Here is a 62094-nt window from a genome sequence, read left to right as displayed (position 1 = left end):
AGAACCTCAAGGTTATTGGTATTTGACCAACAAACCTAGAAGTTATTGATGTTGAAATGTTTTTCTGAATAATGAGGAAAGCTAAAAGAGAAACTGCAAAAGATATTTTGGCAAAAGAAAAGAAAAGACTAAGAAAGTCTAGCTCAGGTGTATATAAATGATATACATGTTATGGTTGTATTCCTAGTTAAGTCACACAATGAAATTCTTGGGTATTATTACCATATTGGTTGGTATGAAGTGTCATACAAAACAACGCAATACAAGAATACAATGGCCTAAGTGACTGACAAGGAATATGATAGGCATTCTATCTAGCCCTTAGAATTTATAATAAAGAACTTAATAATTGTTATTTTGCTCGGTCAAATGAAAACAATGAGTTGTTCAAATTATGACATTACTCCATGTACGATGGATAAGTTATTATAAATCTTAATGGTGAAACACACATACATAACACTGACGCTAAAAATGCCATAAGGCAAATGATTTGAATTCCACTTATTTGTGGAACCGCAATTTAGGTCATGTTAGAAAGGATCGCATGAAGGAACTCCATGTAAATGGATTTTTGGAGTCATTCGATTTGTTGAATCGTTTGACACTTGCAAAATCTTTTCTAAAAAGTAATGACTGAAATACCGTTCATAGGCCAAAGAGTTGAACGGGCAACTAACTTAGTGAAAACATACATAATGATATATGTGGTTCACTGGGCAAAGTTGTGTGCGGAAGATTCTTCTACTTCATGAAAACTTTCAAACAATGAATTGAGTATATGTGAGGATATATTCAATAAGGAAAAGTTTGAAACATTTGAATAGGATTCAAATAAATTTCAGCATGAAGTGGAAATCATCGTAATAGAAAAATCAAATATCTATGATTGGATCATGGTGGAAATATTTGAATTACGAGTTTTAGCGAACATCTAAGAGAGTTATAAAATTGTTCTACAACTCACATTTCTTGGAGTATCATAATGATGATATAGTATCCGAGATATGTATCCAAACCTTGTTGGATTAATGATGAGATAAAATATTATGACGCCATTATATTTTTGTGGATTATGCTTTAGTGACTACCTCTTTTACACTAAATAGAGCATCATCATGATCCGTTGAAATGACACCATACAAGTTATGGTATGGGTATAAACCCTAATAGTCTTTTCTTTAAATTTTGGTCTAAGAGTTTACAACCAAAATCGGATGAATGTCTTTGTTGGTTATCCCAGAGATTTAATTGGGAATTCTTCCCACGAGACAAAGACAAAAGTGTTTGTCAATGTTTCTTATTTCCGAGAAATTGTTTCGAGTGAAGTATTTAAGTGGGAGGACAATATAATTTGATAAGGTTTATGAACCTGAGCATAATGATCAGAGTAGCGCAGCATCGGAATTGGTTTCTGAAGCGGCCACGACGATCATGGCTCTCATGACTACAAAGTGTTTTTAGCCATGGAGATCGAAGTACATATTGAACCTTGTAGGTATGGTTTACTTTGTGATAAAATAAATGATTTGTGGACAAAGGATTGATTTTGAACAATGATAAACCAACTACAAACAAAGAAGTTATGATGGGCCCTGACTCCGTTAAAATGGCTATACGCCATGAAATCCAAGATAGATGAATACTTTTTGAAAGTAAATGGATCTATAAAATTGATGGACTTGGATAAAATATCCTTGAAGAAGCTCGACTTGTCGAAAAGTTGTTTACGACAGAGTTCAAAGAGTTGACTACGATAAGATTAGATCTTCCGTAGCAATGCTTATAGTCTATATGGATTATTCTAGTAATCGCTACATATTTCTTTTATGAGATATGCTAGTAGGATGGCAAAATACATTACTTAACAGAAGTGTATATTAAAGGTGTATACAAGATACAACCAAGAGTTTTGCTAGTTCGTGGAATACTAGATAGGTATACGAACTTCAATTGGATGAAGTGAGTATTGCGGAGTTGGAATCTTCACCGGATGAAATAGTCAAAAAGTTTTTGATTTCATCAGAAACGATGAAGAGGCTTGCATTTGCAAGAAATTAAGTGGGAGCGCTAAGACACATTTATAATACTTTATGTAGGTGACATATAGTTGGTTATAAATGATGTAATTATATACTTGATTAAAAAGGTTTCATTGAGAATTAACTTCAATGAAAGGATATGGACCGAAACAAATTTAGTGTCAAGATCTATGAAGATAGATTGAAACACATAAATAAGTTTAAATCAAAGTACATATGATGGATATTGAAGTAGTTCAATATAGAAATATTAAGAAAATGTTCTTGTCATGTGAAGGTTTAACAAGACTTGAGTGTATCTGACACTCAATGAGTAAAAACACATGAGTGATTATAGATCACGAATAATATGTACACAATCAGATATCATGTGCTATAAAGTGTTATGAGCATATACCAGAATGATTCATATGATGATCATTAGACGACAGTAAGAATATCCTTGAGTACTTTAGAAGAACTAAGGATATATATATATTTTTTTTTGTATGAAGAAATGACAAACAAATCGCTGTAAGATGTTACACCGATATTGGTTTTGTCACATATAAAATATAATTTCAATCTCAAATTAGACTAAGTGTTGTTTAAAAGGTAGCACAATGAGCTAGAAGTTGTCTATGCTAGATTTAGAAGAGTTCTAAATATTATGACGGATTCTACAAAAGAAGGCGAGTATGTCATTATTTTGACAATGACAAAGGATGTTAAGTCAAGAGGTTCTTTGAGAACTTGGTGTAGTTCCGACAGAGTCGAACTTTGAAGCTATATTGTGTGTGACAATATTAGTGACATATTTCAGACAAATGGAATTAAGGTTCCACCGTAAGATCAAACATATTTAATGCCAACTCTTTTGGAAATGAGTGATGCGTTGAGACGCAAATGAATTACAAAATACATACGTTTCGAGCGTGTCGATCCGATGACTAAAAACCTCTCCCGTGAGCAATACATGATAAAGCACCAGAAGGCCAAGGTGTTATATCTTTACAAATGTAAACTAGATTATTGACTCTAGTGCAAGTGGGAGACTGAAGGAGATATGCCCTAGAGGCAATAATAAAAGTAGTTATTATTTATATCTCTATGTTTATGATAAATGTTTATATATCATGCTAGAATTGTATTAACCGAAACATTAGTACATGTGTGATATGTAGACAAACAAGAAGTCCCTAGTATGCCTCTTAAACTAGCTTGTTGATTAATGGATGATTAGTTTCATAATCATGAACATTGGATGTTATTAATAACAAGGTTATATCATTGTATGAATGATGTAATGGACACACCCAATTAAGCGTAGCATAAGATCTCGTCATTTAGTTATTTGCTATAAGCTTTCGATACATAGTTACCTAGTCCTTATGACCATGAGATCATATAAATCACTTATACCGGAAAGGTACTTTGATTACACCAAACACCACCGCGTAAATGGGTGGCTATAAAGGTGGGATTAAGTATCCGGAAAGTATGAGTTGAGGCATATGGATCAACAAGTGGGATTTGTCCATCCCGATGACGGATAGATATACTCGGGCCCTCTCGGTGGAATGTCGTCTAATGTCTTGCAAGCATATGAATAAGTTCATAAGAGACCACATACCACGGTACGTAGTAAAGAGTACTTGTCGGAGACGAGGTTGAACAAGGTATAGAGTGATACCGAAGATCAAACCTCGGACAAGTAAAATATCGCGAGACAAAGGGAATTGGTAATGTATGTGAATGGTTCATTCGATCACTAAAGTCATCGTTGAATATGTGGGAGCCATTATGGATCTCCGGATCCCGCTATTGGTTATTGGTCGGAGTGAGTACTCAACCATGTCCGCATAGTTCTCGAACCGTAGGGTGACACACTTAAAGTTGGATGTTGAAATGGTAGTACTTGAATTATGGAATGGAGTTCGAATATTTGTTCGGAGTCCCGGATGAGATCCCGGACATCACGAGGAGTTCCGGAATGGTCCGGAGAATAAGATTCATATATAGGATGTCATTTTATGTGAAATAAAATGTCGCGGAAGGTTCTATGGAAGGTTCTAGAAGGTTCTAGAAAAGTCCGGAAGAAACCACCAAGGAAGGTGGAGTCCACAAGGGACTCCACCTCCATGGCCGGCCAGCCCTAGATGGGGTGGAGTCCCAAGTGGACTCCACCATAGGGGGCCGGCCACCCCCACATGGGAGGTGGGAATCCCACCTTTGGGTGGGAGTCCTAGTTGGGCTAGGATTGCCCCCTCCTATGGAAGGATTTGGTTTCGGGTCTTATTCGAAGACTTGGACACCAACACTTGGGTTCCACCTATATAATGAGGGGCATAGGGGAGGGGGCCGGCCACACCACAAGCCCATAGCTTGGCCGCACCCCTAGGTGGCCGGCCACCCCCTCTCCCAAACCCTAGCCGCCCCCTCTCTCCTCCTCTTCTCCCGCACGCTTAGCGAAGCTCCGCCGGAGATCTCCACCGCCACCACCACCACGCCGTCGTGCTGCCGGATTCAAGGAGGAGCTACTACTTCCGCTGCCCGCTGGAACGGGGAGAAGGACGTTGTCTTCATCAACAACCGAACGTGTGACCGAGTACGGAGGTGCTGCCCGTTCGTGGCGCCGGAACCGATCGTGATCAAGATCTTCTACGCGCTTTGCAAGCGGCAAGTGAACGTCTACCGCAGCAACAAGAGCCTCATCTTGTAGGCTTTGGAATCTCTTCAAGGGTGAGACTCGATACCCCCTCGTTGCTACCGTCTTCTAGATTGCATCTTGGCTTGGATTGCGTGTTCGCGGTAGGAAATTTTTTGTTTTCTATGCAACGTTATCCTACACTTATTTACTACATTAGTAGTCATTCTTATTTGTTTTGATAATTTATTAACCAATCGTCATAGCTCAAGGCTTAACCATCAACTTATCTCTTGGCACAATCTTCTTTCTACTCCACCAGCGAGAACGGTGGCATGGCTACCGTCGGTGCGGTGGACATGGTGGTCTTTCCACGAGCCGTCGTGGTAGACTGGCTTCGTGAACGGCTGTGTGGTGTTGGTTGTGGTAGTGAGAGGTAATATCACCATGTGGAAAAAAGGTGAGCTTATAGTTAATCTCATGTGCAACCAAGCCAAAGGCGGAGTTTCGTAGGTGGATGTATCGAACTGAAATAAGTCAATTTACCAAGTTGAGGCATTTCGATTTGGATTTCACATCAAGATAAAAAAGACTCATGCGCCCTTGAGAGCATTCTCTTCACTTGCAACGAAAAACCATTCCAAGCGAGAAAATGGCTTGCGCGCTAACGCCTTTTGAGTAATCCAATAACTTAAGAATTGAGAGTAACAAAGGCCAGATGCAACAAATATGAAAATTCGCCATGAAAATGACTCTTTTTCTAAGTTATACCAGTGGCGTTCCTGGTGTAGCATCTAGGGCACGTTCATGTGTTTAGTCTTAACCCTTGAGATTCAGATTTCAATAGAGATTGGATTCGTCGCATCTAGAGGAAGAGGCCTAACTAGCGAGTGATCCCAGTCCACGGCAGAGAACAAGACAACACGAGAACGTGCATTTGTTCGCTTCTTTTCCACCAAATGGGAAAATCAAATTCAATAAGGATTGGTTCACCCCACTAGAATCCTGAGGATCTTCTATATTATTATATAGAATCAATTTATCACTCATTGAGTGAGTGAACCTGACTTGTCTTTTATGTGAAAAGATCCCGCTAACCTCAGCCACAATACAACAATTCTCGCAATCCTCAATGTAAAAATACAGTGCAGCGTGCAAGAAATGATGGATTTCTTTCACCAACAAGAGCATTGTGATAATTGGAAGGATTCATCATCTCAAACTGATAGGAAAGGAAAGTATCAAGGTGGTTTGGATGAAGTATGACGATGTTATATAGACATGCTTGTAACTATTAAGAGTCATGATATTCTATATAATGTAAATATTCCCTCAAAAAGAGCTTGATTCTCGTGCAAAATGATCAATATGTAAAATCTAAACAAGTAATTGCGGAGATTCGTGCCGAAACCCCCATTTTACATTTTAAAGAAAGGGCGGCTTATCCGAGTGAGTTTTATGGACCCACCGGGCCAGAAGCTTCTCAAGCTCAGGTATTTACTTTTCTAGTTAGAAATCAACGTCTTGGAACTAATGTGGGATCTGTCTCAAGGGCCCACAAGTTTAGGTAAATATCTAATGTGTTTCCCAATTGGGAGGTTATCTTTGGAGGGAAAACTATGCGTTTTCGGGACCTTCACGCTCCATGGTTAGAACCTGTAAGGGGCCCCAATGGTTTGGACTTGAATAGGTTGAAAAACGACATACAACCTTGGCAAGAACAACGTGTTCAGCAAAATATATGGCCCACATCCATTTAGGATCTTTAAAATCTATGGATGGCGTAGCTACCGAGATCAATGCAGTTAATTATGTCTCTCCTAGAAGTTGGTTATCAACTTCTTATTTTGTTCTAGGGTTCTTCTTTATTGTAGGCCATTTTATGGAATGTAGGAAGAGCCAAGCTGATGCAGCAAGTTTGGAAAAGGGAATCGATCGTGATTTGGAACATGTTCTTTACATGAGTCCTCTTAACAAAGTTTTACTTATTTATACCTTTTCTAATGTTTTTTTTTGTTCTAGCTCGGTTGTTCCATCTAGCCAAGCCACCTTGTTGAATCGAAATAAAGAATACCAATATTTGATGATTTTGTCGGCATCCAACTATTCTCAAATTGGCTTATTGAAGAACCCAAAACATCCCAATACGATAAAAGAATTTAATTGTAGAATTCCTATATATTTGAGATTTTTTTGGGTTAGTGATTTCTTGCTTGCATTGGGCATTTAATATTCATGTGTAGTGATCGGGGCTTCCATAGCCGCCATATACCTCCTGCATGCCCTTCTGGGTTGAAGATTCCTACTCCTTACTGTGTGAGCAGTGGATGGCACAACTTTTTCTAGAGGACAACATTGACTGTCTTGCCTTATGGATTGTACTTCCTATTAGTTCATGGGAGATAAAACCTATATGAATTTTAGAATATCTAAAAAAGTACGGCCTTAGTCGCGCATTGGTGTGAGCGAGGGGGAGATTCAGAACCTGCCGCTATGGCATATTGCCAGCCGATACAATTGGAAAGCGAGACCAAACACTCTAGACTCTTACTGTAAAGTGGAACAAATCTTTGAAGCGCGTTCAATTGATTCATTATCCCTGAATCTCGAAAGGAGAATTGAGGATTGGAATAAATGTATACCAAGAAATCTTGGGATCCCATGGGGATTCTTGATTGGAGCTAAGCTAACCATAGCTCAAAGTTGTATTTCTCGACCAAATGACATGCGATAGTCTACCTTAAGTAGGACCATAGAGATCTTATGTTTGTGGCGAAAAATAAGCGGTTCTATCACAACCAAGGAAGTTTCTATGAGTGACCGACCCTTGGTAAACGCCGATTGATACATATCAATGTTAATAGGTGGATGAGTGTTATTAAAGACAATGTTTGTTCCTCTTCTTGAAATAATTTTCATGACTATCCAGATGCTACTGATTGGCCTGAAACAAACAAAGTAACACATAGGTATTGGTGATGCAACCCAACCTATCAAACAAACGAGAAAAAAAATGGCTCAAGTCGTTTTTGAGATGGAGCATGCTCCACAGACCATGTCCTTAGTTACTTTGCTCTGTACGCTGATCTCACGAGAAAAGCGTGCAAGAGAAGGAAAGACTAGCACAAATGTCGGTATGCCCCCGAGTGAACCAGTGGCCTCTACTCTACTGATCCAGTGCTCCATATTTCCAAGCTCGGTGGTCGGTCGGTCCTCTATTCCTTGTCCGTTTCCGCTTCGTCTTCCACCTTGCCTAATCCGGCTCCCGCTCCCCACCCTCGTGCTCCTACTCGCTCCCCCCCTCCAATCGCCTCCGCGCCGCCTATATAACCCCCGCCCCACCCACGCAGCCGCCTCCCCTCCCCAATCCGACACCGCCGAGGTAGCTAGGTCACGAGGATCCCCATTCCGGACCGCCGCTAGGCTGGCTGTCTTTCTTGCCGCCGCCGCCAGCCTTGGCTAACCGCCGTCCGGCCTGGTAGGCGGCGCCCATCCTCCCAGCCATGGGGGGTCGCAACCGGCGATGGCACGCGAAGCGCCACCACGGCGGCTCTCCGAACCCTCGTCCCTCGGTCCCGTCGTATCCTGGACTTCCTGGTACGGTTCGTCGGTTCGCAACCTCCCCCTCCCTCTCTCTCTATATATCTCTGCGATACGATTGGGATTCAATGGTAAATCTCCTACGGTCTAAGGGCATCTACAATGGAGGTCGCTATCTGTTATTTTGTGATCCAAATTCATATACTAAAGGGAGGCTAACTTCTGACGAGCGGAGCGAGGCCCGTCGCCGGAGGCTTGGGCCAAAGCGTAGCGTAGTCAGAAGTTAGCCCATATGTCGTGCCCTACAGGGACGCCTGCGGGGGTGCGGGGGCGGCAGCCCCGCTGCACTGGATCGTTGCCACCGCCTATTTATATTCCCCGTAAGCCGCCGTTAGGGTTATCATCGCATCATTGTACACCCACGGCGTTTGTAAACACCACCGAAATAGTGAAGTTTTGTTGGCCGGCGCCCGTGGTTTTTCCCTTGTGTGTTGCAAGGGTTTTCCACGTTAAAATCTCGTGTCCCCTGCAGTGTTTTATTTTTCGTTCTTCGTTTATTGTGCATCTCAATTATAACAAGTGGTATCAGAGCCCGTGTTCTTTGGATCTAGGGTTTACGAGATGTCGTCACTGAAGTTCGATCTACCGCAGCTGGACTACACCACGAGATTTGCTTTGTGGCAAGTGAAGATGAGGGCAATTCTCGCCCAATCTTCAGATCCGGATGAAGCGATCGATGCTTTCGGCGAGAAGCGAAGGATACCTGGACCGATGCGGAGAAGCGGAAAGACCGTAAGGCTTTATCGTTGATTCAACTCCATCTCGTCCAATAATATTCTGCAGGAAGTGCTGCAGGAGAAAACCACCGCCGAGTTATGGGTCAAACTAGAGGAGATCTGTTTGTCCAAGGATCTCACGGGCAGATTGCACGTGAAGATGAAGTCTGTTCTCGCATAAGTTGCAAGAGGGAGGTTCGGTAATGAATCACCTATCTTCCCGGAAAGAGATTGTTTCGATTTGCGGTCTATAGAAGTTAAGTATGAGGATGAGGATTTAGGTCTTCTTCTTTTATGCTCGCTGCCTAATTCTTTCAGTAATTTTCGTGACACCATATTATTGAGCCGCGACAAACTAACTCTCGCGGAAGTTTATGATGCTCTCCAACAAAAGGAGAAAATGAAATCTATGGTGCAGGCTGAAAGTTCGTCCTCCAAGGCGGAGGCGTTAGAGGTCCGTGGCGGGACTGAGCAGCGAGATAACTACTACCACAACAACGAGAGATAAGAGCAAGGGCGATAGAGGTCGCTCAAAGTCCAAAGGACGTGACAAGTTCTGCAGGTATTGTAAGAAATCTAGCCACAATATTGATGATTGTTGGAAGCTGCAGAACAAGGAGAAAAGGAACGGAACTTATCAACCGAAAAATAATGATGGTAATGGTAAGGCTGCCGTTGTCACCGGTAAGGGTGAGGCTGTCGTTGTTGCTGGTAGTGATTGTTCGATGGAGATTGCTTAGCTGTTTTGGCCGCATGTGTTTCACGTGATGATGAATGGATTCTTGATACCGCATGTTCGTTTCATATTTGCTGTAACAAAGATTGGTTCGAGTTCTTATGAGTCCGTGCGAGTGGAGATTTTGTGCGTGTGGGGAATGACAACCAAGTGCAGCATTGTTGGCATTGGTTCCGTTCGAATCAAGACCCATGATGGGATGACACGCACGTTGACAGGAGTGAAACACATACCCTCCATGGCGAGGAATTTGATCTCTTTGAGTACCCTTGATTGTGACGGGTACAAGTACAAAGGTGGGAACAAACTTTTGAAGGTATCATCAGGTTCTCTCATTATTATGATTGGTGATATGAATTCTGCGAAATTATATGTCCTTAGAGGTAGCACTTTGCCCGGTATTGCTGCTGCTGTTAGTTCCGATGAAACTAGTAAGACTAACCTTTGGCACAAGCGTCTTGGACATATGAGTGAGCTTGGCATGGCAGAATTGGCAAAGAGAGAGCTAATTGATGGCTGCGATTTAGGTAATCTTGAGTTCACGTGAGCACCGCATCTTTGGTAAGCATAAAAGAGTAAAATTTAATGCTTCCGTTCATACCACCAAAGGCATTTTAGATTATGTACACGCTGATGTTTGGGGTCCGTCCCGTAGAACTTCTAATGGTGGTGCTAATTACATGCTTACAATTATTGATGATTACTCAAGAAAAGTGTGGCCATATTTCCTGAAACATAAATCTGATGTTTTTAATGCTTTTAAGAAGTGGAAAGTTATGGTAGAAACCCAAACTGAAAAGAAGGTTAAGATACTCCGTACTGACAATGGTATGGAATTTTGTTCAAATGAATTTGATGAGTTTTGCAACAATGATGGGATGGTAAGACATCATACCATTCCGTACACCCCTCAACAGAATGGCGTGGCTGAACGCATGAACAGGACCATTATTTCGAGGGCTCGCTGCATGTTGTCTAATGCAAAGATGCATAGAGGTTTTTGGGCTGAAGCAGCCTCCACCGCATGTTATCTCATCAACAGGTCACCTTCTGTTCCACTTGATAAGAAAACTCCAATTGAGGTATGGTGCTGGTTCGCTCGCTGATTATTCAGATTTGAGAGTTTTCGGTTGACCTGCTTACGCTCATGTTGATAATGGAAAGTTGGAGCCAAGGGCTCGTTAAGTGCATCTTCCTTGGTTATGGTTCGGGAGTTAAGGCATATAGATTATGGAATCCCGAAACTAAGAAAATTGTGTTGAGCAGGAATGTCGTTTTTAATGAGGCGGTTATGTTTAATGATAGTCCGTCTATCGATATTTCGATGCTATTGATTCTCCCGATGTTTCGATGATGAGCAACACTAGAATTGGCGTGCAGGTGGAGCACGCAAAGGAGAATGAAAATGTGTTTCCTGAAACCAACAATGATGATAATGATGTTCCACCTTCACCACCTTTTGTTCAGCGACAAGGACGGTCTATTGTCGCTGACCGCCCTAAGAGAAATATTACACCTCCTACCCGATTAATTCAAGAATGTGATATTGTTGTTTATGCTTTGAGTTGTGCTGAACAGGTGGAGCATGATATTGAACCAGCTACATATACTGAAGCCATTGCTTCGGTTGATAAAGAAAAGTGGGTAGGTGCGATGCAAGAAGAGATGCAATCGCTTGAAAAGAATGGCACATGGGATGTTGTGCACTTACCTAAACAAAAGAAGGCTGTCCGCTGCAAGTGGATATTCAAAAGAAAGGAAGGTTTGTCTCCTAATGAGCCTCCACGGTTTAAGGCAAGGTTAGTAGCAAAAGGTTTCGACTCAAATTCCAGGTGTTGATTATAATGATGTATTCTCCCCGGTTGTGAAGCATAGTTCTATTCGTGCTTTCTTTGGTATTGTTGCTATGCATGATCTTGAGCTTGAGCAGCTAGATGTAAAGACTGCACTTCTGCATGGTGAGTTGGAGGAGGATATATATATGGACCAACCTGAAGGTTATGTTGTGCCTGGTAAGGAGGATCTTGTTTGCAAATTAAAGAGGTCCCTTTATGGTCCGAAACAGTCGCCACGACAGAGTGGTATAAAAGGTTTGATTCATTTATGCTTACACATGGTTTTGAGAGATCTCAGTATGATAGTTGTGTGTATATCAAGTTTGTTAATGGATCACCTATTTATTTGCTGCTATATGTTGATGATATGTTGATTGCTGCCAAGAGCATGAAAGAGATCACTACTTTAAAGAATCAATTAAGTAGTGAGTTTGAGATGAAGGATCTTGGTCCTGCTAAGAAAATACTAGGCATGGAAATCAAAAGGGACGAAAGTCTAGTTTGTTGTTTCTTAGTCGGGAAAAGTACATTGAGAAAGTTCTTCATCGTTTTAATATGCATGATGCAAAGTCAGTTACTACTCCTATTGCTTCTCATTTCAAGTTGTCAGCTTTGCAATGTCCTAGCTCTAAAGATGATATTGAGTACATGTCTCGAGTTCCCTATTCTAGTGCTGTTGGTTCCTTGATGTATGCCATGGTTTGTTCACGTCCTGATCTATCATATGCTATGAGTTTGGTCAGTCGATACATGGCTAATCCTGGTAAAGAACATTGGAAAGCTGTTCGGTGGATTTTCAGGTACCTTCGCGGCACATCAAAAGCTTGCTTGAGGTTTGGCAGGATTGGTGAGGGGCTCGCCGGATATGTGGATTCAGATTATGCTCGGCGATTTGGATCGGAGAAGGTCCCTCACAGGTTATGTGTTTACTCGTTGGTGGATGTGTCTGTTAGGCTGGAAGGCTACTTTGCGGGATGCTCGTTGCACAATCTACTACCGAGGCTGAGTACATGGCTATTGCCGAGGCAGGTAAAGAGGTCTGTTTGGCTGAAAGGGTTATATGCTGAGCTTTGTGGAGATAATTCTTGCATTAAGTTGTTCAGTGACAGTCAAAGTGCTATTTATCTTACTAAAGATCAGATGTTCCATGATAGGACAAAGCACATTGATATTAAGTACCACGCAATCGGAGATGTGGTTGCAAAAGGTAAAGTGAAGGTATGCAAGATTAGTACTCATGATAATCCTGCTGATATGATGACTAAGCCTGTCCCTCGTGTCCAAGTTTGAGCTTTGCTCAAGCTTGGTTGGTATAACTGTTTAGCCCAAGTGGCTATTGGCGCCAGCAAGTGTTTTCTTTGTTGATTCAGGTGATTGTTGAAGTTCATGCTACAAGGAATTTGTCTCAAGGTGGAGTTTGTTATTTTGTGATCCAAATTCATATACTAAAGGGAGGCTAACTTCTGACGAGCGGAGCGAGGCCCGTCGCCGGAGGCTTGGGCCAAAGCGTAGCGTAGTCGAAGTTAGCCCATATGTCGTGCCCTACAGGGACGCCTGCGGGGGGCGGCAGCCCCCCGCGGTACGGATCGTTGCCACCGCCTATTTATATTCCCTGTAAGCCGCCGTTAGGGTTATCATCGCATCATTGTACACCCACGGCGTTTGTAAACACCACCGAAATAGTGAAGTTTTGCTGGCTGGCGCCCGTGGTTTTTCCCTTGTGTGTTGCAAGGGTTTTCCACGTTAAAATCTCGTGTCCCCTGCAGTGTTTTATTTTTCGTTCTTCGTTTATTGTGCATCTCAATTATAACACTATCTACGGACGCCAGGATCAATATCCCGATAGATCGGCAGTTCAGGTTTTGGTTCCTGGCGTCTCTTCGGTATAGACGCGGCATAGACGCAAGAACTGGCGTCGACCGCTTAGCCATTTTCTTGCCTTTACTGAGTGTAGCCTGTAGAGGAATGAGGGAAGCGGCCGGGCAGTTAGGCATCCATGATTAGCGTCTACCGCTGGGAGATAGGACGCTTAGAATATTATCAGATTTCTTTAATTACTTTTTTAAGGCTAAGCGTCCATATTAGCGTCTTCCATTGTACTTGCCCTAAGGGCATGTACAATGGGGGGCGCTAGGATCTATTTCCCCTCCAATGAGCAGTTAAGTTTTAAAATCCTGGCGCCTGTGTGCAATAGACGCAAGAGAAGGAGTCGACGCTTGGTCTGCTTTTTCCATATACCAGCATGACGCAAGAAGGACATGAGGCATGCAGTTGGTCAGTTAAGCATCTGCTATTAGCGTCTACCACTGGGAAGACGAGCGCTTGGATGTTATATAATTCAATAGTATTTAAATTTTCCTCTGTAAGCGTCTGAATAAGCGTCCTCCATTGGACATGCCCTAATCAGGCCAGAACCTCGCCGATCTAGACATCTGTTTTTTGATTCTCGCTATGTCTTGATTTTCATTTCTGTCTAACGTGCTGGGGGAAACGGACCTGTCTACCGATTCAGTTCGCACCATCCTGGGAATGACGCACAGCTAATGTAGATTGGTATCTGGTCCAGCCGATTCAGGCTTAGAACCAGAGTTGAGTTACTGGTGCCTTCCAGGCTTTTACGTTTGTTGAAACTGTTCTTACCATCGGAAAATCTTGGGCCGCAAGGCCAGAAAATTGCTAGCTTTGTTTGACTAACCTTACCTGCCTATTGGAGATAGCCATTCCTAGTTTCAGTAGGGTGGGTGCTGCAGTTGCAAGGTGCATATCATGTATGTATCTACAACAGTACAAGTGGGTAAAAAAAATTAGCTGCAGTCTGCTACAATGTATCACTCACCTGCTCTGCCAAGATTTGAATCTGAGTCTTAACCAGGCAATATCAATTTGACGTAATGGCATCTTTCAGGGAGACCGGCATGGTAGTGATAAGAAAATTCAAGTTCTGCTGTTTTAGGATGCACCGTATTTTGTAAAGCATAGAAAAATCATAGCCCTGCCTTCCCCTGATCCATGAGAAGACAACTATGGCTGGAGAAGCAAAATTTAGTACCGCCTGATCCACGAGAAGACAATACTTGATAAAAGATACTCCATGGTAATGGTGGAGTATTTTTATCTGGTCATAGTTGCATGGTTGTTCTGAGTAACCTGAACCCAGACATAGCATGGCTTGGATATAGAGGGAAAGAACTAAGATATAATGTTCATACATACTAATTTTCTAAAACTGGATTAGTTTTAAGACTCAAAAGTGTTCTAAAAAGTACTACGTGGATTTAACTCATCTAATAGAAGCCGATTTTCTGTACAACCAATTTCTCTATCTTGAGGGAGAGGCAAATTAAAGTGAGATAAAGAATATCCAGCATCTCGTAGCAATTTGTCCAATTCAATCAAGAGATATGTAGATGGATTGTTTATGTGAGTAGCGCCATCATAATTTATGTGTCTAATATCTTCACTCATGTGTGATGCGTGATCATCATACAGTTTGGTAGGATTTGTAACCTCACAAAATAGCAATAAAGTGACGAAAAGTTGCCGTAGCTGGTAAGGTAATGCCCACTGGGCTGCATCATTTAGAGCATTAGACCACTCCTGGTCATCACCAAGGAGACCTAAGGCTTCACACGCAGCTCGAAAGGATATATACTCATGGCCTGCTATAGTATGGATTTCAGAGAATGACTTAGGGCCTTTAACAATATGCAGCAGCATTCGTAGATAATAGAGTTCTCCTTGGGCAGGGTTGACATGGGCTACACGACTGATTCTTCTATAGTACCCTTGACAGCTACTCCAAGATTTGTCATTTGCATGCCATGTAAAAAATTGTGGGAATTCAATGTAGGTATATTGTCTAGCATGCGGCATTTGTGCATTTGCCATTAACCATGCAGTTAGCTTAGTTTTGGCACTGTTTGGGTTTTCAATAACTTCTTCTAAGTCGTCATCCTCTGTGTAAACAACATTATTTTCAAATGGTAGATGGACAGGGAGCCTTTCGACTGACGGGTCTGTATGATGGATGTCATACTGAAGTGAACGCCATGCAGCTTCATGTGGAGTTATACATCAACACTCTAGAAAATTGTTTATTTCATTGATAACTTGATTTGAATAATCTGTTGCGGAATATTTTGAATGTAACCCAATGTTAGCACAATCAAATCCTTTTGTTACATATTTGAATAGATATTTATGCAGCCCATCATGATTTACCTTCTCAACATTAATGTGAGCCTGATACTTAACAACCAAGTCTACATTGTGAGGGACAACAAATGTATTATCAATGTCTACATGATTCTTTGGAACGGTTATCCCATTATTCGGACGGGCATATTTGGTAAATCCATTCTCCATTATAGTGGTATGTTCACAGAATTCCTTTGGATAGGACTTTGAGCATTTGCCTTGTACCATGTAGATGGAAGAGGACTTTAGAGGTCCGCAAGGCCCATGTATCATAAAAGAAGACACGGCCGCATATCCTATTGGATCAACTGCTGGATCAGGCAACTGAGCAGATATGTAAGAATCTATCTTTTCAGCATCTAGAGCACCATCTTTGCGTAACCATACGATGATATGAGCATGTGGCAAACCCCGTTTTTGAAACTCAATCGTGTAAACAACTGCATGTAATGTGCATAATTTTTAGAATAACATAAATAATCTGTGAAAGAAAATGTTTCATGGAAAATATTTATGGAGGAACTATACCTGCATTTATTGGGCCAAAGAATTCATGTTTTTCTATATCATCCATTAGAAGATTTAATTTCATTTTGAAGACCTGGTCAATAATATCTGGGCGGTCTGGTGGATGCAGGCCAGGAAAGGGTGCTAAAGCCTCCATGATTTCAGGCCAAGCTGAGTTAGCTGTGAAGGTTATAAATAAATCTGGGCACCCATGTTTTCTGCATATGGCTATGCAGTCTTGATAATTCTGATATAAATAGCGTGGCCCACCAGTGAAGGATGAAGGCAAAATAATCCTCTGGCCAGGTGAAGATCCAGATGTGACACCTTTTGAAACACAGGCTGTTAAAGACTTGTAAGTTGCTGATCTATATTTCTTTTGGAAGCTAGCTTTTCGGTAATGCCTGATTCGCTTCCCTTCAACGCAGCAATAAGCATCCACTTCATAAGCTTGGGTTAATCTTTTACCGCGTAGAGGAGTATTGAAATCACCAGGCCGGTCATGCAACCTATATGCATAGTACTCTAAGATTGTTGCTTTTTTACGCTGCATAGATTCAGATCTATTTGTGGCATGATAGAATAGCTCATCATGGTAACCGACTTCTCCATAAGGGAATAAGATAGGATATTGCATGGACATAAACTTGCCGTGGTCTTCGCTAATTTGTTGTAGGTTTGATGCATGATCTTTTATTATAAGGTCCCTACCAACATCAGTAATTCCAATATCACCAACTACTAACCCAACAACTTCAGATGCGACTGGTGCGCTATATATATCACCATGGGCATCAGGAATACCATACAACCTTATGGTGAAATGATCAGATGAGTCACCACCAGAGAGTCTTATTCTTTCACCTGCGGTTCTAAATAGTTGGACAATGGGATTATGGATATTAAACATCTGTATGAGGGATTGAACCATCTCTTCGTTAGGACAAAATGTTTCATTAGGAGTAGATACAACATTTTTCCTGTTCTCAATCTCGTTGGTAGTATCATGTATTTACAATTGGGCATATTCTGGCCGTTTACCCGTTGACGGAACCAAAGAGCCAACTCGGTGGCATGGCTGGCCACTAATCTTGAAAACGTAAGGACCATGGCCATCATTTATCGATTCATTAACTTTGGCCCCCATTAAAGTTATGGCAAACATTGTGTTGTACCGACGAATATTGTCAAAGAAATGTTTTGCAAGATTGTTATTCTGTGTGGTTAACAACTCCAAGAGTGGCTCAGGTGGTGGGAGGTAGTGTGCAAGCAATATTCTGCCACCTTTGCAACACAAATTATATATAGGATTTGATGTATTTCTATCTCTCCGAATACGCTCTTGATACCAGAAAAAAGCCTGACAGTGTGGGCAATTATGCTGGGGGCCACCAAGATTTAAAGGAGCAAAACATGTTCCTGAAATTAGTGCATATGTAGTAAGGCATCGAGCGTGCACACATAGGATCCCATGGAATAAAGTATATAGGAAAAGATATCAGTTAATCTTACGTCTATGTCTATATCATTGAGCTGTTCCAGAAACAGGTGGCGTTGAAGTTTCTCCAATTGTATGTTGTTCGGAAGGTTGCCGTGATGTTTGAGATATGTGTTGCTATGCATGGGAGTGTTTTTCGTTCAATACATTGGCATTTTTGGCAAGGTGATAATGTTGCTGCTTGTAAGTGCACATAGTTTTGAATTCTGAATCTTCTAATTCTCCAGTTAAATCTTAGAATAAAAACATAAATACTTAGTACCTAGCTAAATCTATTTCTTAGTTTCAGACAGTGCCATAGTCTCTTTTTGATCGATCAACTGATTACCTTCCTTTGCAGGTGCTCCCCTATTACTGTCATATAACATTCCCTTGACGTGCTCTCCAACGCCGGTTCCACTGAATTCTTTACTTCTTACCTTTGCAAATCAGGTACAACCGTCCACACCCTCACAATTACGTATTGGGTCTACATTCCTATCTTCAGTCATTAGCTTATTTCGTACTTTGTACTGCTACTACTTTTCTTACTAATTTACATGTGCTTTCCTCTATTCACACACTTCTTCTACTTCAGTCGCTAATTTCCTTTCTTACTACTGATACTTCAATCGCTATTTTTCATATTTCTTGGTGCTCCTACTTCCATACCAATTGTATTTGTTTGTTTATTAAGACTCAGATTTAAACAACATGGTCAATGAACAAAATTCAAACCATTCTGCACGTCGTGGTCTTCCACGTGGTCGTGGTCATGGTCGCATACGTCGTGCCCCTGATCAGTTGTCTACACCAGACCCAGCTAGCGCAGCGGAAAATCGCCGTAGGCGTAGACAACGTAATAATCCCCATTGTACAGTAGGTCCACAAGTAGGTGGATCATTCTCTGCTTCTTCTTCATCTAGTACACTACAAAGATCAACAAACAAACACACTGATATGCACCCCCAAACATTAGGACTTTTCTGAAAAAAAGGATACATATGGTAGATGCCAAAACCCTTTATAGGGTGACTTCAAACTCTGCCATGGCTGGGACAGGCCCACACCGACTTAATGGCACAATGACCGAAACACACTTGATTTGGATAGGCCACAATCCATCACACAAAAATAAACTCAACTCAAATTAGAAAACAGTTCGAAGCTCCATGATAAAAAACAAGTTTCATTGACGGTGTCCAAAACTCGGGCTTCACCTCATCTTTCCGAGGAATTTCAATGAACTGTCCAAACTTCATAATATATGGCTCCACCTCATCTTTCCGAGGAATTACAACGCAGAACTGTCCAAATTTGTCAACATATGTAGGTCGTGAAATAGACGGAATGCCCCCCTCATCAATGAGCTCTTTGATGTGTTTGTAAAGCTCGTAGCTGATGAACCCATCAATGGCAGCACCTTAGGTTTTCCAAAGGTAGTGGGTACGACTCCCAGCGCTTGTGAAATTCAGAATTGACATAACTCTTCATTTTGTGGTATGCTTCATTAATGATGTTTCCTGCCAACTGAGACATCTCGGTCTTCTTGCCATCCCAATTGAAAGTGACCAGATCCTGAATATCAATCAATCTCTCTAGAGGAATAGTAATGCCATGGGCAACAAACTTCATCTTGTCACCCCTGGTGTCAACAGATGTGAAACAGATTCCTTTACGCTGAAGGAATTCACGCAATTCCAGTCACTCCTTGTCGGGACTCCTGCATTTATGACAAAAAAATCTTGTATTAATTAAATTTTCAGCTTATCACAATTGGTGCATTCCAAATTTCAACATATGAAAACTATTCGGTACATGTTGACATGAAAACATTTTGTGGAACTCTTTTTATCAATACACATGATATGAAATAACAGTAGTAGCTCCTTTGTTGGCTTACAAGAAAATCTTAAGAAAAATATCACAACAAGGATGAAAATGCTATACACAATCCACAAGTGCTTTCTTTACATCTTATTACAGGACTAGTTTTGAGCTGAAGTGGTTTTAGTACTACACCAGAATGTAGACTGAATTAACAACGACCAGATCAGCTCAGTAACTCATTGCCTATAAGTGAGGCTATGAAGAAAATAAGAGGCAGTACTAGCTACACCAAGTGAATAAAACATCCAAATGAGTTAAAACAAACTGAAAGGCAGGTTCTTTTCATCGATTTCAAGAAAGGGAAACGAGTCTGAAAGCTGAATGATGTGAAGGAAGCAACGTAATAATAAGAAATCACGTACAAGTCAGAAGTACATCATAATAATTAACTGAAGCTAATCTGCTGAAAAGAATGGAAACAAAATAAGGACAACTGATCATTAGATATAAATTTTAGTTCATGATACTTGGTGTATTCAGATTGTGAACGCGTGTAGGCATGCAGGTATTTGTTTATTTTTTTTCAGTTTCTGATGTCATCTTGTGACTACAAACTGACATCAACACTATGTGCTACTATAAATTAATATTCAAGAAAGCTTGATGTTAACAGCAGAGCACATGTCAAGAATTTGTTTAATTTAGTTAATTATAAATGGCAACAAATGCAGTTTCAGAAATTACCTGCAGAAGTGGTACACCAAGACGAGCTTGCGCATTGTCAACTGAATGACTGCAATCTTCTTTCGATCCTTAGTGTATTCTAGGTCGAGGCTGACAACCCTGCAGTGAGTATCCTCCTATACCATTGCTCGAAAGTCTTCATGGTTCTCACGATCACATCTTTCTCAGTGGTGTACACAACATCCAGCTCCGTCTTGGTATCATTGGGAACGAGGGAGAACCTGCGTGTCGGTGAGCCCCAGTCGCACGTCATGGCTGCATTAGGGGTGTACACATCCAGTTTCGTTTTGATGCCCTCGAGAACGAAGGAGAACATGGGCATCGGTGAGCTGCAGTCGCTCATCATGGCTGCAACAAACCTTTCAAGACGAGTTCGTCGGAATGAGAAGTGGAAGGGAGATGAGAATGGAGGAATGGAATCGTCGTGGAAGGGCAGCTTTCCTGGTTGCATGTTAATAAGGGCACATCGCGTGACCCTTCCTATGACGCCTCAGTAAGAGCTAGCGTCTCTAGTTTGGATACGAGGATCAAATGCGTGCCTACTTTCAAAGCAGCGCCTGTTTCCATCGAAGAATTGAAGGTGGTTTTAAGTAATTAAAACTGGCAATCGCTTCCGCTCCCCCGCCGGTCGTGAGGCCACCATGCGACAGCAGCCGTTCGTCCACAACGGCACGACGGTTACGCTCTTGCGCGGGTGGGAGACGGGCGTCCTCGACGACTACCTCAATCACAACATTCCCTAGCACCTCGTCCGCAGCCCCGACGACATTACATATGAAAACAAAAGGATCGACAGTTATGAACAGGAAGAGGCTCTACCTCAAAGGCGTGGTTGGTTTCAGCCAATTCATCGAGGAACCGTTTCCTTTCATCAAAGGAGTCGCACGCGGCAAACAAAACCCGATTATGCACATCTTGAAGTGCAATTGAGTACCGCCGAAGTTCCTTATAGTCAGATACCCTGATGCTTAGATATCGAACTGCGCCAACATGTGAAGGTTCCTGCCCCTGGCCTTGCATTGACACTGAACTTGAGGGTGCATCACTTGTTGATGACTAATTTGAGTTTATTTGTGCATCACCGGTGCAATTACAACATGACAAGTACGTTGTGTATGCCTCCTTTTGTTTTCATATGTAATGTCGTCGGGGCTGCGGACGAGGTGTTGGGGCATGTTGTGAATGAGGTAGTTGTCGAGGACGGATGTCTCCCACCTGCACAGGAGCGTAACGTCGTGCCGTTGTGGACGAACGGCTGCTGTCGCATGGTGGCCTCGCGACCGGCGGGGGAGCGAAAGCGATTGCCAGTTTTAATTACTTAAAACCACCTTCAATTCTTCGATGGAAACAGACGCTGCTTTGAAAGTAGGCACGCATTTGATCCTCGGATCTAAACTAGAGATGCTAGCTCTTACCGAGGCGTCATAGGAAGGGTCAAACGTTGTGCCCTTATTAACATGCAACCAGGGAAGCTGCCCTTCCACGACGATTCCATTCCTCCATTCTCATCTCCCTTCCACTTCTTATTCCGACGAACTCGTCGTGGAAGGTTTGTTGCAGCTATGACGAGCGACTACACCTCACTTATGCCCATGTTCTCCCTCGTTCCCGAGGGCATCAAGACGAAACTGGATGTGTACAGCCTTGATGCAGCCATGATGAACGACTGGGGCTCACCGACGCGCAGTTTCTCCCTCGTTCTCAATGATACCAAGACGGAGCTGGATGTTGTGTACACCACTGAGAAAGATGTGCTCGTGAGGACCATGAAGATTTTCGAGCAATGGTATAGGGAGGATACTTACTGCAGGGTTGTCGGCCTCGACTTAGAATACACTAAGGATCGAAAGAAAATTGCAGTCATTCAGTTGGCGATGCGCAACCTCGTCTTGGTGTACCACTTCTGCAGGTAATTTCTGAAACTGCATCTGTTGCCATGTATAATTAACTAATTAACTAAATTTAACAAAATTTTGACATGTGCTCTGCTGTTAACATCAAGTTTTTTGAATATTAATTTATAGTAGCATATAGTGTTGATGTCAGTTTGTATCACAAGATAATCAGAAACTGAAAAGAAATAAACACATATCTGCATGCCTACACGCGTTCACAATCTGAATACACCAAGTATCATAAACTAAAATTTATATCTCATGATCAGTTGTCCTTATATTGTTTCCATTCTTTTCAGCAGATTAGCTTCAGTTAATTACTATGATGTACTTCTGGGACTCATTTCCCTTTCTTGAAATCGATGAAAAGAACCTGCCTTTCAGTTTGTTTTAACACTTTTGGATGTATTATTCACACTTTATGTAGCTAGTATTGTCTCTTAGTTTCTTCATAGCCTCACATATAGGCAATGAGCTACTGAGCTGATCTAGTCGTTGTTAATTCACTCTACATTTTTGTGTAGTACTAAAACTACTTCAGCTCAGAACTAGTCCTGTAATAAGATGTAAAGGAAGCACTGTGGATTGTGTATAGCATTTTCATCCTTGTTGTGATATTTTTCTTAAGATTTTGTTGTAAGGTAACAAAGGAGCTACTACTGTTATTTCATGCATGCGTAGTGATAAAAAGAGTTCCACAAAATGTTTTCATGTCAACATGTAATGAATAGTTTTCATATGTTGAAATTCGGAATGCGCCAACTATGATAAGCTGAAAATTTAATTAGTACAAGATTTTGTCATAACTGCAGGAGTCCCGACAAAGAGTGCCTGGAATTGCGTGAATTCCTTCAGCATAAAGAAATTTGTTTCGCATCTGTTGACACCAGTGGTGACAAGATGAAGTTTGCGGCCCATGGCATTACTATTCCTCCAGAGAGATGGATTGATATTCAGATCTGGTCACTTTCAAGTGGGATGGCAAGAAGACCGGGATGTCTCAGTTGGCAGGAAACATCATTAATGAAGCATACCACAAAATGAAGAGTAATGCCAATTCTGAATTTCACGAGCGCTGGGAGTCGTACCCACTACCTTTGGAAAACCTAAGGTATGCTGCCATTGATGGTTTCATCTGCTACGAGCTTTACAAACACATCAAAGAACTTATTGATGAGGGGGTCATTCAGTCTATTTCATGACTTACATATGTTGACAAGTTTGGACAGTTCTACGTTGTAATTCCTCGGAAAGATGAGGTGAAGCCATATATTGTGAAATTTGGACGGTTCATTGAAATTTCTCGGAAAGATGAGGTGAAGCCCAAGTTTTGGACACCGTCAATGAAACTTGTTTTTTGTCATGGAGCTTCGAACTGTTTTCTAATTTCAGTTTGAGTTTATTTTTGTGTGATGGTTTTTGGGCATGTCCAAATCAAGTGTGTTTCGGTCATTGTGCCATTAAGTCGGTGTGGGGCCTGTCCCAGCCATGGCAGAGTTTGGAGTCACCCTATAAAGGGTTTTGACAGCTGCCATATGTATCCTTAGACTTGTTATTTTCGAGATTGAGTATAAACCAGAAAAGTCCCGATGTTTGGGGGCACATATCAGTGTGTTTGTTTGCTGATTTTCGAGATCTGATGTGTTGCTATGCATGGGAGTGTTTTTCGTTCGGTACATTGGCATTTTTGGCAAGGTGATAATGTTGCTGCTTCTTGTAAGTGCACATAGTTTTGAATTCTGAATCTTCTAATTCTCCAGTTAAATCTTAGAATAAAAACATAAATACTTAGTACCTAGCTAAATCTATTTAGTTCCAAACAGTGCCATAGTCTTTATGATTATGTACACCATAGTCTGGTTGGATATTCAAAGACAAAGATCTTTACTATTATATATGAGTCCGTACATCGTCAAAAATGTTTGATGTCAAAGATTGAAGAAATCACTGATAGAATTTAACAGTCGTGATTTATCCCTGGCGGTGTGCTTAGCCGTGGGGAAAAGACCAGTTTGGTACTGACGCCATGCGTTGCCATGATGTGCGGCAGCTGGCAAGGACTTCTTCTATTAGCAAGTGATCCCCGCGGGGTTTTACTACGTCGACGTGCGCTACGTGAAGCTAGGGTCCGTGTACATGGGATATTCGCCCTACTTCATGATCGACGAGGACATGCTCCCCACCGGCGAGAGGTATCTCGTTGTCTCCATGTCATTCCCGTCCCTCACCCGGTCGAATAGGAGTTGTGACGCCATTCAGTTTTGTTATAAGTGACCACGCATAATCAATCCTTGTATTGACGCAGACATGAAGAAAGGCCACGCATGAAACCTTGCTGCGGAAGAAAGGCCATGCATCAAGCGGCTGACAGTATCGTGGCATCACCATGTGCACGACATGTCGGTGAACGCGCTGCACCTCGGGCATCAACGCAATGTTGCTAGGTCCTCCATTCTTGTGGCCCAGGACGCGCATCTGTTGTGCATCCGATTAATTAATAGTTGCACTTGCAAATCACAAGCTGTACATGCAAATAGATTTGTTCTATCAAGCTTGTGCTGGCTAGCTAAATGCTAATCCTCTGAATTAAAACTTAGGTGTAAGCTTGTGGTGACTAGATAGTAATCCCGTTTGGCATCATCTACAACTACAACAACAATGACATGTATGGCAGCCCTATATCGTGCTTATTTTCCTAAATGCATGTTGCGATAGAGTATTTCTTTTTTCAGGTGGAGTATTTTGGAAGGTGGGACAAAACAGATGAACATGGAGCTAGCCTGCTAAATCTGCTAGCTAGACTTCCTCATTTGCTTTACCCCCACTACTCTTGGACATGTTATGCTTTCATTTAAGTAGATATGGTAATTGCGGGGGAAACAGTTTGTGCATATCGGTATATTTTGACAAAATGTTCTAAAATAAAGTTCTAAAATAATGATAATTATTCTACTCAGCTTTAGCATATGATTAAGTATCATATTTTCACATGGTTAGAAGGCATGTAAATTCCATTAGGTGATCAAAGTATGCATGACTCGATGCAATCTACAAAGGTACCTGCTCCTATCTATGTACTATTCTTTTGCGCGTATGCATGTTTGCTTGGAAGAATCATGTTGAACTGGAGGTAAGGCCGAGAATTACGTAGAAGTTGGGACACATGTTGGAGCGTGTTCCTGCATGCTCTTGCAGACTGCTCAGAAGAACTTCGGTCATATTGCTCAACCAAATATGTCTCTCATTGATGGGAACTCTTAAGAAAAATAAGTAGACTTTTTCTTCAATGTGTCGAGTTTAGGTTTTAAGGGTGTGTAGTTTCTGATGTTGAATATAACAACGTTGATGCTCCAAGAATGTGGCATCACAATCCATGACAAGAAACAAACGACGAGCTGAATTCCTTGCCTTTTAAGTTGTAATGGCTTTAGTAGCTTGCCTATTGCCCAATTCTTTTGCACCCTTTGCTGTAATTCCATGGTTGCGCGATTATAATTCTTCTTTTCTTTCATTTCAGAATGTCTTCGTAGCTAGGCGGCTGGAGGATCAATGCGGTTGTTGACCTTCAACTATTTCGAATGTACTTTCCAAATGCAGGTATGAAGTTCTAAAGTTTTTTCTGTACTTATAGTTGTGCATTTGTCCATGCCAATCTATAACATTTACAAGCTGATATGTTTTCGTTGTATAATAGGAATGATCCTAATTTGACTGGCACAATGTATCCTTTATTCTTTTTTTTTCGTGTCCACTTCACACGTTCTATACCATGTTGACATCCTCAAGTGTATATACCTTATGCGCAATTAGATATATCTACTTTTATGTGCCAACATTTTTAGAAGCTATATGGTGAGCAATGTTGATCTTGATTTCCAATGGCTATGAATTTATGGCCATTCATGTTTGTTAGATATTTATTTCTCACGTTTGATTTAATTGTTTGTGTTACTATAACATTGAAAACTTTATGTTCTTATCTCCACAACTGATTTTTTATAAGATGGATTCCCAGTTTTACCTTTACTAAACAACAAAATCCGCAAGAAACCCCACCTGAGCCTTACAATTGATCCAGAAGACATATTTACTTCAATATGCTTCAAGTGTATATACCTTGCAGGATACAACAATATTGCATCAGTTTGCTACTTGCTGGTTCTCTTTCGTAATTTGTCCTGCTATTACTAAGTGCAAGCATGGTTCTAATGACTTCTTTCAGTATAGTTCAGTCCCTACATTTTTGTGAGCTAATGTTAGATTGAAAATTTGGGTCCAACACATTTGTTAGGGGAAAACGACCCACAAGTTATAACTTTGTGAGGACTGCCGGATCGATGTTCTTTTTGGTTCCACAGATCAGAATATATTTTTATGGTGTTTTCCTACCACATTCTTACAGTTGAAAACAACGAGAATGATATGACTCGTACTTCTTTTGTTTGAATCAGCGCTGATGTTTTCCTGTTTGCATTGATAACGCTCATATGGCAGTAGCATGTCAAGTTATCATTTGCATAAACCATAGAGCATACCAACCTAGGTGACTATAGGTATGCATTCAATGAACTATTTAGTGAAGTGACCGATTCATCCAGTGAATTAGTGATATTCTTTTGATTTAGTTCTATGTCTATATCTGTCGAAGTATCTACCCCCCTAAACTTGCTGCAAAAATCGGTAAGAAATGTTTGTTTCAGTTTGAGAGTAGTGTATAGCAGCGTCTCAGTGACTTTGATTTGATCACATCTCAGCCTAGCAGAAGCTATCTCAAAATTATGTACTCTTATTTTAGATTTTTCATTTGTATAATTATTGCAATCATATCTCGGAGATTAGTCTCATGACTAGGTCTGGTATTTTATGTGAACACACAACCAACACTTCTTCTAACCTAATGGCATCGCAAAGTGCCCAGGGGCGAGGGAGGGCTTATCATGTAGCTATCCATTTTGACGGATACATGTCGTGAACAGTACTAAGTTATTGTCTTAATTTAAATAATTATAACGGGTAGAAAGAACACTTCTCCTTACCTAATGTAGCTGCACATGTTAGTTAGGATTACCTTTTGTGAGATGTTAGGTTTCCAATGTATTTATGTAGTTAGTCAGTGGGAAGTTGCTACAATATTAAATACATACGCATATATTAATTTCTATTGTTACTTTATTTAATGGTAAAGATAGATTGCAGACAACAGGTAGCAGTATTTTGTTCTTTATACATATACTTTTAAACTTTCCGCCATGCCAATATTTTCTAGGTCGTTCCACTTCTCAACTAGTTTGACACGGCTGACTATGAAACAAAGTGGCTACAATATTTGAGGGGGTGTCTACGAAATAAAGTGGCTGCACTATTGACGGGGATGATTACGATGCACAGTAGCGACGAAATGGCAAAAGAGGTGAAGCTAAGTGGCTGGCGGAAAAGGAGAAGGATGACATATGCATACTTGTCATGCATTTTCGGCACTATGTTTTATGTGTGTGAGAGAGAGGTGGGGAGGGATGGATAGATGTGTGGAAAGTCCTTTGTGGTAGCAAAAAGTGTAATATTGAGTGTATATCTGATCATCCACTATTAAATGGGGGGGGGGGTGTTATCTATATAAATTGTTACTTTGTTACACCATTTATGAAGTTCTATCCAAAAGCAAATGCAATGTGAAATAGACGTGTTGTGAAACAAAGAGTAACCTTTGGTAAAAGTTATGCTGATACTGAAATGATGATTATATTAAGGCCTCTTTTTCACATATCATGCGGAAACTTTATATGCTTGGTTCAGTGAGGATGACCGCAAAAATCATTGATCTTTCTTTGCTAAAAAATGGTGTGAGAGGAGTGTTGTTGATGTTTTGTACAGATATGACTTCTTTTAACGGTAGAAGACCACGGAAAGAAAACTAGGGCCAGAGCTTGTCGTGCAGCACTAGGGGCTGGCGTGCTTCAACAGCGTTTTTACATGTGCGAAGATATTTTTTATTGAAAAACCGTGGTAACGCACAATCATTCAACTAGTGGAAATAGTTATTGCATTCATGTTCTGTACTAAGATAAACCATGGCAAAATTAAATAAATGTGTAGCTGACATGCAAGAATATCATAACCTGCTTCATTTTCCTTGCATTTATATGTATCGTAGTTTTGACATCTCACGGATTATCAGTATGCATAATTTTACGCAGTCTTGACCTCCTTTTTTTTCTACTAGTAAGCAAGCACGTGCACATGCACGTTTCATGCAAACTCAAATTAAGTGTATGTATAACAAATGTGTGTTGCCAGATCCCCCATCCGCAGGGGCAAGGTTCGAGTCGGTGATTGTAAGTAGTAATTGCAATCTGAAATATAAATGGCAGCAAGCAAACATGTAGCAGAACTGGTTGTAAACGGTGTTTTAATGCTTATAAGCAAGGCCTAGAGATCATACTTTCACTAGTGGACACTCTCAACAATGATATCATAATTGAATACATAGATATCACCTCTCACACATGCTACTCTCAACCACTCTCCGGTCGGATAACGAACATAAATTCACCGCGTAGGCCTATAAAAGCACTCCTTATAGATCGCGTTCCAAATCTAGGGATGCCTTGTGCTGTCACTTTGAGCATACAAAAATAGTACTAACAAAACACCACAATTTATAAGTATTTCTATAAATTTTAGCCTAAGAGCCCACACATGGGGTGCACACTGTCACCTTCACACCGTGAGACAAGGTATCTCCGGAGATCACATAATAAAACCACTTGAGTAGCATAATAGTTGAAGAATAATATCTACGTATTCAACTAGATTACAAAGCTTATGATCACATAAAGATCACACCATGAGAGAAAGAGATAGACCACATAGCTACCGGTAAAGCGCTGAGCCTCGGTGGAGTCGATGGAGATGGCTCCGGGGGTAATTTCCCGTCCTGGCAGGGTGCCGGAACAAAGACTTCTGTCCCCTGAAACTTGTCTTTGATGGCGGCGGAGCTACGGAACTTTTCGTGGATGGAGGCTTATTGATTTAGGGTTTTCGCTTCGGGAGGCAATTTATAGGCGGAAGAGCGAGCTTGGTGGGTGCCCGAGGGGCCCACACCATGCCTAGGCGCGGCCAGGGGTTGGCCCGCCCCTAGGGGTGGTGTGGCCACCTCGTGGCCCTCCTCCGTCTCTGCTTTGGACTTCGTCTTCGCGTCAGGAAAAATAGGAGGTTTGGCTTTTGTTTCGTCCAATTCCGAGAATATTTTCTGTACAACTTTTCTAAAATACAAAAATAGCAGAAAACATGAACTAGCACTGTGGCATCTTGTCAAAATGTTAGTTCCAGAAAGTGCATAAAAATACCACGAAGTGTAAACAAAACATATAGAAATTGGTGTAAACAAGCATGGAGCATAAAAAAATATAGATATGTTTGCAACGTATCAACCATCTCATTCATGGCCGCATACCACCAAAGGCTATATAAAGGGGACCTAAGCTCCGTGAAGAACTAAGCAATATCAATACCATAGAGAGCTATCATCATCATCGACACCATCATCTAACGCCAAAACCGTAGGGTTCATCTTATAGTTCATCCACTTATAAACCTCATTGATATCACCAAGAGTTTCCCTTAGTGAATCTTCTATATCTAAATAGATGCCCCGCTACCGGATTTCTTAGCCTTCTCGTGCGTTGATGGCATGCACGAACACAAGGAAGAGCTTTGGCTAGTATTTATCATAGCAAAAATTCTGAAGAATTCTCCCAATTGTTATACCGATCCCAAGGAAGAGCTTTGGCCAGTATTTATCATGGATATTTTTGTCACAACCAAGGTGTCACTAGTCTTGAGTGAATTGAATGGAAATGTAGAAGGTGAATTTGGTAAGTAGAAATGAATTACTGGAATTATTTTGAGGAACAAGTAACAGTACTCATTATCATCCTTGTCATCTATGACTGGATCTTTTGGACTGACCCAGTCCACTTCGGCACAAAACAAAATGCCAAATTGACCTTCTTTCTCTGTTCAGTGTAGTTCTCACCTCCGAGGGTTGGAACATCTTTGATGCAACTCATTAAGTAGTACCCTCCCTCAAACCACAATGAAATGAGATCATAACAATAATTGCATGCAATAATCCAACATTGATCAAAATTAGAATATACAACTGTTTGTGCAATTAAATCTATATCACCGTTGGGCAAAAATAGAGATAAATGCACTTCTTATTGCAACAAATCATGATCATGTCATTAATAACGTTGGTAAAAAATAACAGAACCATAATTGTCACAATAATCACTTTAATCATCCCTTTCAAATTTAATTGTCACTTTTGCACATATTATCACAACAAAACATGATCATGTCATTAATAACGTTGGCCATAAAATGACATGATCATAATTGTTTCAACAATTTCTTTTAATCAATTTTTAAAATTTTAATCATCACTTTTGTATTTTTCAAACATCTCTAACTATTTGCAGCGGAAACTTTGAATTCAAACTATTAACTTTTGAACTTTTCAGAGGCATATCTTTCACTTTACAATTCCTGAACAAATATTTCGTTTGTACTATTTATTCAAAAAAAAATCTAGATAAAATTGGGCTAAAAAAATAATCCCAAAAGCCTAAAAAGTGCCTCTGGAAAAAAATAAAATAGCAAAACCATTAAAAACTATGTCGGGCTCGAAAAACACTACACGGCCCACAGCCCGCGCGTGCGGAAAACACTTACACGCAGCTCGGCGCGCGACCTTGTGGCCTGCGAGCGCAGCCCAACGCTGCGGCCTGCTCGGCCCCGCACTGAAACAGGCCATCCCGCGGCCTGCTGGCGCCCCGGCCCGTTGACCCGTTAGGCAGCCCGTGGCCTGCCCGGTCTGTTGCCCTTGCGCGTTGCGATCCTGGCCGTCGGAATCCGACGGTCACGCGTTGATATCGTCCCGTATATAACTGGCCGAACCGGCCAGACAAAACCCTGAACCTAACCCCCACATTTCCCCCCGAGCTCGGTCTCCCACTCGCTGGCAGTGGCGGAGAGAAACCGCGCGCTCGCTCTGCTCCCTGGCAGTGGCCGGCGATGACGCTTACCTGCACACGCCCACGTGCTGCCCTCCTTTCCCCACCTTTCCCTTCCTTTCCGTTTCTCTCCCCTACATCTTTCCACCACCCAGACCCGACGGCCTCGACGACGGAGAAGTGAGCGCCGGAGCGGCGGCGCTGCCCTGGCCCTCTTGCCGGCGAATGCTTCGACCCTGAGCGGTGGGCGCACCATCGTCAAGCGGCGCAGAGGAGGTTCCAAAAAAGTCTGGATTCGTTGTTCCTTTGTCCCGGTGAAGGGGTGTTGTTCCATGGCACTGCCTCGCGGCCAGTCCGCAGTTGTTGTTCCTTTTGCCCCGGTGAAGGGGTCCCGTTCCACGGCACTGCCTCGCGGCGGCGCTACTTTGCCGGGTGAGCTCGAGGCTCTGGCCCCGGTAAGATATTTCTTTGCCCTTTCCCCTTGCTTTTCCTCTAGCTAGGGTTAGGGTTCTAAGTGAGTGCGGAATCCGAGAATCGATCTAGGGTTAGGGGTTACTATGTGGGACCAACTAGGGTTTGTACTATGTTGATTTTCTCTTGCTTTTTCTTTCCCAAAACAAAGATCTACAACTAGCAATGGCTCTAATACCAATGTAATACTTGCTAGATCGACTAGCGTAGATCTAATGCCAGGTACTCGCTATAACTGTAAAGAATGTATTGGTACTGTGGGTTTACCTTCTGACTTGGAGGAGGAACCCGTCGAAATCGACATGGTGGTGATGGCGAGGGCGATGGCATGAGGTCGAGTGAGAAGGGTGATGGCGGAGCTTCCGTCGGCACTGTGCAAACCCTAATCGGTGGGTGTGTCGGTGAGGCAAGTGGCAACACCAGGCAACCTCGTGACGAGTGCCACCGCCCCCACTCTATATATAGCACAGGCGACCGGGGCCCACCAACCAGTTGCGGTTGGATGCCCCCGATCAGGGCACGAACGAGGTCAAGGGTCTGAGTTCGAGCTGTCAGACGCGTGTGATGTCGCGCGGCGACCTCCTCCAGTTTCCTATTCTTACGAGAAAACTCCGGTGTGCCCACACGCGTGCCGGTCGCTAGCGGGTTGCGCGGAGAAATCCGGCGGGATGCCGTGCTTCTTCCAGAGGGCTGATGTGCATAGAGAAAAAATCCAGAAGACGGCAAGTGGAAGAGCACGACAAAGCCCACCAAGACGCGTCAACCGTTGGGAGTGAGCTGGATCGGCACGAGGTAGAAGCGGGATAGCACATCGGCAGAAGGTGTGAAGTGGGAAGCCTAGACCGGCCTCGAGCGAGTGCACATACACTTAGATGACCCCCCGACGCGGCGGGGTGCAGGCGCACCGGTCGCCAGCGAGTTGCGCGGAGAACTTCGACGGGACGCCATGCTTCTTGCAGCATGCATGTGCGCCGGTCGCCAGTGAGTTGCACGACGAACTCCGTCAGGACGCCATGCTTCTTGCATAGGGCTTCCAACTCGGCATCGTCTACCTAAAATGCCACGAGATTCTTCTCTATGAGGTAAGTTGAAAGTGCATGGAGCCCCCATGTGTGGTTTTGGTAATTAATGACAATCCCTATGGACTAATGTTTGCATTGAGTTATATTTGTAGGAGTTGTCCATAGGCAATTCTTGAACCATATGTTGGCTTCAAGGTTGCAATAAGAAGAAATTGATGAAGGATATCAAGTGTCAAGTATGTCTTGAAGATGAAGATGAAGTGAGCCCTCAAGTTACTTCAAGACATCAACATGATGAAGAATGAAGAAATGATGTGCAAGTTCAAGATGAGCCATCTCGAAGAGATCCTTTGCTTGAGTCTTGCCATCCATATGGTGATCATGGATATGTGAAGATGCGCCGAAGAAGAAGCTCTCCCATGGTGGATTATGGGGGAGCAATCCACATGGTGGTCATGTTTATGTGAAGATGCGCCGAAGAAGAAGCTCTCCCATGGTGGTTTATGGGGGAGCAATCTACAAGACTTCGTCAAGCAAGCACAAGCAAGAAAGGCGTCCCATCTTGTTGAGGTCAAGATCGTCGTCATCAAGCTCAAGTGGAATGCGCAAGTATAAGGTTTGCTCTTGATAGGGTTTCTTTCTCACCGGTCTCATAGTGTAGTTGGAGACCGGTTTATAGTTTAGTTGCCGTACTATCAAGAGGGCTCTCGAGTGAGTAACTCGATCGTATCGTTCGGAGAGAGCTCAAACCTTTGCATCCTTGCATCATCTTTCTTGGTTGTTATTTGGACCTTATCCATGTGATGTTTTAGAGCTTGTGCTTATTCTCATGACAAGCTCTAGTTCATCGAAAACGGATTTCGCATAGATCACTTGTTGAGTTTTCGAGTTTGGTTCATCATCTTTCTTGGTTTTATTTGGATCTTATCCATGTGATGTTTTAGAGCTTGTGCTTATTCTCATGACAAGCTCTAGTTCATTGAGAATGGTTTTTGCATGGGCAACTTGTTGCATTTTCGAGATTGGAGGTTTTACCGGTATGTCTTTTTTAGATAGGTCAAACCTTTCATCATTTGTTTCTATCCTCCCTTGTTGGACTATGATGGTTTCCTGCATGATCTTGTAGAGCTTGTTCCTAGCTTCAAAACAAGCCCAAGATCATCAAAATCGGAGTCCGGATGCTAAAGTTATGCCCGTTTTAGTTTTGGTGTTTCAGCAGTTTTCGGGGGCGGATAATCCGGCCCGAATGACCAAAACTGGGACAATATCCGGCCAAATATCCGGCCCGAGCCAGGGGCGATTTCGGGGGCGGATAATCCGGCCCGGGGCGGATTTTCCGGCCTGGGAGGTCCCAAACGGTCATATTTCGTTGGGAGGGGGTATATAAGACCCCCTTCTTCCTCCTTGGGCTGGTTGGTTCACTTTCTCTCTCTCCCCTCCATTGTTGTACTTCAAAGCTTGCCCTAGTTCTTGATTCCCCCCATGATTCTTGCATATTCTTGAGGGAAAATAGAGAGGAGATCTAGATCTACATTTCTACCAATCAAATCCATCTCTTTGTGAGTGGAACTCTCTAGATCTTGATCTTGGTGTTCTTTGTGAATTCCTTTGTTCTTCCTCTCTTATTCCCCCAATAGCTTTTGTAGCTTTGTTGGAATTTGAGAGAGAAGGACTTGAGCATCTTTGTGGTGTTCTTGCCATTGCATTTGGTGCATCGGTTTGAGTTCTCCACGGTGATTCGTGGAGGTGAAAGCAAGAAGGTTGTTACTCTTGGGTTCTTGGAACCCTAGACGGATTCTAGGCCTTTGTGGCGATTTGTTGGGAGCCTCCAATTAAGTTGTGGATGTGTGCCCCAATCTTTGTGTAAGGCCCGGTTTCCGCCTCGAAGGAAATCCCTTAGTGGAACCGTGACCTAGGCCTTTGTGGCGAGGGTCACCGGAGATTTAGGTGAGGCGCCTTCGTGGCGTTCGGTGTGTGGTGTGAGTACCGCATCTTGGGGTGAGGCCTTTGTGGCGTTGGTGTGCATCGAGCAACCACACCTCAAGGTGAGCCTCTTGTGGCGTTCGGGAGCACTAAGCAACCGCACCTCTCCACCGGAGATTAGCACTCGCAAGAGTGTGAACTCCGGGATAAATCATCGTCTCCCGCGTGCCTCGGTTATCTCTATACCCGAGCTCTTTACTTATGCACTTTACCTTGTGATAGCCATCGTGCTTGAAGTTATATATATCTTGCTATCACATACTTGCTTGTATTGCTTAGCATAAGTTGTTGGTGCACATAGGTGAACCATTGCTTAGAATAAGTTGTTGGTGCACATAGGTGAACAATAATATATAGGCTTTGGGCTTGACAAAGTAAACGCTAGTTTTATTCCGCATTTGTTAAGCCCATCTTGTAAAAGTTTTAAATCGCCTATTCACCCCCCCCTCTAGGCGACATCCGTGTCCTTTCAATTGGTATCAGAGCAAGGTCTCTCATTCTTAGGCTTCACCGCCTTGAGAGTAAAGATGTCGGTTAGGGGATTAGTGCACAATAACTTGTTTATATTTGATGGCACAAATTATGATCTATGGAAAATTTATGTGCTTAATATTTTACGGCGTATGTCCCCGGACATGGAGCGATTTCTTGGCATGGGTTTTTCTTCTCCTAAGGATCCTCAAAATTTATCTCTTGAGGAGGAGAAAAACTCTTGCCTCGATGCTCTTGCTTCTCATGTGTTTTCCATTGTTGTGAGCAATGTAGTTACTTCTTCAATCATGCCTTTTGGGAGCGCTCATGAATTATGGACAAAGCTTCAAGATAAATATGATGTGTCCAATATCATTGAGGATGATTGTTTTGCTTCCACTTCCGGCCGTGATGAGTTCTCATCTTCATCCACTTCACCAAAGTGTGGTAAGACACAAGGTAATGATATGGTGAGTGGTGATGAAAATTGCAATGTTGATATTGAGCTTACTATTGATGATTCTTCATCTCTATCTCATTGCAATGTTTCATCTTTGGACTTAAACACATCTAGCACTAGAAATGATTTACATGCTTGTGTTGATAGTCCTTGCATATCATGTGTAAGTTGCTTGAATAAATCTCATGATGATATGCTTGATTTGTCTTGTGGCCATGATAAAAATTCTTCTATTTCCTCTAGTTGTTGTGTGGCTAACAATGTAGAGGAAACCAAAGATTCTATTGGTCAAGACAAGATCTTGAAAGGAGCCTCAAGTAACTCCTCATCTTTATCTCACGGTCCTCATATATGCCTTATGGCCAAGGGTTCCACGGTACCTCCTACCATGGAACCTAATATTTCTCGTGGTGATAAGGATGAGGATGAATATGAAGAAGAGGATTGGGTTGTCTCTCTACGCGATAAAGGTGAGAGTGTATTCAAGGTTCTTTACAAAGATAAAATTGCTAGCTCTCACTTCTTTGAAATCTTGACTACCGCTATTGAGAGCCAAAAACTTATTTGGATGCATGAGAACACCATTGATAAAAAGGGTGCTCTTGAACGAGAGTATGCCGATGATGTAGCATCATTAAAGAATGATCTTGAAGAAGAACAAGAGACCGTAGCCTCTCTTGAGGAGCAACTTCAAACCCTTGAGGTGTCTCAAAATGAAATATTTGCTAAAATCACTAAAGAAAGAGACCATGCTAAAGCTAAATTAAAATTGCTTAAAAATGAAAAGTTCAAAGTTGGTGTTGGTCATGATAAACTTGTTAAGGATCTAGATGATCTAGACAAGGCCCACAAGGCCTTGGAGAGCGAACACTCTATCCTCACCAAGTCATATGAGCAACTACAAGCTTCATATTTAAAAGAGCATGCTATGTTACCCTCTCTTCTTGATATGTCTTGTGATGATGCTTGTGCTACTAACTCTACTTCTTGTGAAGTATCTATCTTGAAGGAGAATGTTGAGCTAAGGGCTCAACTTGATTTGCTAACTTGCAATTATGGGAAATTGGAAGAAAATCATGGAAAGCTTTCTAGATCCCATGAGGATCTTCTAGCCTCTCATGATAGGCTAAAGTTAGCTCATGAGGCTATCGTATCTAAGGCAACACCTTGTGAGCCTCATGTGGATACTAGCACTACTACTCAAAATGCTATATTGCCATGTGCTAGTCCTTGTAATTCATCCACTCATAGTATTGCTAAATCTTGTGATGAATTATCTTCCTTGCCTTGTTGCTCTAACAATGAAGGTTCTACTTCCTCTAGTACTTGTGTTGTTACTAACCATGTAGAGGAAATCAAAGAGCTCAAGGCCCAAGTCACTTCTTTGAAGAACGACTTGGTAAAGAGTCATGAAGGGAAATGCAAAATTGACAAGATGTTGAGTGTGCAACAATCCCCCAATGACAAGAGTGGACTTGGATTCAACTCCAACAACAAGAACAAGTCCAAGAGCAACAAGATTAAGAAGGGCCAATTACAAGTCAAAGACCCGGCGAAGATTGTTTGCTTCAAGTGCAAAATTGAAGGGCATCATGTTAGATCTTGTCCTTTGAAGAAGAAGCAAAAAGGGAAGCGGCCTCAAGCTCAAACTCATATTCAACCTCAAGTTGAAAAAATGCCACTTCCCAAGAAGAAACAAGCCAATGCTCCCATTATGGAGAAACCTAGTGAGAAGAAGGAGAAGAAAAGAACTTGCTACATATGCCGTGAGAAGGGCCACATCTCCTCCTTGTGCACTATTGGTACCTCATCCAACTCTATCACCATTGATGATGCTTATTCTCTTCGTAAGGATGAGGGTGGCAATGTGTTTGCCAAATTTGTTGGTGCTCAAAGTGGTGTCAAGAAAAGAACCATTTGGGTTGCCAAGCCTATTGTGACTAACCTCTTAGGACCCAACTTAGTTGGGGACCAACAATCCAAAACTTGATCAATAGGTGCTTGTTGGAGGGCATTGGAGACTTGGATACATCATGAAGAATTAAGGGATCTTCATCATTTATATTATCTCAAGCCAAGTCTTTTGGTTATCTTGCTTCTATCATATATTCAATGTTCCTCCTTGCGGTAACATGTTCTCAACTCATTTATATTGAAAGTTACTCGCCCCTTTGCATGTGTTAGTTTTGTTCCTAACATGTGTTTGTATATGTTGTGCTTCCTAATAGTTTTGCTTGAGAAATCAAGTCTATGCATGTTGGGTTGCACACCATGTATTTGTGTTTGTGTTGGAGCCTCTTTGCATCTTGTTGTATCTTATATGGCTCTTATGAGCGATTAATGGACAATCCCATTTTGGGGGAGTGATATTCCTTTGGGAATTTCATGATCCTAAACAATGTGTGTACATGAGGAATATCACTTAGAATTGATATTGCGAGATTATCTAGTCGCTATGTGGTATGTCATCTTCATGAGAAATTCAAATTCTAATGTCCATTAATATCTCTAGTTGGATCTTTTGCCTCTTGTGAAAATAAATTCCTTATCACATTATGGGGGAGTAATAAGCTTTGTGCATATTACAAGCCTAGAAAATGTGAACATTTGAGGTTGTGTCACATAGAATTGATATCGTAAATTATCTCTCTCCTATGTGGCATGTTTGCTCAAACAAGCTCCAATTTGCTTAAATGGCTTCATTGCTAATATCTTTGTGGATCTTATTTGTGAAAGTTTTTCTTGGCATGGTTTTTCACAATGTGTCCCTCAATACATTTTTGGAAAACCATGTGCTTCAAGTCATACTATTAATTGCTTTGCATGTTGGTATGAATACTATTAATTGCTTTGCATGTTGGTATGAATACTATTAATTGCTTTGCATGTTGGTATGAATACTATTAATTGCCTTGCATGTTGGTATGACTAAATGAAGCTATCAAGAAACTATCTTTGCATGATGGTTAACTCTTATCTTTTACCATATGCTTTGTTCGCTGTAAATATGATCTTATGTATACTTACAAACTACCACCGGGAAATATTTCCTAATACCTCTTGTCCTAGGACAATTGGTAATCAATTATGAGGTAGATATTTATTGATCATATCTACATTGGCTCTTGTATTTATATTGCCTTATTTATTGCCATTAATTTGTTGTGCTTTGACTCCCATGTATCTTCCTTGCATCTTATGGATCTAATTTGTCTATTCAAACTTTCTTAGAATTTTTAGTAGATATAGGTAGCGTGATGATCCTAGTTTTGTGCATTTTGTATCAATATTCTAAATCCTAGATAATGCACTAATCTTGGGGGAGCTATCCTATATTTGTTATAATGCTTAAACTTCTCTTGATCTTTATCAAAAAATTGGTTTTGGGAGACATAAATTTTCTTTTTGGTACATTGTGCCATCATAAAAAGTGTCGAGGGTTTGGTTTATTTGTTGGAACCTTGCTCTCTTGGGAGTTGGTTATCTCATTCCTTTGTGCTTAGGTTTAATTAGCTTCTTATAATGAGATAAGTCTTTCGAGTCAATCTTGTGTTGATTTGATTCTTTGATATAATTTGGACAACCATTGTCTCTTGGTTTATTTGGTGTTTTGTCCAAATTGTATCTTCCTTTGGTTCTTGAAAGTATTGTGCATGCATATTTAATATATGTATATCTTATGGCATGTGTCACTTTCATTGATCCAATATATAGGGTAAACTCCATCAAATCCTAATTTCGCTAAGATGTGCATGAAATTCAATTTCATATCTATATGCACATAGAATTGTGGAGTTTGTCCTATATGTTGTAGTGTGTCTAACTACTTCGGACCCAATTAGTTTGGGGACCATTTTGTACTTACCTTTGTGTTAGGTACAATGGATATGCATTGGATGCTTGTCTCACTCTTGGAAAGAAGTGGTGACTCAATGGTAACTTGAGGCAAGCTAGGATGGTCAACGAACACATATCTACTACATCCACACCAATGCTATCTTGGTAACAAGTATCTTCTCATGCATACTTTTCTTGTATCCAACCTTATGGTTGCATCTTGGCATGAATCTCTTGATTTGCAAATGTTGTGCTTCTTGCAAAAGTCTTAATGAAACTTCTTTATTGTGAATGTGAGTAATTTGAGATGAGTGAATTTGTTGGGAAGTATTTTAAATCATGCTCATGATTCATCCATCCCAACTATGCCTATCTAGCAATTTTATTGCATATCAATTCCTCAAGGCTCTCACATGTGCAATATAGATGAAAGTGCAAATTTAGTTACTTCTTTTGGTATCCTCGTTTGTGATACTTGTTGCCTTTCTCAAATGCATCCCAACTATCTTCTATCCCTTGTTGATATTTGTGATGTATTTTATTTGTTTGTGGTTGATTTTCATGAATGTACAATAAGATAAAATTGAGCCTTTGGCCATGCTATTAAGCAAAAATTCTTATTGGTATATTGCATGACTTCGTTTTGGATATCATACTATTTTTCTTGCGTATCTATTTTGTGTGTGCATGTTTCTTTGTGGATAAATATCTTTTGTGATATTGCCCACTTAGAGAAACTTATACACATAAGAGATGATACATCTCCTTTTGATATCTTATCTATTTATTGCTTGTTGATTGGTCATGCTAAGCAATATAATTCATTGAACACTATGATGATGCTTTTTGCTCATCCTTGTAATAGTCTTATAATATGCTTTATCATGCCTTTCACATATCATCTTGGTTGAGCCTTTTTATTATGGTGCCTCTTACTTGTTGCTCAACTATTTGTTTGTTGCAAGTGTTAAGCTTATTTCTCTATCTATGATCTATTCCAAATGTTTGTGTTTTAAATGGTAATGAGGGAGTGAGGATTCCATGTTATGCATATTGTATTCAAATACAACATTTTAATTTATGCATGTACCTTGGGGAGCTTCCTCATTTAATTTAGAGCACTATCTTTTGGTGATCATTAGAGTTTGATTCACTTGGTATATTTTGTTTTTGAATGATATTATGGGAGTGATGATTCCATGTTTGTGCACTTTATACTCCAATGCAAATTGTCTTGTTTTGTGCACAAACCTTGGGGAGCTTCCTCATATTATTTAGAGCAATCTTGTTGATCTTATCATAATATCTATCTTTCTTTTGGTATCTTCTTTGTGGTTCATTTGGTTGCTTGCTTCATTTGTTGAAGCTTCTTGACTTTGTTATCTTTTTGCAATCTTTGATCCTATCTATGGTGTGATTCCTTCCGAATATTCGTAATTGGATATGTGCATTTGATTCCACTCAAATTATGAGAAATGCACACGCTATGGAGGAACTCTCACTATATTGGCCTTCTAAATTTTCACCCATTTCGGCAATTGGTGCCAATGGGGGAGAAGTTTGGAGGGTTTAAGGGAATTTGGTTATGTCTTTGCTTTGTGCTTAAGCATGTGCCTTTATTGCATTGCATCTTGTTGCTTTGCATAGTTGAATATTTAGAGGAAACTCCACTAGGCTTTGAATGCCAATATATGCAATGAAAGTCAAGATCATTCACACATGCATATATTATGGGGGAGTTTGCTCTATAGATTCAACTTATTTGTTACTTAAATTCCTTATATAAACCCTCTCAAAGAGATTGTCATCAATTACCAAAATGGGGGAGATTGAAAGTGCATGGAGCCCCCATGTGTGGTTTTGGTAATTAATGACAATCCCTATGGACTAATGTTTGCATTGAGTTATATTTGTAGGAGTTGTCCATAGGCAATTCTTGAACCATATGTTGGCTTCAAGGTTGCAATAAGAAGAAATTGATGAAGGATATCAAGTGTCAAGTATGTCTTGAAGATGAAGATGAAGTGAGCCCTCAAGTTACTTCAAGACATCAACATGATGAAGAATGAAGAAATGATGTGCAAGTTCAAGATGAGCCATCTCGAAGAGATCCTTTGCTTGAGTCTTGCCATCCATATGGTGATCATGGATATGTGAAGATGCGCCGAAGAAGAAGCTCTCCCATGGTGGATTATGGGGGAGCAATCCACATGGTGGTCATGTTTATGTGAAGATGCGCCGAAGAAGAAGCTCTCCCATGGTGGTTTATGGGGGAGCAATCTACAAGACTTCGTCAAGCAAGCACAAGCAAGAAAGGCGTCCCATCTTGTTGAGGTCAAGATCGTCGTCATCAAGCTCAAGTGGAATGCGCAAGTATAAGGTTTGCTCTTGATAGGGTTTCTTTCTCACCGGTCTCATAGTGTAGTTGGAGACCGGTTTATAGTTTAGTTGCCGTACTATCAAGAGGGCTCTCGAGTGAGTAACTCGATCGTATCGTTCGGAGAGAGCTCAAACCTTTGCATCCTTGCATCATCTTTCTTGGTTGTTATTTGGACCTTATCCATGTGATGTTTTAGAGCTTGTGCTTATTCTCATGACAAGCTCTAGTTCATCGAAAACGGATTTCGCATAGATCACTTGTTGAGTTTTCGAGTTTGGTTCATCATCTTTCTTGGTTTTATTTGGATCTTATCCATGTGATGTTTTAGAGCTTGTGCTTATTCTCATGACAAGCTCTAGTTCATTGAGAATGGTTTTTGCATGGGCAACTTGTTGCATTTTCGAGATTGGAGGTTTTACCGGTATGTCTTTTTTAGATAGGTCAAACCTTTCATCATTTGTTTCTATCCTCCCTTGTTGGACTATGATGGTTTCCTGCATGATCTTGTAGAGCTTGTTCCTAGCTTCAAAACAAGCCCAAGATCATCAAAATCGGAGTCCGGATGCTAAAGTTATGCCCGTTTTAGTTTTGGTGTTTCAGCAGTTTTACTGGGGGCGGATAATCCGGCCCGAATGACCAAAACTGGGACAATATCCGGCCAAATATCCGGCCCGAGCCGGGGCGATTTCGGGGGCGGATAATCCGGCCCGGGGGCGGATTTTCCGGCTCGGGAGGTCCCAAACGGTCATATTTCGTTGGGAGGGGTATATAAGACCCCCTTCTTCCTCCTTGGGCTGGTTGGTTCACTTTCTCTCTCTCCCTCCATTGTTGTACTTCAAAGCTTGCCCTAGTTCTTGATTCCCCCATGATTCTTGCATATTCTTGAGGGAAAAGAGAGAGGAGATCTAGATCTACATTTCTACCAATCAAATCCATCTCTTTGTGAGTGGAACTCTCTAGATCTTGATCTTGGTGTTCTTTGTGAATTCCTTTGTTCTTCCTCTCTTATTCCCCCAATAGCTTTTGTAGCTTTGTTGGAATTTGAGAGAGAAGGACTTGAGCATCTTTGTGGTGTTCTTGCCATTGCATTTGGTGCATCGGTTTGAGTTCTCCACGGTGATTCGTGGAGGTGAAAGCAAGAAGGTTGTTACTCTTGGGTTCTTGGAACCCTAGACGGATTCTAGGCCTTTGTGGCGATTTGTTGGGAGCCTCCAATTAAGTTGTGGATGTGTGCCCCAATCTTTGTGTAAGGCCCGGTTTCCGCCTCGAAGGAAATCCCTTAGTGGAACCGTGACCTAGGCCTTTGTGGCGAGGGTCACCGGAGATTTAGGTGAGGCGCCTTCGTGGCGTTCGGTGTGTGGTGTGAGTACCGCATCTTGGGGTGAGGCCTTTGTGGCGTTGGTGTGCATCGAGCAACCACACCTCAAGGTGAGCCTCTTGTGGCGTTCGGGAGCACTAAGCAACCGCACCTCTCCACCGGAGATTAGCACTCGCAAGAGTGTGAACTCCGGGATAAATCATCGTCTCCCGCGTGCCTCGGTTATCTCTATACCCGAGCTCTTTACTTATGCACTTTACCTTGTGATAGCCATCGTGCTTGAAGTTATATATATCTTGCTATCACATACTTGCTTGTATTGCTTAGCATAAGTTGTTGGTGCACATAGGTGAACCATTGCTTAGAATAAGTTGTTGGTGCACATAGGTGAACAATAATATATATGCTTTGGGCTTGACAAAGTAAACGCTAGTTTTATTCCGCATTTGTTAAGCCCATCTCGTAAAAGTTTTAAATCGCCTATTCACCCCCCCCCCCTCTAGGCGACATCCGTGTCCTTTCATAAGTGCGGAGATCAACTGCGGCACCGTACGAGACAACTCCGGCGTGCCCACACGCGCGCCGATCGCCAACGGGTTGCTCGGCGAACTCCGGCAGGATGTCGTGCTTCTTCCATAGGGCTGATGTGCAGAGAGAAAAAACTCCGGAACCCACGAGTGACAGCGGGATGCCGTCGGAGTGGCAGAGCACGACGAAGCCCACCAGGACGCGCCAACCGTTGGGAGTGAGGTGGCTCGGCGCGAGGTGGAAGTGGATATTCGTCGACTTCATATTTGAAATCCCCTGTGCACGTGGGCTCGCTCTTTCAGCGCCCTCACTTCCGCTCGTGACAGATTTTCTACACATGCTCCCGAGAAATTAACAATACTCGTGCAACGTCGCAAGAAATTGGTCTGCTAACACGTACGACAAAACTGCGGTGTGCCCACACGCGCGCCGGTCGCCAGCGGGTTGCAACCACTCTTCTACATTTTACGTGTGAGATACTGAGATATCTGCATGATTCATTATGGTTGCTTACCAAGTAATTGTTCAGTTGATTGTTTATCATCTCTAACAATTGTTATTAAAATTCACTGGTCGTTAAAATTCATTCGAGGAGTCCAGCCCCAACATCATTTGGTAGCCTGCAAGTTCTTATACGTGTGTTTTGCACGCATAGTGAGCGTCCGGTGAAGCGACAGAAGTTTGTCATTCCTGGTCTGTGGCACGGTGGCACCGCCAACTTGGGTGTTTCTGGATTGCCCCTAGAGGTGCAGCAGCTCAGGTGGCAAGGTTCGAGTCGGTCGGTTGTTCTCCCAAACAACAAGATTCGTCTAGGCGCTGCCACCAGTATGGAGAGAATATCCAGTGATACATGCTCTTACATGATACAATGAAAACAATGCATATGGACCGTCTGATCTATACATGATCCAAAGAACAGGGACAGGATGAGCCCATTCCCCACACCGTGTCCCACTCCTGCTCTTTTCCAGATTGCCCCTTCAAAGAACTTCGTTATACCTAAAAAAGACTGCCTCATCTGTGCCACTTCATCTGTCTCATGTGCCATTTTGAGTAATAGTGTTCCAGATCTGGGTACTTTTCTTTTCAACTTTTAAACAAGTGAGCCAGGTCATTTGTACCAACTACTAAAATGAACAACAAATTAGCATGTTAGTCTAGATTTCTTTGTTTAAAATTGGGTGCATTCCTCTGTGTGTGTTCTTACAGTGAAATCAGCTAGTCTACATTTTTTATTACATCGTTTTTGTAACTTCATCTGGGCCATCTCAAGATGTACAACTTTACAGTGGAAAGCCACCACAATCAATTTTAACAATTATCAAGTCCATAGAAAAGTCCACATTATTTTTTCTTGCACCATATATTCAGATTCAAGTTACAAGCCATAAAAGGGACAAACTATATACACAACATGTAGATCAGATACATATTTTCACAACGGATATTAATCTCGTCAAGTATAGCACAACATCAACACCATAATCATTTCGCAAGCACACGAAGGAGCTTGTAAGTTCAGAATTACTAAGTATACACACATACTACTGATCATCTTGTTTCCACGTCATCCACATCCAAACACAACGGCAAACCTACAGGACAAAAGGGAGAATAAGAACCAACCAACATGTTTATGAACCAATCCTTCGTTATTAGACAAACCCAAAATACCTCTTGTTGGTAACCCTGCAGTCTAGTCCTCTTATCCCTTCTGGCTGCTTGCAGACCTTAAAAAAGCCATATAATAAATTATTAATTGCTAATTATGAACATGAAAGACACATACTATTGACCTAGATGCTTGTTACCTCCTCTTTTTTTTCCCACTTGTTCCTTTCTCTCGAGCTCTTCTTAAACCTTTTACCATTGCCCTTTGTATGTGCTATAGCAGGTGGATGGATATTGATCTCAGATGGAATTTTTACTCCAATAAATGACTCAAACTCTTGGACCTTAGTTCGCTCACTTGCAGGACCCATGTGCAAAACATGGTCTATGAGATCATTAATACCTTTATGCAAATATTGCATCTTCTCCTCGCAATGTTTGGCAGCCATCATGCCCATATTGAACTTACAGTATGTATCAGAGTACATTTGATCAATGACGGGTGGAAGGGTTCTACTTGTACCTTGAAGAACATTCCCATTGGCATCAAGGACTACCTTCCGGTTTGCCGTTTTTTTCCATCTATCGAGCACATAATGGCTTGGGATCTCGCTAAATTGCTCCCTCTTAAGGACAACTATCATGTGAGAGCAAGGTATACCCACAGATTCAAACAATTTACAAGAACATTGCACATCCTTCTTAGAAGAGTTGAAGACCACCTCCCTTATCATCTAGAGGTACCATCAGCCCAGAAAATGTGTGTTAGCTTGTTCTCATCATCTAGTTCATACCTGAAGAAGAAAGTTGGATTGATCTTCTGTTTACTTTCCATGGCATCAATTATAGTCTGCGCATCTGCATCTCTAATTATCTCTTTAAAATCACGGTAATAGTTCTGCATATCACGCAAAGTGCATCCAACCTTTCCAGGTGAACCTTTTTGTACAGCAATCAAACGATATGTTGCTGAAGGGCCCAACAGTGCCTTGTTGCATGTGAAAAATGTGCTCCGCAGTTCACTGCTGACTTCCCTATTAGACCTGAGAAATTGTTTCTTATTTGGAGAGACAAACTGATGCGTGTGTCTATGGACAAATCGGGCAACCTCATACTTATTGTCATTTCTCCTCTTCAGGCCAATCATCGCTTCACAACCGCACCTACTTAACTTCACTTTCCTCCTAGGCTTATTTACTTGGCCGGCTGGAATATCTTTATCTTCCCTCCATCCTTGCCTTGCACAAACAAAACGCTTCCACACCGGTACACCATCACCACCTTTGTGTTGTGTAAATCTACGAACCGAGAACCCGGCCTCATGTGCATATCTTGTGTAAAACGCCTCTCCGTCCTCCCAGCTATCAAAAACCATTCCAATCCTGGGCTGCAAGCTATCGTCGCAATCAGGCTCGTATGTTGACCCCTGGAAAATACAGATGTATCTATAAGTATATATAAGGATGGAGCCAGATTGAGCATTACAATGTACTTACACAAAACGGGAGGCTACTGGATTTCTTTGGTGTCGTGTAACTATCACAATCAGGTGTCCCGGACCAGGTCGCGCCCTATTAAAATTATAGACATGGGATTGATGAAGTGATATGGTAAACTGAGATCCAATTAAAAAAGTTAACAGAAGATGTACCTTTAAACTGCTCTCGGCATCATCTTCAAGTGTTATTGCTGTTGTTGATCCTACACTCTGAGCAAAGCTTTCCAATGGCGCCATCATGGGCTGTACAAATGAATGTGGACTTCAACTTTTCATTAACCAAGTATGCCACATAGAATAGTTTCCTTTAAATGACAGAACATTGCAGGTGGAGATATATTGGAAACAAACTGCGGATGATTGATGGTTCCACCTTGCCCATTTCTTCCGCATTTCAGGTAGCAGATTTGATTAGCATTACGTAACGGCTGCAAGCAAAATCAGATCCCCATTGCTCTACGCATTTGTGTATCAATATATTAAGAAGAGACACACGCTTTGAATTCTCATATTCAGGGAAGCCAATGAAATATTCTATTTTTTACATTTAGAAAATTGGTTTGAAACTATATATATCAACCATGTGGATGAAAGCAACAGCTCAATGTCCGAGCTTTGATTCTTTGTCTCACAAAAACTGTTGTCACTGGATCAACTGATTTTACGCCTTCCAAATGTTAACACTGAAATCAGGTGATATTTCTCATATACTGTATTAATATAAACTTGGCCAAACATTGTCTGTCGACCATAAATGATATTACATCTTGGCCCTGAAACAACAATCAGTTGCTGCTATAACGACATGGCTAGATGTGCACATAGATCAAAGTTTTGGCCCTGAAACAACAATCAGTCGCTGCTATTTTTTTTGGGAAACACACGACTAAGATATCCAGCGATTGTGGGCATAGTTTGCAGAATAAATGGGCACAGATAAATTAGATATAGCACCAAACGTTGCAAAACTTAAGGGATGAACTAACCAGATTGACTTCGGCTCCTCCAATCTTCAAGCCACTTCCTACGGACACACCGCAGGTGGATGTGGTGTGCCCAGATCCTACGGACGCAAGATGCGCTTCATTCTCCAGAGGAGGAGGCGGAGGCGCTGGGAAGATATGCGGTGGCGGCGGCACAAGGTCCAGCTCGGGCTGCATTTGTGGCAGCGGCGGCGGCACAAGGTCCAGCTCGAGCTGGATTTGTGGCGGTGCCGGCGCAAGGTCCAGCTCCGGCTGCATTTGTGGCAGAGTTGGTGGCACAAGGTCCAGCTCGAGCCGCATTTGAGGCGCCGGCGCCGGCGGCGACGGCGGCGGCACAGCTAACCCTAGAATTTGTGGCAGAGATGGTTTCCTTTCGAGCGCTGTCTTGCACAGGACAGAAACATCCGCCCCGTAGCCCTATTCCACAGTAAAACAGGGTGTCTTTTGCATATCCGGCGAGGTGGGGACTGAGCCTCACAGAGATGCTGATCCTGTCCCTACGTACATGATCAAACGGTCCATGTTCTTTGAATCCATTGTATCAGCTAAGCGTCGGTACCACTAGATATGTTCTCCACCAGTATGCTGATATCATCTGATGGCAAGAGGGGCATCGAGACGTTGTAAAGCCTATGACTGAATAATTATTAAGTGTATTGTTTCATTACTTTTGTCTCTATTAATGGTCTTGCATTCTATGAAAAAAAGAACTACCACTCTTGATCTGAAAAATAATCCTTTCTTCGCAACTAGCGGAGGTCGCGTTCAACTTACTTCCATAACACATTTGGAGTAGGCCCTAGCATTTTATCGGGCAACACACATTTCTTATACTACACTTAATTTGAGTTTGCATGAAACATGCATGTGCACGTGCTTGCTTACTAGTAGAAAAAAGGAGGCATACACAACGTACTTGATCTCTGCCTTCTTAACAAAAAGCATATACCTCAAGTTGAAAATAAAATAATTGCATGAAACTAAGTTCAAATGTGAGAGGTCAAGACCGCGTAAAATTATGCGTACTGATAATCCGTGAGATGTCAAAACTATGATACATATAAATGCAAGGAAAATGAAGCAGGTTATGATATTCTTGCATGTCAGCTACACATTTATTTTGGGCCTGTCCAAATCAAGTGTGTTTCGGTCATTGTGCCATTAAGTCGGCGTGGGGCCTGTCCCAGCCAGGGCAGAGTTTGGAGTCACCCTATAAAGGGTTTTGGCAGCTGCCATATGTATCCTTCGACTTGTTATTTTCGAGATTGAGTATAAACCAGAAAAGTCCCGATGTTTGGGGGTGCATATCAGTGTGTTTGTTTGCTGATCTTCGAGATCTGATGTGTTGCTATGCATGAGAGTGTTTTTCGTTCAGTACATTGGCATTTTTGGCAAGGTGATAATGTGTTGCTGCTTCTTGTAAGTGCACATAGTTCTGAATTCTGAATCTTCTAATTCTCCAGTTAAATCTTAGAATAAAAACATAAATACTTAGTACCTAGCTAAATCTATTTCTTAGTTCCAGAGAGTGCTATAGTCTTTATGATTATGTACACCATAGTCTGGTTGGATATTCAAAGACAAATATGGAAATAGTTATTGCATTCATGTTTTGTAAGATAAACCATGGCAAAATTAAATAAATGTGTGGCTGACATGCAAGAATATCATAACCTGCTTCATTTTCCTTGCATTTATATGTACACTTAATTTGTGCTACATGTTTGCTTGCTGCCATTTATATTACAGTTTAAATATACGTGGATTTTCTTATCGCCCCATATTTTGTAATTTCTGAAATCTAGATTTGCGAGAGTATAGTGCAAGTTTTTGGTTGTTTAGATTAGTAAATCTAGTCAGAGTCTAGGCCTGTAAATTTTCTCCTTGTTGACCAAATCATCAAGTGGATCATTGTTTGGTTTCCCTATTAGACCGTAAATTTTTATATAGGTGGATATTTGTGACCAGAATTCGAAGGGGTAACAACCTCAGGCACACACATGATATACTAGCTAATGCTCTGGGAATAGATTGCTGGTAACAACCCTACTTCCTGGTGGGGGTGGTTTGTATTTCTCTGTGAAGTGCTGGCGAGTTGCGAGGGGGTGCCGGCTTCCGGTGGTAAGTCTGCTTGTGCATGGTCCTCACTTCTTGGTAAGAACGAGGCTATGAAAGGTGGAAAAGGAAAATATCATAGCCTCATTATCTTCTATTGCGAGAGATGAAGGAGGTCGAACTTGGGTAGCTTCGGCTCCTAGGTTTTGCAATGTTGGATTGCTTGGTTGTTTTGTCTTGGCCCTTCCCCACGGCAGAAGGATCTATTTATACTATGGAGGGACGGCCTCACTCGTGAAGGAGAGGAGGCCACGTCTGTGTCGTACCCACACCCATGAGCTCGAGTACCATGACCCACGCCTTGGTGACGTGATCGTTCCTTGAGCATAGTGTCGATGGGTCACGTAGGCGTCATAGTGATGCCCTTGGTATGGGGAGTTTTTCCCCATACTTGATTAACCGGTGGTGCTGATGAGGCCCTCTCCGGTCTTGGCACGATCGCGCGATGTGATGACGTGAGCAGCTCATGGTCCTTTATCCTTCTTCTTATTTTTCTTCCTTTCACTCACCCTTGACGTGCCCCTAGGCAAGTGGGAGAGAGGAGACCGTTCCTCCTAGGGCCGTCTTCCGGGAAGCCTGTGATGGCTTGAGTCGTTTCAGTCTTACTCCCAGACAATGCGTCGTTTGGGGTACCCTAGGAGTCAGCAATACTTTAAAAATGAAACGTACAATTATTCACGGAGGTAGTGAGGAGCTGTGAATTTATTCGCTATCAACTATTACTTTGTGCAGAAAAAAGAGTGGATAAGGTGAATTAAGTGAGCGAGCACATATACACCTAATTTTGAGGAAACCAAAGGTAAATTCAGTTTCCTCTAGGTAGAGCTTCTCGTCCCAATTTTTTTTCCTTTTTTTCAATTTTTCAAAACTTTCAGGATTTTAAGAAAGAACATTGTTCAAATTAAAAAAAATGTTTAGATTTGAAAATTGTTAAAAATAAAATCTGTTCAGGAAAAAATGTGGCCAATTTTAGAAAATATTGAAATCATAAATTAAAAAATGTTTAGATTTGAAAATTGTTAAAAATAAAATCTGTTCAGGATAAAATTATTTAAATATGAAATATATTCAAAATTAAAAAATGTTCAAAGTAAAAAATAAAATTTTAAAATATTCAAAATTAAAAGTTATGCAAAGTTTAAAAATATTCAAAGTTAAAAATTATTCAAACTTGAAAATTGTTCAAATTTGAAAATATTCAAAGTAAAAAGATATTCAAAATTGTCAAGAGTAAATTGCCAGTGACTAAGTAGGAGGTTTTAGTGGGGGTGGTTGGCCATAGGGTGGAGCTCTAGCAAGGACGCTTCTTGTCCTCTATTGCGAGGTTAAAATTTACTAACTTCTCTCTATCTGGATTTTTTATGGGTCTTTTCTTGCTAGCAAATGGAACTCGTGCATGTATTACCAAAAACCTAGCCATATTCTAGAAGGAGATAAACATAAGTACCATATGGTACACTAGCCAAACATGTGTTGGCCGAAGGATCTAGGAGGCATGGGTATCCTTAACTCTTAACTTTTCAGTATTGCGCTTATGTTAAATGGATTTGGAGACTCTTCTATAAACCAAGTTTTATGTATTTTATTAGATTTCTTAAAAAATACCCACTGCAACGCGCAGGGTATCGTTCTAGTTTTTGAGATAAATGCTCCATAGACCATGTCCCTAGAAAGCTCTAAAATTGGGGGATATTCACTTTGGCTTATAGGAGCATTTGCTCCCATTGTATGAATCTACATTTCTAAGTGTCAAAAAATTCTAAAATAAAAAATTTCATCTACATCTACACATTTTATGTTCGTACACAAGTTTTTAAAAAAAATTAAAAATGATGTGGCTCCTGTAAAAAAGATAAATTTTGATGCTATAACACGAGTACGTACAGGAATTTTTTTTTGTCTTTTTTGTACACGTCACATAAAATGTTGTTTTCTCCATGAAAACTTATGCACTAACATAGAATGTCACGATGTACACCATAAAAATTATATCTAAATTTTTTGACATTTTTAAAATTATATTTTAATTATTTTGTATAATAGGAGCATTTGCTCCTATGAGCCAAAACGCCACCCCTAAAATTGGTCCCTTGGTTACTTCGCTCTGTACGCTGATCTCACGAGAAAAGCGTGCAAGAGAAGGAAAGGCTAGCACAAATGTCGGTATGCCCCCGAGTGAACCAGTGGCCTCTACTCTACTGATCCAGTGCTCCATATTTCCAAGCTCGGTGGTCGGTCGGTCCTTCTATTCCTTGTCCGTTTCCGCTTCGTCTTCCACCTTGCCTAATCCGGCTCCCGCTCCCCACCCTCGTGCTCCTACTCGCTCCCCCCCTCCAATCGCCTCCGCGCCGCCTATATAACCCCCGCCCCACCCAGGCAGCCGCCTCCCCTCCCCAATCCGACGGCGCCGAGGTAGCTAGGTCACGAGGATCCCCATTCCGGACCGCCGCTAGGCTGGCTGTCTTTCTTGCTGCCGCCGCCAGCCTTGGCTAACCGCCGTCCGGCCTGGTAGGCGGCGCCCATCCTCCCGGCCATGGGTGGCCGCAATCGGCGATGGCACGCGAAGCGCTACCACGGCGGCTCTCCGAACCCTCCTCGTCCCTCGCTTCCGTCGTATCCTGGCCTTCCTGGTACGGTTCGCAACCTCCCCCTCCCCTTCCTCTCTGCGATACGATTGAGATTAGATGGTAATCTCCCGCGGTTTAATCGGGCCAGAACCTCGCCGATCTAGACATCTGTTTCTTGATTCTTGCTATGTCTTGATTTTCTTTTCTGTCTAACGTGCTGGGGGAAACGGACCTGTCTATCGATTCAGTCCGTTCGCACCATCCTGAGAATGGCTCGCAGCTAATGTAGATTGGCATCTGGTCCAGCCGATTCAGGCTTAGAACCAGAGTTACTTGTGCCTTCCAGGCTTTATTTACATTTGTTGAAGCTGTTCTTACCGTCGGAAAATCTTGGACCGCAAGGCCAGAAAAATGATAGCTTTGTTTGACTAACCTTCCTACTGGAGATAGCCATTCCTAGTTTCAGTAGGGTGGGTACTGCAGTTGCAAGGTGCATATCATGTATCACTCACCTGCTCTGCCAAGAATTGAATCTGAGTCTTAACGAGGCAATATCAATTTGGCATAATGGCATCTTTCAGGGAGACCGGCATGGTAGTGATAAGCAAATTCAAGTTCTGCTGTTTTAGGATGCACTGTATTTTGTAAAACATAGAAAATTTATAAAGCTGCCTTCCCCTGATCCACGAGAAGACACCTATGTCTGGAGAAGCAAAATTTAGTACCGCCTGATCCACGAGAAGACAATACTTGATAAAAGATACTCCATGGTAATGGTGGAGTATTTTTATCTGGTCATAGTTGCATGGTTGTTCTGACTAACCTGAACCCAGACATAGCTTGGCTTGGATATAGAGGGAAAGAACTAAGATATAATGTTCATACATACTAATTTTTTCTAAAACTGGATTAATTTTAAGACTCAAAAGTGTTCTAAAAAGTACTACGTGGTACGTGCTAGTCGGACTCTTGGAATCCGACATGGATTCGGACTGTCCGATCCAGCAAAAAGCCGGTGTCCATGTAACACTTAACTATGTATTGATGGAGAAATAAAATAGAGAGGTGTATATTGTGGGACCATTGAATTTTACCATTTTCTGCATCATACAAGTTTTAACCTCCTGGGGATATGTAACCATAGCGTGCATATTTCTCGGGTCAGTAGGACCTCAAAAAGATCTTCTCTGCGATTATGCATGATAATTTTTCCTCACTAATGATTATTATTACTACTATATAAATAAAACATCCATTAAAGATACTGTTCTGTGTGACATAGGAGCATCTATAGAAGGAATATATCGTTTTAGGATTCTAACCCTTTCCATAGAATTTTGAGTGACTACTTGGTTTAGTTTATTTTGAATTATTCTGTTTTTTTGTTCCATCCATTGAAGGATTGTTTTATTGCTGCCGTTCTTTACGGATTCAAGTTATTTGTTTCTGGTGTAATTTTACCTTACCATGCCATATCACTTGGTTGTGCTGTTTTATTTCTTTCTTGACATTTCTCTACACTAAATTTGAATTACAGACTATAAAAACCACCTATCGTGATCAGAATGTTCTGCAAATACTGATACACTGCACTTAGCTGTTATACTTTCTGCATTGAACTTGCTACCTTGCCACTGTTGTAGTTGAGTAGTTGAAAGATGTATCTTCGGTCCAACTGTTCAATTGATCTTTTCGCCCACATATAGCAACCATGAGTACTTCCATTACTTTAGTCTAATTTTGGAATGCATGTCTGCTCAGCATCTCATTTTCTCCCCTAGGATACTGTATTCAATCTAAAATCCTAAAGCAGAAATCTAGCCTGAAGATTATTTCCAATATGTTTTGCTATTCATTTCTGTTTGCATGATGCAGTAGGCAAGGAATCTTCTGTTTGGTACCATGAATCTGATAGTGTTTTAATACATACAGGATATGATCACGTGGACAATCAATGCCCAGTCCCACTATGGGAAAGGGAATTTTGCAGTTATGTTGGCGGCATTTCCTGGCCAAGGTTCTGCGAAAATAAATACTTTTCTTATATTTACAAAGAGATAGATCAATGGGACGACTCAGCAGCATTTGAGAATTTCCAGAAGGCGAAGTCAAGATTCTGGTCTCACTATCATGGCCAACCATCTGATATACCTTTACCTGACCCTGATCTGTACATTGAGAAGGTTGATCACCGCTGCGAAGTCGACCCTGAGTTGGTAGCTGACCTGGAAATGGTAGGGCTACCATTTGAGGCGGACAATGAGTCCGCCATAGCTGCCAATAAAAAGTCCCAGAACCAGTCTGGAAACTGGGACATATATGTAGAGAAGCCGGCTGAAGTCAACAAGTGGGAGGAGGACAACTCAAGATCCAACACGGGTTGGGGAGTGAATCCTGACCCTTTGAATGGTTGGAATAAAATCAGCTCTGGCTGGGGTGATGCTCTGGTGCAGCCCAGCTGGGGCAGCTCAGGCAACAACCATTGTGCAGCAGATAACTGGAACAGCTCCCATGGAGCATACAACAACCACCCTGCAGCAAATAACTGGAGCAGCTCCCATGGAGCGCCCAACAACGCGTACCAGGATCCAAGCAGCACATACCAGGATCCAAGGAGCGCATATGGCAGGAAAAGGAACGGCGGTGGATACTCCCAGCAGAGGAACAGCAGGTCAAGGCACCAGGCTGAGGACTACCAGAGGGGCAGATGGCAAGATCACAGGGGGAGGAATAGCGAGCGCTTTCCATTTGACAATAGGCCAAATGGACAGAGAGCAGAGCGTGGATTTTGAGTTGGTGCTGTGAAAGAACATGTGGGAAGGTTGGCTGGGTGATAAATTACCCATCTTCTCGTTTCTTTTGCCTGGAGCTGTGTGTGTAATGGTTGGATGTTACCCACCTTCTCGTTTCTTTTGCCTGGAGCTGTATGTGTAATGGTTGGATGTTGGATGTTTAAAGATGTTCCCTGTAAGGAAATGTTCTGGGTTATGTTGCTCCTCTTTGAGATATCTTCTATTTTTTTCCTGTTGCTGTTTTGGGCTGTCCTGCTGACTGGAGCAGCGTTGCTGCCATCTCGTCGCAAGTATTGTCCTACACGGGCCTACTTCATTTCCAGTCTTGGAAGTGCCGTCGGTCTAGTTCAATGGAGGTTGTCGGAGAATCTTAATAGGAGTTCCGCTGAGATCATCCCGTTCTATGATGGGGCCTGGTCGACGAAGCCTGATTTGGTCAATTCATCAGTGGCAATTGACAGACTAAATCTCACGAAAACTAAGTAATTTCAAAAGTTGCGACAATTGACAAACAACTTGCATCAGACACTTGCTGTAATAAATATATATTTTTTAAAAAAACTTGCATCAGCTTGCATCAAACTTGTTCCCAAGACTAAATACTCGTAAGACTTGCGGGAAAAATAATCTATTTCGTTACTGCGAACATGTTTGGATACTCGCATGATTTGTTTTTCCTGCTTTAGGTTTGGAAGCTGCACGAGGGAAAACATGAGCTGAATCTGTTTTTCCACTACCATTGGTTCCTAACAAAACATTTTGCTGCTCTTTTGACCTAACGATTGTTTGCTCGCATTAGCACACAAACTCGGTTGTAGAGTGTCACTAAGCTGTTTGGTTATGTACAAATTTAGGATATGGTTACCTTGTTTGAAAATGGTGATCTTACCATCACCAATGTAGCCAGCACAAAAACGCACACACACAGGACGGTAAGCATTCAGACATTGACTGATAAGAGCATAATTGCTAAACAGGTTAAGGGCTCCTTTGATTTAAAGGATAGGAAAAACATAGGAATAGGAAAGGTTTAGGATTGGAATGACATGTCTAATTTAATTCTATAGGAAGATGAAGTTTGTTTGATTGTAGCAAAGGAATTTTTCCATGAGGCATGAGCTAATGCTTTTTTCCTATAGAAATTACACTACAAGATTCCTATAGGATTTTTTCCTATAGGATATGTTCCTATGAATCAAACAACATGTATAGGAAATTTTCCCATAGGAACCAAATCCTAAACAATTCCTATGCAAATCCTTTGAATCAAAGGAACCCTAAGACATATCTAACAACCAGCGTAGTCCCCATAAGGTGTGCCAACATTACCTCGACGACATCCTCGATGGTATCCCGGCTAAAAGAGACTCATTCCCGCTGCGTTACCTTGGCCTACCACTTACGGTAAGATGCTTACGAAGGCGGGATGTTCAACATGTTGAGGACAAGTGTGCCGGGAAGCTCCCGTATTGGCATGGAAAATACATCACTACGGTCGGCCGTGCCGCCTTGGTTAAATCGGTCCTTGCCTCCCAAGCCATCTACTTTTTGACACCTCTATCAATTCCGGCGAGCACCATCACCTACATCAATAAGGTGGAGCGCGTCTTCCTTTGGTCGGCCAAGGAGCACACTACGGGTGCAAAGTGCAAGGTGAATTGGGAGACGGTTTGTCGGCCAAAAAAGCTTGGCGGCCTAGGGGTGCTTCACATGGAAAAGTTTGCTACGGCCCTTCGCCTCCGATGGCCTTGGCTTGAGTGGAAGGATCCTAACAAGATTTGGGTGGGGCACGATAACCCTTGCTCTCTAGAGGACATGGAATATTTTTACACCGCTACTTCTATTAAGGCCGGGAACGGGAAGAAAACTCCTTTTTGGCAAGCACCATGGCTTGGAGGACGAAAGCCCATTGACATTGCACCTCTTATCTTCGCCTCCTCCAAGAGGAAGAATTGGAAAGTGGCACAAGCTCTTAATGATAATGCATGGATTAGCAAGGTTTACTTGGAGCAAGGTTTCTCTATGGACCATCTATCTCAATCTGTGGAGCTTTGGGGCCTCATCAACAATTTCCATCTTGATGAGGACGAGGAAGATGATATTACTTGGAAGCTTACCTAAAATGGCAATACACCACGAAATCCGCCTACGAAGTGCAATTCTTAGGCTCCACCCTTTCTTGCATACACAAATCGGTGTGGAAGAATTGGGTACCGCCCAAGACAAAATTCTTCATTTGGCTTCTTTACCAAAATAGGGTTTGGACCGCCGACCGCTTGGAGAAGACGGGGTGGCCGAATTGCGGCTTATGTCCGTTTTGCAAGTGATGCACGGAATCCGTGGACCACCTATTCGTTCATTGCCGGTTCACTTTGAGGATTTGGGACAAGACAAAGGAATGGCTTGTGATACGTCTCCGACGTATCGATAATTTCTTATGTTCTATGCCATATTATTGATGATACCTACATGTTTTATGCACACTTTATGTCATATTCGTGCATTTTCTGGAGCTAACCTATTAACAAGATGCCGAAGTGCCGGTTCTCGTTTTCTCGCTGTTTTTGGTTTCGGAAATCCTAGTAACGAAATATTCTCGGAATCGGACGAAATCAACGCCCAGGTTCCTATTTTACCGGGAAGCATCCAGAACACACGAGAACCGCCGGAGAAGGGGGCAGGGCCACCACACCACACCCCGGCGCGGCCAAGGGGGCGCCCCCTAGGGTGTGGGCCCCCGGAAGCCCTCCTGCGCCGCCTCTCCGCCTATATAAAGCCCCCGACCTAAAAACCTCGGGGCGTTCGACGAAAACCACGAAACCTTCCGGAGCCGCCGCCATCGCGAAGCCAAGATCTGGGGGACAGGAGTCTCTGTTCCGACACCCTGCCGGAGCGGGGAAGTGCCCCCGGAAGGCTTCTCCATCGACACCGCTGCCATCTCCACCGCCATCTTCATCACCGCTGCTGCTCCCATGAGGAGGGAGTAGTTCTCCATCGAGGCTCGGGGCTGTACCGGTAGCTATGTGGTTCATCTCTCTCCTATGTGCTTCAATACAATAATCTCATGAGCTGCCTTACATGATTGAGATTCATATGATGATGCTTGTAATCTAGATGTCATTATGCTAGTCAAGTGAGTTTTACTTATGTGATCTCCGGAGACTCCTTGTCCCACGTGTGTAAAGGTGACGAGTGTGTGCACCGTGTGGGTCTCTTAGGCTAGATTTCACGAATACTTATTCACTCGTTGAATGGCATAGTGAGGTGCTTATTTATATCTCTTTATGATTGCAATGTGTTTGTATCACAATTTATCTATGTGCTACTCTAGTGATGTGTTATTAAAGTAGTTTTATTCCTCCCGCACGTGTGTAAAGGTGACAGTGTGTGCACCGTGTTAGTACTTGGTTTATGCTATGATCATGATCTCTTGTAGATTGCGAAGTTAACTATTGCTATGATAATATTGATGTGATCTATTCCTCCTACATATGCATGAAGGTGACAAGTGTGCATGCTATGCTAGTACTTGGTTTAGTCTTTTGATTTATCTTACACTAAAGGTTACTAAAATATGAGCATTATTGTGGAGCTTGTTAACTCCGGCATTGAGGGTTCGTGTAATCCTACGCAATGTGTTCATCATCCAACAAAAGTGTAGAGTATGCATTTATCTATTCTGTTATGTGATCAATGTTGAGAGTGTCCACTAGTGAAAGTCTATTCCCTAGGCCTTATTCCTAAATATCGCTATCGCTGCTTGTTTACTCGTTTTACTTGCATTACTACTCGCTGCGTTACTACTGCTTGTTTATCGTCCTGGGCAAAGCACTTTTCCGGTGCCGTTGCTACTAGTTATTCATACCACCTGTATTTCACTATCTCTTCGCCGAACTAGTGCACCTATTAGGTGTGTTGGGGACACAAGAGACTTCTTGCTTTGTGGTTGCGGGGTTGCATGAGAGGGATATCTTTGACCTCTTCCTCCCCGAGTTCGATAAACCTTGGGTATCCACTTAAGGGAAACTTGCTCGCTGTTCTACAAACCTCTGCTCTTGGAGGCCCAACACTGTCTACAAGAATAGAAGCTCCCGTAGACATCAAGCACTTTTCTGGCGCCGTTGCCGGGGAGGAAAGGTAAAAGGCACTCATACACCGGTTCCAGGTAAAGTATTTTTCTGGCGCCGTTGTGTGTGTGCTCGAAGCTATTTCCTTTAGATCCTGCAATTGCATCTTTTTGTTTCTTGTTTACACTAGTTTGGCATAATGTACAAGAGTGAGCTTCTTATTCTATTTCCTGATTTAAAACATGGATTGTTTGATGCGAAAATTAAAAAACCTATGAAATCTTCTTTGCATGCTGGTAGTAATATTAGTATGAACACTTTGAACACCATTGTTGACAATAATATAGAAAATTCTAAGCTTGGGGAAGCTGGTTTTCATGATATTTTTAGTTCCCCAAGCATTGAGGAGAAAATTTTCTTTGATGATACTTTGCCTCATATTTATGATGATAATGATAGTGGTCTTTTGGTGCCACCTACTATGGAGAGTAAATTTTGTTGTGATTATACTATGCCTCCTACACTTGATGAGAATAATAATGATAGCTACTTTGTTGAATTTGCTCCCGCTATTACTAATAAAATTGATTATGCTTATGTGGAGAGTGATAATTTTATGCATGCGACTCATGATAAGAATGCTTTATGTGATAGTTATATTGTTGAGTTTGCTCATGTTGCTACTGAAAGTTATTATGAGAGAGGAAAATATGGTTGTGGAAATCTTCATGTTACTAAAACACCTCTCTATGTGCTGAAATTTTTGAAGCTATACTTGTTTTATCTTCCTATGCTTGTTACTTTGCTCCTCATGAACTTGTTTATTTACAAGATTCCTATGCATAGGAAGCATGTTAGACTTAAATGTGTTTTGAATTTGCCTCTTGATGCTCTCTTTTGCTTCAAATACTATTTCTTGCGAGTGCATCATTAAAACTGCTGAGCCCATCTTAATGGCTAAAAAGAAAGAACTTCTTGGGAGATAACCCATGTGTTATTTTGCTACAGTACTTTGTTTTATATTTGTGTCTTGGAAGTTGTTTACTACTGTAGAAACCTCTCCTTATCTTAGTTTTATGTTTTGTTGTGCCAAGTAAAGTCTTTGATAGTAAAGTAAGTACTAGATTTGGATTACTGCGCAGAAACAGATTTCTTTGCTGTCACGAATCTGGGTCTAATTCTCTGTAGGTAACTCAGAAAATTATGCCAATTTACGTGAGTGATCCTCAGATATGTACGCAACTTTCATTCAATTTGAGCATTTTCATTTGAGCAAGTCTGGTGGCCTAATAAAATCCATCTTTACGGACTGTTCTGTTTTGACAGATTCTGTCTTTTATTTCGCATTGCCTCTTTTGCTATGTTGGATGAATTTCTTTGATCCATTAATGTCCAGTAGCTTTATGCAATATCCAGAAGTGTTAAGAATGATTGTGTCACCTCTGAACATGTTAATTTTTATTGTCCACTAACCCTCTAATGAGTTGTTTCGAGTTTGGTGTGGAGGAAGTTTTCAAGGGTCAAGAGAGGAGGATGATATACTACGATCAAGAAGAGTGAAAAGTCTAAGCTTGGGGATGCCCCGGTGGTTCATCCCTGCATATATCAAGAAGACTCAAGCGTCTAAGCTTGGGGATGCCCAAGGCATCCCCTTCTTCATCGATAAATTATCGAGTTCCTTCTCTTGAAACTATATTTTTATTCGGTCACATCTTATGTACTTTACTTGGAGCGTCTGTGTGCTTTTGTTTTTGTTTTTGTTTGAATAAATGCTTGTGTGGGAGAGAGAAACGCTCCGCTGGTTCATATGAACACATGTGTTCTTAGCTCATAATATTCATGGCGAAGTTTCCTCTTCGTTAAATCGTTATATGGTTGGAATTGGAAAATGATACATGTAGTAAATTGCTATAATGTCTTGGATAATGTGATACTTGGCAATTGTTGTGCTCATGTTTAAGCTCTTGCATCATATGCTTTGCACCTATTAATGAAGAAATACATAGAGCTTGCTAAAATTTGGTTTGCATAATTGGTCTCTCTAAAGTCTAGATAATTTCTAGTATTGAGTTTTGAACAACAAGGAAGACGGCGTAGAGTCTTATAATGTTTACAATATGTCTTTTATGTGAGTTTTGCTGCACCGGTTCATCCTTGTGTTTGTTTCAAATAACCTTGCTAGCCTAAGCCTTGTATCGAGAGGGAATACTTCTCATGCATCCAAAATCCTTGAGCCAACTACTATGCCATTTGTGTCCACCATACCTACCTACTACATGGTATTTCTCCGCCATTCCAAAGTAAATTGCTTGAGTGCTACCTTTAAATAATTCAAAATTTATCACCTCTGATTTGTGTCAATGTTTTATAGCTCATGAGGAAGTATGTGGTGTTTTATCTTTCGATCTTGTCATTTACTTCGACGAGACTTTCACAATGGACTAGTGGCACATCCGCTTATCCAATAATTTTGCAAAAAGAGCCGGCAATGGGGTTCCCGACCCGATTAATTAACTTGCATTAATAATTCTCTTCACATGTTTTGCTCGATTCATCGGTAAGCAACTTAATTTTGCAAATAGACACTCCTTCATGGTATGTGATTGTTGGAAGGCACCCGAGGATTCGGTTAGCCATGGCTTGTGTAAGCAAAAGGTTGGGAGGAGTGTCATCCATAAATAAAGAAAAACTAAACTAAAGTACATGTGTAAACAAAAGAGAAGAGGGATGATCTACCTTGCTTGGTAGAGATAACGTCCTTCATGGGAG

At 41.8% G+C, this 62094-nt stretch overlaps 1 protein-coding gene and 1 long non-coding RNA gene across 3 annotated transcripts; one reads left to right on the top strand and one right to left on the bottom strand.

The window, feature by feature from the left end:
• The first annotated feature begins 8101 nt into the window (after window positions 1–8101).
• On the top strand, window positions 8102–55472 carry LOC124654763. Of its 2 annotated transcripts, none has more exons than XM_047193752.1 (2): window positions 8102–8265; window positions 54399–55472. In XM_047193752.1, the coding sequence occupies exons 1-2, from the start codon at window positions 8172–8174 to the stop codon at window positions 55256–55258; spliced, it is 954 nt and encodes a 317-aa protein (XP_047049708.1). In that variant the 5' UTR covers window positions 8102–8171; the 3' UTR covers window positions 55259–55472. The 2 variants fall into 2 exon arrangements, with proteins under 2 accessions (XP_047049708.1, XP_047049707.1); XM_047193751.1 differs by lacking the exon at window positions 8102–8265 and adding an exon at window positions 52160–52529.
• On the bottom strand, window positions 45002–45536 carry LOC124654764. The gene is made up of 3 exons (XR_006988455.1): window positions 45504–45536; window positions 45367–45422; window positions 45002–45287 (listed from the first exon to the last, which is right to left on the bottom strand). It is a non-coding gene; the product is annotated as an uncharacterized LOC124654764 (long non-coding RNA).
• Window positions 55473–62094: the final 6622 nt, after the last annotated feature.

This window comes from Lolium rigidum, chromosome 5 (assembly GCF_022539505.1).
Source record: "Lolium rigidum isolate FL_2022 chromosome 5, APGP_CSIRO_Lrig_0.1, whole genome shotgun sequence".
Lineage (NCBI taxonomy): Eukaryota > Viridiplantae > Streptophyta > Magnoliopsida > Poales > Poaceae > Lolium > Lolium rigidum.
This window is presented reverse-complemented; position numbering and strand designations above follow the sequence as displayed.

Excerpts from the sequence above, each read along its gene's own strand:
- LOC124654763 (XM_047193751.1), top strand. The coding sequence starts at position 52,433 with ATGGGTGGCCGCAATCGGCGATGGCACGCGAAGCGCTACCACGGCGGC. Across the intron at positions 52,530-54,398 it reads GTCGTATCCTGGCCTTCCTG|GATATGATCACGTGGACAAT; the intron begins GTACGGTTCGCA and ends TAATACATACAG.